General features: G+C 39.5%; 3 protein-coding genes across 6 annotated transcripts; 2 read left to right on the top strand and 1 right to left on the bottom strand.

Annotated features, from left to right (window-relative positions):
- The first annotated feature begins 19,724 nt into the window (after positions 1–19,724).
- Positions 19,725–31,525, top strand: LOC131237897 (ribose-phosphate pyrophosphokinase 3, mitochondrial-like). 2 transcript variants are annotated; one of them, XM_058235947.1, is made up of 7 exons: positions 19,725–20,262; positions 24,979–25,294; positions 25,609–25,704; positions 26,481–26,549; positions 26,903–27,031; positions 27,451–27,550; positions 31,111–31,525. In XM_058235947.1, exons 1-7 carry the CDS (start codon positions 19,892–19,894, stop codon positions 31,242–31,244), a joined length of 1,215 nt encoding a protein of 404 aa, XP_058091930.1. In that variant the 5' UTR covers positions 19,725–19,891; the 3' UTR covers positions 31,245–31,525. The 2 variants fall into 2 exon arrangements, with proteins under 2 accessions (XP_058091930.1, XP_058091931.1); XM_058235948.1 differs by lacking the exon at positions 25,609–25,704.
- A 1,223-nt stretch (positions 31,526–32,748) lies between these two features.
- On the bottom strand, positions 32,749–47,595 carry LOC131237896 (uncharacterized). Its single transcript, XM_058235946.1, has 10 exons — positions 47,158–47,595; positions 45,480–45,962; positions 45,044–45,201; positions 44,515–44,598; positions 44,359–44,411; positions 39,929–40,010; positions 37,727–37,834; positions 37,095–37,218; positions 34,557–34,642; positions 32,749–33,105 (listed from the first exon to the last, which is right to left on the bottom strand). The coding sequence occupies exons 1-10, from the start codon at positions 47,531–47,533 to the stop codon at positions 32,884–32,886; spliced, it is 1,776 nt and encodes a 591-aa protein (XP_058091929.1). The 5' UTR covers positions 47,534–47,595; the 3' UTR covers positions 32,749–32,883.
- An 8,484-nt stretch (positions 47,596–56,079) lies between these two features.
- On the top strand, positions 56,080–68,460 carry LOC131237895 (protein POOR HOMOLOGOUS SYNAPSIS 1-like). 3 transcript variants are annotated; one of them, XM_058235942.1, is made up of 8 exons: positions 56,080–56,399; positions 61,367–61,483; positions 62,445–62,510; positions 65,770–65,873; positions 66,134–66,330; positions 66,648–66,694; positions 66,782–66,809; positions 68,097–68,460. In XM_058235942.1, exons 1-8 carry the CDS (start codon positions 56,133–56,135, stop codon positions 68,153–68,155), a joined length of 885 nt encoding a protein of 294 aa, XP_058091925.1. In that variant the 5' UTR covers positions 56,080–56,132; the 3' UTR covers positions 68,156–68,460. The 3 variants fall into 3 exon arrangements, with proteins under 3 accessions (XP_058091925.1, XP_058091928.1, XP_058091926.1); XM_058235945.1 differs by lacking the exon at positions 61,367–61,483; XM_058235943.1 differs by lacking the exon at positions 62,445–62,510.
- Positions 68,461–72,089: the final 3,629 nt, after the last annotated feature.

Below are 72,089 nucleotides of genomic sequence, written 5' to 3'. Positions count from 1 at the left end.
GGTTATGCTTTTGTTATGCTCATTATGAATCAGACTGATGATTTGAAACCCTCCTTGTAGTATCCCAGGATCGGAACCTGGTGAATGGGTATCGGGATCCGAGAACGGGGTTCTACGGAGGCTGTCGGCGCCGGATTCGGTGATCGGGAATTTTGTGAGTCCGGTTTCCGAGTTCGAGGTGTGACATGATCCACTTGATCTTTTGATATGCTTCAATTTAGGGCTAAACCGCTAAAATTAAATGGAAAAACGGATGGACGGCGTGGATATACTACGTATATTCAATGTGAGCCCAACTAAGTTTACTTAGTACAATGGGAGCGTACTAACTAACTCCCTCGCTCAATTTCATGTTTGCCCCGCTGATTTCCTTGTTTACCCCACTGATTTTCTAGTTTCCCTTGCTTAATTTCATATTTTCCCCACTGATTTTCTAGTTTGCCCTGCTCAATTCCATGTTTGCCCCGCTAATTTTAGTCTCGTTTCTTTCATCTCTTTCCATTGTGTTGCTTTCACTGTTGCCGTTTTCACCCCCTTTCTTCACTCCGTTCCAGTAAGGGCCTATTTGGCCGGGAGAATCTCATGGGATTAGGAGGGATGGGATGGATTTTAAGGTAATGATGGTGGTGTTAGTGGATTAGAAAAAGATCCATGGGATTGCTATATCTCCGGACAAGTTCACTAGGTCTATTTGGCACGCCCAGCATATCCCAGGATTTTACTTTCCAATCCGTCCAACCAAGGGATGAGATCAATTTTAAGGTAATAATGGTGATGTTAGTAGATTGTTTTAAGATCCATAGGATTGCTGATACATGTCCTTTTAAACGTAGACCTATGTTTGCCTCGCTTAACTTCATGTTTGCCTCGCTCAATTTCATGTTTGCCCCGCTGAATTTCCAATTTGACCACGAACTGATTGAAATTGACCACGAACTGAATGAAATGGATTTTCGACCATCAACCCGATGGAATCTTGGAAAATAACGAGGTTGGTTGGCTAAATTAGCTTCTCCTACCCCCAAAATCATTTATGGTACTTTAAGTATATCATTCTAGTTTAGGAGATATGCTTGTAAAATAAATAGATAAAGAAATGAATTAAAAGATAGAAAAATATTTCTGAAGAACTTTTTCTCCCTTACATTTTTCTCTAATACATAATTATATAAATATGTATATAATTATTTTTTTAATCTTTTAATTCATTTCTTTGTCCATGTATTCAACAAGCATATCTCCTAAATTAGAATGATTTGTTTTTTTTTACACACGCACACACACCCCCACACACTCACACTAGTGGAATTTCACCACCTATGGATACTCGAACGCTTGATCGAGTGTTGAAACTCCTAAGAGTCTACCACCCGAGCAAGAGTAAGGATCCAAACTAGAATGATTTGCTTAACGTACCATATATGATTTTCATGCAAACATGAAAATGAGTGGGGCAAACATGAAATTCAACGGGGCAAACATGAAAATGAGAGGGCAAACATGAAAATTAGAGGGGCAAACATGAAAATGAGCGGGCCAAACATGAAAATGAGGGAGGCAAGCATGAAAAAGAGCGGGGCAAACATGAAAAATAGCGAGGTAAACTATAAAATTAGCGGGGGAAACATGAAAAGCAGTGGGGCAAACTAGAAAAACAGCGGGGCAAACTGAAATATGAGTGAGGCAAACTAGAAAATCAGCGGGGCAAACTGAAATATGAGCAGGGCAAACTAGAAAATCAGCGGAGGAAACATGAAAAGCAGCTGGGCAAACTAGAAAATCAGCGGGGGAAACATAAAAAGCAGCGAGGCAAACTAAAAAAACAGCGGGGCAAACTGAAATATGAGCGGGGCAAACTAGAAAATCAGCGGGGGAAACATGAAAAGCAGTGGGGCAACTAGAAAATCAGTGGAAAAAACATGAAAAGCAGCGGGGCAAACTAGAAAAACAGCGAGACAAACTGAAATATGAGTGGGGCAAATTAGAAAATCAGCTGGGGGAACATGAAAATCAGCGGGGGAAACATGAAAAGCAGCGGGGCAAACTAGAAAATCAGCGTCCCTTTTTCTATATTTAGAATGGTTTATAACAGTTCCATCCATTTTGAGAGATCATTTTAGGACATGAGACCAAGCATGAGGTGGATCCAAAACTCAAAGTGGGCTACACAAGAGATGAGAAATCTACACCGTCCTTTTTTCTATATTTAGAATGGTTTATAAAAGTTTCAAATTTGGAACAGCTTAAAACCATTCCTAAATCAAAGATAGAACTGTTCTAAATTCACAATTTTGGTGTAGTGACAAAATTATCTGTATACCAAGAGTCATACTAGGAGGCTCTTATCTCTCTTTTAAGATTTTACAAACACCTATATGCAACTGTTGGAAAGAAACCTCATTTTTCATGACATGCTCTCTTTAGTCTTTTTCTTCCCTTGTGAATATAACAAATCTATGATACGCAAACTCAATTACAACAAGTTACCTGCCGACAAGTTCACAAAACCATAATCCATATATCTTAGAATGTTAGCATGAAAATCCCGTTGTAGAACATCAATCCAAGCTGCAAATATGGACTCTTTTAACTGAGCCCACTTGAGGATTTACCGATTTTTCCAAAAGGAATCATAAGGTCCATGTCCAACTATGCAAGTTTGATGGATCTAACTGTGACAACGCCCCAAACTCACATAGATTTTAGAGTTGCTACCCTCAAACCTTAGACACTTCTTTAGTTGAACGTTGACTATTACATAGTTTTATGCCACTAATTAGAACATTAAGATTATCCCATTGAAATTTTTTATACTACTCTTTCCGGAATGAGACTGAACAGACCAGTCCAAATCATAGATGGACGATGTGGATTCCTCACAAACATCACAGTGGGCCCCACCTAACATCCCAACTTCCTCAAAAGGTCTCTCATAATCCGTACTCGACCTCAAATCCCAAACCGTTCTCTCCCCCCAAACCCTCAACTCTTGTTCTCTCTCTCGCTGCACCTCAAAGCCCTGAATCCCCAAACCCTCTTCTCTCTCTCTCTGTTGGCGTTTTTCAGGTATTTTCTTTACATGAGCTTTGATTTGTTTTCATTTTTTCTTGAAATTGAGGGATTTTTCTTCGCTATCTTTGATTTTCAGCTAATGAAACCCATCTCTCTCTCTCTCTGGGGTGAATTTTTTCTCATTTTCAAGTTTGTCCTGTTGATTTTCTAGTTTGTCCCGCTCATATTTTAGTTTCCCCCACTGATTTTCTAGTTTACCCCGCTCATTTTCATGCCTGCCCCGCTCATTTTCATGATTGCCCCGCTCATTTTTCATGCTTGCCCCGCTCATTTTCATATTTCCCCCGCTCATTTTCATGTTTTCCCCGCTTTTTTTCTAAAAGGAGGGCGATGCCCCTAAAACTTTTGATAAATGAACAGACGATGTACAAGGAACATTTTCAGGTGGGCTCCATAAAAAACATCAGGCCTCACCTATCATATCTGTTATTCAGAGAAAGAGAAACGAGAAAAAACGTGCCAAGTTACTCCTCAATGGGCATAAACACTACCAGAAAGATACCACCTCACTCACCAACAACACGGAGGCAAATTCAACTCCTCCACTCTTCGACCTTCTTAAAATCGCACGGGCCGAAGCGACCACTCTCCCTCTATATAATATTCCACTTATACAAACCAACCAGTTGCCACACCTCCTCATTTAGCCCTCCCAACTTCTGACTATAGACCATAGTCTGCTGCTATGATCTCACATCCAAGACCCTAAACCAACCTTAGCGACAACACCTCCAAGGGAAGGCCCACCACAACAACACATAGGCAGCATCCACTAAAAGAAGTAGAGAAGATAGACTGAAGCAGAGAATCATGAAATTGAGCAGGGAAAACTAGAAAATCAGCCGGGCAAACTAGAAAAATCAACGGGGCAAACTAGAAAATCAGCGGGGCAAACTAGAAAATCAGCGGGGTAAATTAGAAAATCAGCGGGGCAAACTAGAAAATCAGCGGGGCAAACTAGAAAATCAGCAGAGGAAACATGAAAATCACATTGAATGTATGTAGTATATCCACACCATCCATCTGTTTTTCTATCTAATTTTAGTTGTTTAGCCCCAAATTAAAGTGTATCAAAAGATCAAGTGGATCACACCACGGGAAACAATGGGCATAATGATTTCCACCGTTGAAACCATAATGGGGCCAACAATGATGTTTGTTTGTTATCAAACCTATTCATAAGATCATACAGACATAGATTAATAGAAAAAACAATTATAAGCTTGATCCAAAACTTCTGTAGCCACTAAGAAAGGATCAACAATAGAAGTTTAATTCAAAATTTCATTTGGTGTGGTCCATTTGAACATTGGATAAGTTTAGATTTATCGGCTCAAGCCATGAAAATATCTATTAAGATCGTCCCGCTGATTGTCTAGTTTGCCCCATTGAATTTCATGTTTGGCCTACTCAATTTCATGTTTGCCCCACTGATTTCCTAGTTTGCCTCGCTGATTTTGTAGTTTGCCCCGCTGATTTTCTAGTTTGCCCTGCTGATTTCATAGTTTGCCCCGTTGATTTTCTAGTTTGCCTTGCTGATTTTTTAGTTTGCCCCGCTGATTTTCTAATTTGCTTCGCTGATTTTCTAGTTTCCTCCGCTCAATTTCATGTTTCCTCCGCTCAAGTTTGCCCCACTGATTTTCTAGTTTGCCCCACTAATTTCATAGTTTGCCCCGCTGATTTTCTAATTTGCCTCGCTGATTTTCTAATTTGCCCCGCTGATTTTCTAGTTTCCTCCGCTCAATTTCATGTTTGTCCCTCTGAATTTCTAGTTTGCCCCCCTCAATTTCATGTATGATTGAAAGTTGGGCGAGTTCAACCCGACTGACCTGTGACCGACCCGACATTGGGTTAGGCTCGGGTAGGATATATCAGGTCCGATCTCAAGCTTGGGCTATACAAACACCAACCCGATAAAACTTAGGTTGGGTTTGGGTTGAGGTCTCAGGTTGCCTGACCCAACCCGAACCCAATCAATATATTAGTTACTTATAAATTATAATTGAGTGTGGATTGTATGTGTAGAAGGTACACTAGCGATGTCGGGTCTCATTTGTCCACGTCATTTCCAAGGACTTAAGCTAACAAGATATGTCGGATTTCTCTCTCCTAAATAGACATGTATACACCCGACCAACCTAATCAACCCATCGAGCCCTCTTGGGTTGGGCTTGGGTTGAGAATTCCCAACCCAAGATTGGGTTGGGTTAGGTCAAGGTTTAGGTATAGGAACCTTGGGTTAGGTTAGGGTTGAGCACCAACGCGAACCAACCGGCCCGACTTTCAGCCCTAATTTCATGTTTGCCCTGCTCAATTTCATGTTTTACCCGCTAAATTTCTAGTTTTCCCCACTCAATTTCATGTTTGCCCCGCTGAATTTCCAGTTTGACCGCGAAGTGATTGAAATTGACCACGAACTGAATGAAATGAATTTTTGACTATTGACTCGATGGAATCTTGGAAAATAACTAGGTTGATTGGCTTAATTAGCTTTTCCTACCCCAAAATCATATGCGGTACGTTAAGTAAATCATTCTAGTTTAGGAGAGATGCTTGTTAAATAAATAGACAAAGAAATGAATTGAAAGATAGAAAAATATTTTTATATACTTATATATACATATTTACTTAATTATGTATTAGAGAAAAATGTAAGGGAGAAAAAGTTCTCCATGTAAATAAATAAATTTAAAAAAAGAAAAGAAAAAAGAAAAAAAAGTCGAACTGTCGCGGCACTACCGCCGGTTTGGCGGCAGGTTCAGCGGTAGTGCCGTCGAACCGGCGGTAGCGCCGCAGTAGTGTGTGAATATATATATATATATATATATATATATATATATATATATATATATATATATATATAGGGAAAAGGTTATGTGCCATGAGCTCATAGCATTTCATACGGTCGAGCGCTGTCAATTTGCTGGCCGTCGGATGGAGGCGGTTGCATCCAACGGCTGATGTTTTAACGTCACTTGAAAGAGGATAACCGGTGATACCGGTATCATTGTGGCCGAGCGCGTACACGGCCATCTATTTAATTTTTTACCCCGTTGAAGCCCTGGCCGTGCAACCATCTCTCTTTTCCTGGATTTGGTCCGGCATCTACATCCCTGTGCAGCCCTTCTCTCTCCCTCAATCCCTACCAGCAACCACACCCTTGTGCAGCCGCCTCCACCTCTCTCTCTCTCTCTCTCTCTCTCTCATTCCCTACCACCATGCAGTCAGGTAAGGCCCTTGTTTTTTTTTTTTGGTATGGTTTCTATTTTACATCATGAGCAATTGCATCCGGATAACACATCATCGTCATGAGTTTTTTTTTTATTGTATTATTATTATTATTATTATTATTATTTGTATCTGTCTTTGCTTTTGTTTTTGTTGTTCTTTTAGAAACAAAAACCAATACAAATGGGTTTGCAGATGGGGCATTGTATTTGAACGTGGATGAAACAAATGGGTTTCCGGATCATTGGATTGAGGTTGTTTTTTAGAGGTTGGAAAATCAAATGTGGGCCTTATCTTCATGTCTGGTCAGGTTATCTGATTGAAGTGATTTTTGAGAGGGATAAGCAACTCAGGTTATTTTGTGAAATTCATTGATTTATAACATCTTAAGTAGTGTTCCATGTTAATTAAGATTTTTAAATATAATCTATGGAGGACAACAAAAATTTTGCACCAAGTTAGTACATGTGGGACCCATAGTTGGTTTATCCAAGCCATCAATCTGTGGATGGAAAATGTCAAAAAATATCAGAATTGGAAGATCCTAGCCATTTAACTTTTAGCCTTTTCTCCATTGTGTATGGATTGTTGGGTCTTTTTTTTTCCTTAACTGTGTATTTGTACGCGGATGATGGAAAGGTTAGAGTGGACCAGCTGAGGACATGTTTTGTGCATGTCCCTCTGTGATAGGAGCCATCATATGATTGGCTTGGTTGAACCATGGCCCCACATGTACAAACTCAGGGCACGATAGGAATTTAATGCTTATGATGTCCTCTAAAGATTTTTTTTTTCTTTTTATTTTTGGGTTAGCTTGTTAGTGCACACCCTACTGTCAGCACACACTCTGCTGTTAGCCACCCTCACTAGGGAATCGATACCAAGACCTCAATGTTGAAACGAAGGTATATTAACTTAGTCTACCACTTGAGCTATGGATAAGGAAAAAAGATTATATTTCCTCTTCTCAGGGATTGAAAATCTCAATAACCAACAATCTAATATCTAACACATAACTATGATTAATTGAAATTAGATTTTAATTTTAGGCATGGATGCAATCACATGCATCACAGTGGGTCCCACAGTCAGGGGTTCCACGCACCTCGGCAGATCCAAGGATCCACTGAAGCCGTGCCCATGACACACACCCCATCTAGTTCAAAGCATAATTCTGAAAGGGGCTCAAGCTTGTATGTGAGATCCTTTTCTTATGAAAGAGTTAAAATTCTCTTCACCAATGTAGGATAAAAACAAGATTTTTATAAAAACACTTGTTTGTTTTGAAATCTCTATAAACAGAACACAGTAGATATCAACGTAGAGTACTACCATCCTACCTTTCAGATGTCATTCAAACATTATTAACTGCCTCGAAAGACCTTTTTCCAATAATAAGACAGCGAAGGGACTTGACTTCCTCTCTCAGTAAACAGGTTAAACTTACCTATAGTGGCCCCTTGGAATTTGAACAGTTGAACTTATGTCACTGTGTGCCACGTGTATAATTATTGAAGGACTGGAATAGTCTATAACAACTATTTTACATAGAAGAACACCCACGCTCTCGTGCCATATATGTGAAATCCACTGTCTATCTTGTGAGAACCTTTATGCTAACCATACATTGTTAAGATTTGTAATTCTTCATTGTTAAGATTTGTAATTCTTCAATGTATTAATGGTTGTGAGAACCTTTATGCTAGCCATACATTGTTAAGATTTGTAATTCTTCATTGTTAAGATTTGTATTTTGTGAAAGGCACCACCAGCTTGGGTCTTTCACTCAGAAATTCAGAGTAGCCATGCATTTCTCTACTAACTTGTGTAGATTCATATAAACTTAAATGAATTCATAGTCAAGACAGAGAAATCTCATGTACAACTAGTTGTATATATGTAAACAAATCATGCAACTAGCTGTGTCTAGAGCCCACCATGATGTGCGGTCAGTCGCCTCACCATGAACGTAGGGTAGTCCAAAAATCATGCCAATAACCATATCAGGTGAGCCACCATCTGAATTATTTGGAGGTTTCTGGGTGGTTGTCAATTGTTTCAAGCGATGTAACCAACCTAATTATCGGATTGGCCTGAGATATCATGGCGGGCTCCACATGAAGCTATTTGCATGAACTTCTCACACACAACTACTTTTGCGTGAGATATTCTCTCTGATAAAAACCTATATTTTGCTAATTAATCTCATCTTTCTCTTACCACAGCTTGGTGGGCCATCTTACTCAGTCCCATTGGGGAGGAGGGATGCAAGAACTGCAAGCAGAGATGGAGCAAACAGCGATCTTCCGGCGTTCTTTGATGACCTTAATAGACTCATTCAGCTATTTAGCAACAAGGGGTTTACTGCGAGGGAGATGGTCGCATTGTCCGGCGCACGCACCGTTGGCCAGGCTAGGTGTGACAAATTCAATCATGTGGATCCTAATTCCCAAACTAGTGTTGATAAAACACATTCTTCATAGGGATGTCCACGAACAAAGCAGAAGCATGAATGATGGTCCTGTTGCCAATGTTTATTAACTTGAGATTCTCTTTCGGTGACAGAAGAATGATGGTGGTTCCTTGAAATGTTGATTCGGAATATGGGATGGACTAACCGGGGCAATATGTAGAGACTTTGTTATTTATTATTATTATTTTTAATTTTCCTTGTTTTACAAGATCATTGTAATTAGCTACTTCTTGAATGTGTCCTTGATACATTGAATTGTATGACAATAAATGTAAATTTTAACTCCTTAATCATGTATTTCTTATTGTGGATGTTGCATTTGTGGGTTGGATGTAGCACCCAAATTTGGCAAAGTAAAATAACCTTCTACTATTCCTGTGCATATGATTCAAAAACCACAAGGTGAATCTTGCAAAATGTAATTCTCAGCCCATTTAGTAAACAGGTCATGCTTGCGCTTATCTAACCTGACTCATGCCAAACTTCAACACAGGAATCTGGTTAGGCTCTTGGGTTGTTGCTTGGAAGGAGGAGAAGCTGCTAGTGTATGAATATGTTCCTAACAGGAGCCTTGACACATTTCTGTTTGGTGAGTCCAATTACACTAAAATGATTCAGTAGGAGGTTGCGTTTGGATGTTCAACTGAATGAAATTGCAATGAGGTCGGATCCAATGCAAATGTTTTATACGAAAAGCTTAACATACAAATCGACATGTGGGGCCCATCATGATGTTTTAGTGACATCCAATTCGTCCATCAAGTGCATTCGCCAGTGTTCTCCTTCATAGAAAAAAAAATTGGCTGATTCAGCGCTTAGCTGACCCACACCACAACATAGAGTTGGGATGGCGACATGTGATTTTTGTGTTTTTGTCTACAAATTATAGCAAAAGCCAAAACGTGGGCTCATGGAGAAACTGTGCTGGAAGTGCAATGAATCTTGAAATTTCTACACAACTTCAACTTGTCCCGTTTTGGGATATGATTCCCAATCACATGGATCCCATTTTGGCTAAAGTAAAATATCATTTTTGTATAAATATGTATAGTTTAGAATTTTAAAGTGGTGGCCCCCAACATATCATGTACGTGGGGCCCATCACAGACGCCCAAAGGTGCCCCAAAAATATGAAATCAAAAATACAAATTTTGAAACACACTGCATCAACTTACTTCCAGAAGAAGGGGCAAAGGCTATGGATGAACCATGGAAAATATCTATAGCTACGATTATCTTCTGTAGCACATTCATCCGTAGCAATTTTTTAGTACGAATTAAATCCGTAGCTATATATTCCGGAACTCAAAGACACATATGGCTACGGTTTATAGATAAATAGCTACAGTTAATAGCCGTAGCTATTTGCTATATGTAATTAAAAAAAAAAAAAAATTATAACAATTGTATTTCTTACCATCATAGTACATGCCCTGACAGAATTTATAATAATGTGTCTCATATACATTATCGTCATTCATGCTCGGCACTGTAGAATGGATGGCATCTTCTAACTGTGCACACAATAGGATCAGAGACAAGGGGGCAAAAAGCTTGTTACGGGAAAACAACAGAGCAATGTTACTTGTTGCTTTGTGCTGTAACCCTTGCTCTCGTCATCACAACCGGTAAAGGCTGTTATGCAAGCTTGCTTGAACAATGGCTGCTTCATTATATGGGCTTATCCGAGCAAGAACTGTGGGGTAATCAATTGGAAACAATCTCAAAATTTCATCAATGTGTCATGCTGTGAGCTTGAATCTCAATTTGGCAAGAACTACTTGAAAAATTGGAGACCTAGCCTGTACACAGAGTACCAGGTTTCCTTGAATGTGAACGGCACTCAAATTGGACATCAGCACAGTGACCTGGAGAGATCATTTGGTGGGGTCCCAGTTGGGAATTCCTGCTGATGCATCCAATCAGTGTAATGGTTGGTTTTTGAGGAATGTTGGCAAAATGGTCTACAATAGTGCAAATGATCCATCATCTTGGTGGCCAGGATCTCCCAATCCATGCAATTTGCGGAAAGTGATCTATCAAAGATATCCATCCAACAAAATGGCTGAATGATTGAGTGTTTTGCCATGTCCAATAGAAGTGCAGCTCATCATGTAGGCAATTTCGTTAAGGTTTCCTCTCCATGTGATACGCCTATTGTCACAGGAACAGCTGATGAAAGCACACAAGTAATGTTGATCACAAATGATTTGATATTGTTTTCACAATAAAAGATTCTTGCCTGCAGTTCATGTTAAGCTTCTTTGAAAATTTTACAAATGGATGTAGTGATTTGTGTGAAGCATTTTTTTTTTTTTCAAATTCTAAAAAGTTTCAAAAAATAAAAAAGACCAAAAAGTGGATTTTGTAGAACTCATTTGAGGAACCTCTACAAGAAATGACATTTATCAAATGGCACAAAATCAAGTAGATTACCTGTCTAAATGTGATGGATCCAAGTTTCTCAACATCAATGAAAGCAAAGACCTGTTTCTGCATTCTCCACTTCTCTTCTTTCCCATAATCATCAATATGATTGTATATAGTCAACCTATAACTAGTAACTTCCAGAAAATGAGTTCGAACTGGATAAACTGGATATGTAAAAACCTGAAAACAGAACAGAGAGCCTCAGTTGAACATCACATTCCACAGGACCATCACCAAGTTCATACTGACAAAACTTTTTTTTTTGGAAAGATCTGAAGTCATACTGACAAAACTCTAGATCCAAGAAGTAAAATCTAAAATAGCATAAATGAATTTCTGCAGTTGAGGCCTTAGGAATTTAAAAACACAAAATGAAAGTCAGCGTTTTCTAGCATTGGAGAGCCAAATTCAAAGAAATAAAACAACCAAATGCCATTTTAGAGTCTTCCAGAAAGAAAGGTAAAAAATGAAAAAAAAAAGAAGAAAAGAAAAACCCACTTGAGTTCTTTGGCCTCTGTACCATAAAGCTTGAGTTGTGTTTCAAGACTGTGGCTCCCACACGAATCACCTCCACTACTGCCATTGGGTTGTTTATCAATCAAGCACACTTGCACCTCATCACTCCCAGTCCCAAGCGATATGGTCATTTGTATTCTACAAGTCAAATGATGGTGATATAGTCAGTGTCCTCGGGCTTGAATGGCTAAAGACAATGATGATACTACATAACAAACATGTCAGTTCAACTACATAAAAGATAATGAAAACTCAAAGCTAATTAACCAGGTGCTATGGTTTCTTACTTGAAACCTGCAGCAGAAGACCAGATTCACGAAGTTAGAAATTAGAATGGAAAACCAAGGTACCAATCCAAATAGGCCTGGAAAAAAAAAAAAACTCAATATTCATACTTTTTTTCGAATCTTAAATAGTGTTAATAGTATGAAATGAGGTCAATTTAAGTTCAAGTCCTATGAGGCTTTTGCCTTTTCTTGTTTTAGTGAATCGGGCCACAGGCTTGAATTCTAGACAGAGTTGCCTGGAAATGCAAAGGTTATTTACAGATGTTGTGTAATTGGTTTGGATAGATAGCATGGGTTTCCATGGTTACACTTGCATGCATGTGCTTGCGCTACCATGCTTAAGAGCGGGTCATGCTGGCGCTGATCTAACCTGACTCATGCCACTAATAGTCATAATCGGAAGTGGGCATGAGCTTGGTCCAGGAATCAGGTTAAAAGCTTTCATACTTGGGCTAGTCCAGGCCTACTACTTAATTGGAACTGAACTGATTACCTGAATCACTGGCAGATAAAATAGTTCAGAGCCCAGATAAAGCCTTATGGTATTTTCATGATTTTAGTAATCCTTCTTGATGTGCTTGTAGGGTGAACTGCTGGATCAGCTTGGTCTACAATAGTGCAAATGATCCATCATCTTGGTGGCTAGGATTTCCCAATCCAAAGCATGATTCGAAGCAAGTGATCCAAAGCATGATTCAAAGCATGATTCGAAGCTGATTTGAAGCTGGAGCAAATGATCGAAAGCATGATTCAAAGCATTATTCGAAGCTAGAGCAGTAGCACAATTTCAAAGCATGATTCGAAGCAAGAATGGAACCTTGTTGGAAGGATCACAACTAAGATTTGGATATTGCATTTTGGATAGTCTTGAAAACCCAACTAATACTCCAAATTCTAATGATAGACTTTCCTTATAATGTTGATGTTAATATGATATAAATCGCACCAGTAGATACTAGAATCACTCTCCTAGGCTAAACCCAATCAATATTCAAAATATTCACATCATCCATAGTATCATATGTATGGCAGCCCACATATATGCTTCAATCTGTAGTAACCAAAATAAGCTACTTGAGGCATAAGTAGCTTATGTAAATTAACTTGCAATCCAAACAGCCCCTTGTTGTCTATTTCCGATCTACCGTGCCAGATTAGTCTGTTTGTATTGAATAGCTCAATTAATACAGAATTGCTGCTTGATTAGAGTCTGATCGGATTGAGTAGCACAATTAGCACAGATCACAGACTAAGAACAATTCCCCTAGGGGTTTTTATTATAGGAAGGATACAAGCCTAGGATTTTGGAGAAAAATGACACAAGGAGAACAGCATGAGGACGGAAGAATTGAGTGTCCCACCCTATCATGGATGGGACCTACCCCACTGCAGCACAATTAATACAGAAGCACAATTAATATGAGCTTAGGATTGAATAGTACAATTAATACAGAAGCTAGATTCCATCACCTTTTGTAACCTGATATGGAAAGATATGACTGCCACAAAATCAAGGTACCAGTTAATTATTTGAAGCATAAAGAAAAACACAAAGAAAAATAATTATAATAATAATCCATTTTTAGCAATAACTATTCTGCTTCAATTAAAAACAAAAAAATAACAACAATAGTAACAGAACTTAACACCATACCAACAGGAATTACTAAGATGTTGTTGAAACTCTAGATTCCATCAAAATTTCCAATCTGGCCATTAAGACACTAAACACAATTCAACTATTTGAGAATATAAATATCTATTTCAAAAAAAGAAAAAAAAAACATAAAAACCAACCCAAAAAAATATGATTGCGTTGCTCAAATGCTACTTGCACAATGTTACCAATCCAACACTGAAAATCATTAAATTAAAAATAAATAAAAAAATAAAAAAAAACCTGACCCAGATCCGCATCCAGATCCAGACCCAGACCCATATCTGTACCCTGAGCCAGATCCTGAACCCTTACCATAGCCTGACCTATAACCGCTTCCTGAACCGGAACTATGTCCTAATCCCGAGCTAGAACCGTTGAATCCAGATCCAGATCTGGACCCATGCTATGGTTGCTTCGTTAAACGAGGAATTGAAGAAGGGAGAAAGAGCGCTGCACGGCCGGGGTTGCATTGAGAGAGAGAGAGGCTGCACAGGGCGTCTGGTGGCAGGGATTGAGGGAGACGGCTGCTCGTAGAAGTTTAGGGAGAGAAAGAGGGCTGGACAGCCAAGGAAAAACACCCTTTTAAACGGCCGTGTACACGCTCGGCCACAATGAAACCGATATCACCGGTTTCCCACGTTAAAACATTAGCCATTAGATGCAATCGCCTCCATCCGACGGCCAGCAAGCTGACAGCGCTCGACCTTACGGAGTGCTGTGGTAAGGTCGAGCGTATAGAACCTTTTCCCATATATATATATATATATATATATATATATATATATATATATATATATATATATATATATATTTGCAATGTTACTTTTGTAGGTCCCACCATGAGGTCTATGTTATCCAAACTGTCCATCTATTTGGTGAGCTCATATTAAAGCTTGAGACGAAAAATAAGATAGATCTAATTATCAAGTGGACCACACTGTAAAAGGCAGTGAGGAATTGAACGTCTACCATTAAAACCTTTTTAGGGGTTACAGAATTTTGGATCATTATGAAATTTGTTTTTCCTCTTCATAAAGACCTTTGTGACCTTATGAACAGATTGGATGGAAAATAAATGTCATGGTGGGCCCTACAAAATTTTTAACGGTGAAAATTAATTTTCCCGCTGCTCTTTGTGGTGTGGTCCAGTTGATCTTTGGATATGATTTTTTTTTTTTGGGATAATGCTCCGAAATGATCTCGAAATATGGATGAACGTTGTGGATATAATAAATACATAGCTATGGGGCCATGTAACTTTGATCTCTTTTGAGTCGTTCGTACAACTCTCGGTTGGAGGAGTGTCAGCGCTCGTCTTCGAAAGGGAGGTGGGGGTATTTTCGTCCTGAAATTTTGACTCCGTACGAGGAGGTCCAAGTGCGTATTCTAAGTTTTTATTGCTTCCAAAAAACTGCTGGATAAAAGGTGGGGCCCACAGTCGTAAATTTCTCATTGCGTAAAGAGTCCTGACATCGCGAGTAGCCATGTCGCTACTTTACGGTGCTCTGTGGGCCGCAAAATGATGCGTGTGTTCCATCCACTCCGCTTCATTCATTTTGGAACATTATTTTAATGAATGAAACAAACATAAGGTAGATCTAAATCTAAGGTGGACCACACCAAAGGAAAATAGTGTTTATTCAACGCCTACCATTAAAAACTTCCTAGGGCCTATTGTAATGTTTATTTTCCATCCAACCTCTTGATTAGGTCACAAAGACCTGGATTAAGGAAAAACACATATCAGCCTTATCCAAACTTATGTGGACCACAAAAAGTTTTTAATGGTGGGCGTTCGATCACCACTATTTCCAGTGGTGTGGTCCACATGAGATTTTCATCTGCCTTATTTATTGTCGAGAAATTTACGACTGTGGACCCCACCTTTTATCCATTTGATATTCCTGAAGCAATACAAACTTAGCAATACAAACTTAACATAAGCACTTAGACCTCCTCACACAGACGACAAATTCCAGGACGAAAATACCCCTCCTTTTCAAGGAAATGGATTGGATACTCCTGCCACCCGCCAATGGCGGATCATTGGTGGTCTGTGGGCCCCACCATGATGTATTCTTTTCATCCATGCCATCTATATATTTTTCTAGATCATTTTATGGTATGAGATCAAAAATGACGTATATCCAAATCTCAAGTGTACCACATTACAAGAAGCAGTGTTGAATGAGTGTCAACCATTAGAAACTCAGGTGGAGCCCACTATGATGTTTGTGAGAAATCCTCCCCGTCTAAGTTCATTCATAGGGTCACAGGATGAAGAGGAAAAACAAATTTCATAATGATCTAAAACTTCTGTAACCCCTAAAAGGGTTTCAATGGTAGACATTCAATTCCACATTGCCTTTTACAGTGTGGTCCACTTGATAGTTAGATCTATCTTATTTTTCGTCTCAAGCCTTAATATGAGCTCGCCAAATAGATGGACGGTTTGGATATAACATAGACCACATGATGGGACCCATAAAAGCAACACAGAAAAAAAAAAACACACGGACTGTTGTTTTTTTTTTTTTTTTTTTTTTAAGGAGAACTTTTTCTCTCTTACATTTTTCTCTAATACATAATTATGTAAATATGTATATATAAGTATATAAAAATATTTTTCTATCTTGTAATTCATTTCTTTGTCTATGTATTTAACAAGCATATCTCCTAAATTAGAATGATTTTATTATTATTATTATTATTTTATTTTTTTTTACACACGCACACACTCACACTAGTGGAATTTCACCACCTATGGATACTCGAACTCTTGACTGGGTGTTGAAACTCCTAAGAGTCTACTACCCGAGCAAGAGTTAGGATCCAAACTAGAATGATTTACTTAACATACCACATATGATTTTGGGGTAGGAGAAGCTAATTTAGCCAACCAACTTAGTTATTTTTCAAAATTTCATTGGGTCGATGGTCGAAAATTTGTTTCAACGGGGTAAACAAGAAATTGAGCTGGGCAATCTAGAAATTGAGTGGGGCAAACTAGAAAATGAGCGGGGCAAGCATGAAATTCAGCGGAGCAAGCATGGAAAAGAGTGGGGCAAGCATGAAAAAGAGCAGGGCAAACTAGGAAAATCAGCGGGGCAAACTAGAAAATCAGCGGGGCAAACTAGGAAATCAGTGAGGCAAACTAGAAAATCAGTGGGGCGAATTAGGAAATCAGCGGGGCAAACTAGGAAATCAGCGGGGCAAACATGAAGTTCAGCGGGATAAACTGAGCAGGGCTCCACATTTCATGTTTTCCCCACTGAAAATCAAGTTTGCCCCAATCAATTTCTTGTTTTCCCCACTGAATTTCATGTTTTCCCCACTGAATTTAATGTTTCCCCCGCTGAATTTCATGTTTGGCACGTTCAATTTTATCTTTGTCCCCCTCAATGCCTAGGTTCCCTCCTTCAATGTCTAGGTTCCCTCCCACATATGGGGTTTTGGTGTATACATATTTCGATGAAAACAGAGGGGTATTGAACATGATGTATTACAAATAAAACATCATTGTGGAGCGTAACAAGCGTAGTCAGATTGCGTACTGAGTTAGTCAGTACGCTCCCATTGTACTAAGTAAACTCAGTTGGGCCCCCATTGAATGTATGTAGTATATCCACGCTGTCCATCCATTTTTTCATCTAATTTTAGCGGTTTAGCTCCAAATTAAAGCATATCAAAAGATCAAGTGGATCATATCACAGGAAACAGTGGGTATAATGATTTCCATCGTTGAAACCATAGTGGGCCCAATAGTGATGTTTGTTTGTTATCAAACATATTCATAAGATCATTCATACATGGATTAATAGAAAAAATAATTATAAGTTTGATCCAAAACTTCTGTAGCACCTAAGAAATGATCAACAATAAAAGTTCAATTCAAAATTTCATTTGGTGTGGTCCATTTGAACATTGGATACGTTTAGATTTATCGGTTCAAGCCATGAAATTATCTGTTAAGTTTGCCTTGCTGATTGTCTAGTTTGCCCCGCTAAATTTCATGCTTGCCCTGCTCAATTTCATGTTTGCCCCGCTGATTTTATAGTTTACCCCGCTGCGCTGATTTTCTAGTTTCCCCCGCTCAATTTCATGTTTGCCCCGCTGATTTTCATGTTTCCTCCACTGATTTCCTAGTTTGCTCCACTGATTTTCTAGTTTGCCCCGCTGATTTCCTAGTTTGCCCTGCTGATTTTTTAGTTTCCCCCTCTCAATTTCATATTTGCCCCGCTGATTTTCTAGTTTGCCCCGCTCAATTTCATGTACAGCTGAAAGTTGGGCGAGTTCAACTCGACCGACCCGACATTGGGTTGGGCTCAGGTAGGATATATCGGGTCCGATCTCAAGCTTGGGCTATACAAACACCAACCCGATAAAACTTAGGTTAGGCTTGGGTTGAGGTCTCAAGTTGCCTGACCCAACCCGAACCTGATCAATATATTAGTTACTTATAAATTATAATTAAGTGTGGATTGTTTGTGTAGAAGGTACACTAGTGATGTCGGGTCTCATTTGTCTACGTCATTTTCAAGGACTCAAGCTAACAAGATATGCCGGATTTCTCTCTCCCAAATAGATTGCGTTTTATGCTACATGACTTTTTAAAGGAGTAGTCCTATATTTTAGTTCGGTTTTTTAAAGAAAAAAATGAAGTTCTTTATGATGAATAATCACGTAAATAATTAATAAATTTATAGATACAAAAAATAAGTCATATATTAAAATATAATAAACTGATATAATAACGAAAATATTAGCACGTACACACCCAACCAACCCAATCAACCCATCGAGCCCTCTTGGGTTGGGCTTGGGTTGAGAATTCCCAACCCAAGATTGGGTTGGGTTAGGTTGGGTTGGGTCCCGCCCGACTTTTAGCCCTAATTTCATGTTTGCCCTGCTCAATTTCATGTTTTCTCCGCTGAATTTCTAGTTTTCCCCGCTTAATTTCATGTTTGCCTCGCTCAATTTCATGTTTGCCCGATTGAATTTCCAATTTAACCGCGAAGTGATTGAAATTGACCACGAACTGAATGAAATGGATTTTCGACCATCAACCCGATGGAATCTTGAAAAATAGCTAGGTTGGTTGGCTAAATTAGCTTCTCCTACCCCAAAATCATGTGGTACGTTAAGTAAATCATTCTAGTTTAGGAGATATGCTGATTAAATAAATAGACAAAGAAATGAATTAAAAGATAGAACAATATTTTTATATACTCATATATACATATTTACATAATTATGAGTTAGAGAAAAATGTAAGGGAGAAAAAGTTCTCCTTGTATTAATAAAAAAATAAAAAATCTGCCGGACTGCCGCAGCACTGCTGCCGAACCGGAGACAGTCGGTAAATTTATTTTCTTTTACTGTGTTGCTTTTGTGGGTCCCATCATGAGGTCTGTGTTATATCCAAATTGTCCATCTATTTTGCGAGCTCATATTAAGGCTTGAGATGAAAAATAAGACAGATCTAACTATCAAGTGGACCACATAGTAAAATGCAGTGGAGAATTGAACGTCTACCATTGAAACCCTTTTAGGGGTTACAGAAGTTACGGATCATTATGAAATATGTTTTTCCTCTTCATCCAGGTCTTTGTGACTGTATAAATGAAATTAGATGGAGAGGATTTCTCACAAACATCACAGTGGGCCCCACCTGAGTTTCTAGTTGACTCTCATTCAACACTGTTTCCTATAATGTGGTACACTTGAGATTTGGATATACCTCATTTTTGGTCTCATGTCATAAAATGATATGGAAGAATATATGGACGGCATGGATGAAAAGTATCTCCACAGACCACCGACGATCCGCCATTGGCGGGTGGCAGGGGGAGTAGCCAATCCGTTTCCGTGCAAAGGAGGGGTATTTTCGTCCTGGAATTTGTCGTCCGTACGAGGTCTAAGTGCGTATGTTAAGTTTGTATTGCTTCAAGAATATCCACTGGATAAAAGGTGGGGTCCACAGTCGTAAATTTCCCTTTATTGTCTCTTGCACTAAAATGATATGGAAAATGAATGGACGGCGTGGATAAAACACAAACAACATGGTGGGGCCCACATGGCACCGTCCAGTAGCCAGTCGCTACCGGCAGTTGGCAATCCGCGTCCCTTTTCAAGACTCTCAGGCCTCAGCTCTTCTTGTTGCGGAGCATCGACACTCTCTAGATTCTCTACTCTCCCGCGTCGGAGGCGGAAAGAAAAGCAGAAATGGCGGCAACCCCGTCACGTGCCACTCCCGCTCTCTCACGTGAATTCCCGACCCTTATAAAAACCCCGCCATCTCTTCATCTCTCCAAACCAGATCTCAGTGTCTTCCTCTCAAAGCAGAAGAAGCAGAAAATCATCCGATCCGAGCTCAAGAGCTTCGAAAACTCTCATCCATGGAATCTCGAGAACGATCGGATCCATCTCATCCATGGAACTTCTGCAAATCCAATGGCGGTAGCGGCAGCCCTTGATCATTCCTCTTCGAAGCGTTCGAAGAAGATCTGCCTCTTCTACTGCGCGGAGACGAAGGCGCTTGCTGAGCGGGTCGCTGCGGAGTATGATGGGATCGAGCTGAGGAGCATCAGATGGAGGTGAGTGCTCTTGATTCGATTAATGGACGGATGAAATTCGTTATTTTGCATTTTCTATTGCGTTTCTGTTTGAATTAGGGTGGTTTCTGAGGAATTAGGGTTAGGGTTTTGTGTCCTGATGTAGGAAAGTGGGAAATAATGATCTATGAGACTAGTTGTGACCAGTGCTTGTGAGGGGACTGGCTTGTAATGTGGGTCGTTCGTCCTGTGGGCCCAACTGTGCATTAGGCAGTGCTTGAATATTACCCGATCGGAGGGATTTTGCTTGCTTAGTGTTACCCGTTGCGAAATTTCCTTTAGTTATTTGCTTGCAGGATTATGATTGTCGGAGGGGCTTGGTGTCTGGGTTGTGGCTAAATCGAAGTGGTGCCTGGCAAATGAAAGTCCTGATTAACAATTAGAATCGGCCTGCTAACATTCACAATTGTCATCAGAGTTTGAAATAACATCTGAATGTGTCATGTCATCATAGTCATCATATGAATTTATCCTGATATATTCCCACTCTTAATTTTCTTTTTTCCTTGTTATTATTATTATTATTTGTTTGAACGGCAATCTTAATATGTTACCGTTATGGTAGGATACATTCTGCTATTATTGATCTTGGAATAATATTGAATTTCATTAAAACCATTTGAGGAGGAATGCATGGACAATTCATTCTGATACCTTGTGTTTGTATTTAACAGTATTGATGATACAAACCAATGCAAATGATACTTTCCAATACGCTGCCATCTCGCAGCATTTTATTTTATTTTATCACATTGCCCAGATACAATTCATTGTGATAGTTAGAAGCAGTTCTCTCTCAAAAGAAAAGAAAAGGAAAAAGACATTTTGAAGCTTCATCATCACAATTCTTGTTTTTAATGAGCCCAACTTGTATATATAACAGTCTTGTTTTACGAGAGTAGTCGTGTAGCATGATAAAATATGGAGTTTGACCACACTAGTGTAACCTAGAGCCACATGTGTGGAACTTTCATGACATCCAACCTGTCCATCAGGTAAAAGTGGCCTCATGGTCACCCTAGAACCATAAATCATGATTATCCAAAACTCAAGCAGGCAACAGTAGGAAACAGTTGGGATGAGCAAACCCACCATTAATTTTGTGTAAGGCCTACCATGGTGTTTATATGCCACCCAATCCATTCCTGTTATCTACCTCATCAGGATGAAAGGATTGGCCAAAATCACACTATTCCAAAACTCAAGTGGCCCATACCACATGAATTTACTCTACGGGTTTTTGGCATAATTTTATGTTGTTCACTGTGGGGTGGCCCACCTGAATGTTGAGTCAGCCTGATTTCTGGGATCAAGGCCAAACAAGGGGTGGTGTACCCAAAGTTAGCAGAACTCTGAATTTTTGGAAAAAGAAAATCATATAATATATTAAATGTTTAAAATTCGTATATTTCCGAAGATACGCAAGGAAAAAAGAAAAAGCTCACTGAATTAAACACATTTTTTTCAACTAAGATAAAAAAAAACAAAAAAAAACACTTGCGGGCAATTTAAAAGAAAATTAGAGATTGGTGATCACCACCCGTTAATAAAATTGAGAAGTTTAAAAAAATTTAGTAGAGAAGGATTGCTTTATACCTGAAAAGGAAGGATTTGAGAGAGGCAAAGAGTACCATTCAGCTACCTACATACATTATTCCTCATACACATAGAAATCCTAATTAGGTTAATTAAGGTTTTCTACAGTATCCTTATTTATAGATAATATACATGTACATATGCACACTTATGCACTAACATATGTAGCCATTTTTTCATTCCATTTTCTTAGTCCATACCGTATCATACATGGACTTTTCATTCTTGAATATTTGGCATCTCAATATATTTGTCTGAATTTTTTTACTGCATTTTTAATGATTGAGACTGAAATAAGCATAGACACTCCCATACCCTCTTTTCTTTTTTTTTTTTGCCATAAACCTTTTAGCCAACTATGGGTGTACCTGATGGATGGGTGGATTTCATGGATGTTAAATTGTTTCTCCCATGTCTGAGAAAGTGGGCCCTTGTAGGTACCCTATGCAAGCGTTTTCCTTTGCAGGCTTTACCCAGTGCAGCCTAATTGGTGAACCAGTCCAAATTTTTCCAGCCACTGAATGCTGCAATCAGGAATCACTTTTTTAAACGATATTAGTCTCAAAGTCCACATTAAAAAAAAAAAAAAGAGTCTGTGACCTGGAAAACAGTTTGCTTTATCAAATGTGGGGCCAAAGGATGAACAGCTCCAACTGAGGCATGCTAAGTGAAGGCACTTAAAATGCACCAAGGTGAGTTCACTTTGTATTCTCTTCTCAATTACAAGCCAGCCCACTAAAATGCACCAATTGCCAATGATCTCTCTCTCTCTCTCTCTCTCTCTCTCTCTCTCTCTCTCTCTCAACGATTTTTGTCTCATGGTTGTCATTCTCCACTGAGGAATTAAAGAGTCCTCTTACATCAGATTGTGAATTGAACCATATGCATCAGATGCGGGGCCCATTGCTTGTTGTTCCATACCAATGATCTGATGGGGACCATCTTGGTTGAGGATGACCTAGAATATTCCTAGCCCTTTTCTGGATGACTGCTGTATTTTTCTCTTAATCATGTAGTTGGATTCCACTGATAGAAGGGCTAGGAACCTCTAATCTAATTGGTTGTCTTGGAGTCCCTAATTTCACTGTTGGCCTGATCAAACCAATGGTTAGGATTGCCAAGCCATGGACTCCAATTGTACAGATTGGTGCATCATGGCACTTTTCACATCCTTATGCATTAGTAACCTATAATTCTCTTTGTTATGATGTAAACATGTTAAGGGTGTAGAAAATGTGGAGTTTTGGGGCAACCTGGCTATCGAGTCAATGGGATCTTGATACCCAAATGGCAAAGAAATATTTTAGTAGAGAGGGAGAAATAACTCTATTTATTGGACTTGTTACAGAACACCAAGAAAGATTTTGCCTAAAATAGCAAAACAGATGTACTAAATACTCCAAAAATCTTCAATCATACCTTCCATATCAGCTCTCCTATCGTCCACAAATGTTTACTGTAATATCTGATGTTTAGGTCCCAAATCTCGCAATAAACAGCTCAAAATAAGCACATGTTGGACCCTTAGGTGGGCTGTGGGCCTACATCAAGTTTGCTTCTCCAGGGTTCAACACACAGTTGAATGATTCTAGCTACGACCATGCATGCTGAAACGCACCAATCACATCTATGCCATCATATCATTCTTTTTAACAACATAAAATTATTAAGGACTTACAAAGTGTTAGAGTTTTTTTTTTTTCATACTATTAAACTCCTGACAATCTTTTATGTATGTAACTTTTGTCTCTATGTTGTTGTTGCCTTTCTCAGTTTGCAACTTCTTCCATTCACCTTCATCATTGTCTCAATGGCTTGCAAGTCAGTGTCATGGATTTTCACAGTTGCACTCATTACATGATGTCTTTGGCATGGGAACAGGCCTAGTGAGTAGTGACACTTGCAAACTCAACCTTCCATCTCGTGCCATTCCTTACTGACAAGCCCCAGTTAGCTCGGCAGCGTCCTCGGATATGATATGTTCATGTGTTCTGTGAACTCTAGGAATTTACCAAGTCAACCCTCTTATGAATCGAAAGCAGAATTGTTGACATTCGATTGTATTCACTATCCACTTGATTATAAAATAAATGTCCTCATAGATTTTTTTTTTTTTTTTTTGGGGGGGGGGGGGTCATCTTTAACCTAATGTTTTAAATTCTAGAGGAAAAGACAGAAGAATCTTATTTGGTTTTGTGTAGCAGAAGCTGCAAAGACGTATCCAAAAGCTAGGCTGGATGTGAAGTCCAAGGATGGGCAGCATCTTCAGAGTTCAGGGCGATTTCTGGTCGGGGAGGTTGTTCTGACAGTGATCATCTGATCAGTTGACAGATGGATGCTGCAAAAATTGAAACGAATGTGAACTTTGGTATAAAATGATAAATATTTTCCAAGAAAAGCTGAAATTTATTCCCAATGTGCCACAGTTTGATCTCTAGTGCACCATAAATCAGCAATGGAGAAGAAAAGCTGCAATTGATCTCTAAAGATGTGGAATTGCTGATTGTGTGTGTGTGTGTGTAGAGTTGCTGTTTAAAACTCTTAGGGCATCACGCCACCAAGGCTCTATAGGTGTCACAGTCATAGAAAATTCAGTTCCGTCATAGGAAACAAAAGAAAACTAATGCCCCTATTAATTCAAGGACAGTCTCAACTCTCGACTGTTCATATGCAGGGCCAGTTCTTCTATTTATAGGAATGCATTATCATTCAGTTTTTATTTTCATTGTTATTTGCAGAGGTCAAATACAGGCTTCTAGTAGTGGTTTTGGGACCCTTCATTTGACTACAGTAGGTTGGCTTGAGCTTTTCTTGAAATTTTTCCTTGTTCGAGTCATAATGTCAGTGAATCATTATTTTTACTTCTTGATAGAAAAAAATAAAAATAAAAATATTAAATAATATGCTTGCGATCTTCGAAGATAGAATTTGGTGTTACTTTAACTTAAAGTTTCTAACATGCATCTCGTGGGCAATTCACGTTTTACCATAACAAAACATAAGTTCCTCCAGTTCCATAGTGTTTTATGGATGTCCAAGTTTTGAATTTTATACATATCTTTGTCATCTTCTGATGAAACTTCTTTCATTTTCATGCTTCAGAACATTTGAAGATGGGTTCCCGAACTTATTCATTTCTAATGCTCATGGCATTCGTGGCCAGCATGTAGCTTTTTTGGCCTCATTTAGCTCCCCTGGAGTAATTTTCGAGCAGCTCTCCGTTATATATGCTTTACCAAGGATGTTTATCTCATCGTTTACACTGGTCCTTCCTTTTTTCCCTACGGGATCATCTGAGCGAATAGAAGAAGAAGGAGATGTTGCAACAGCATTCACTCTTGCTAGAATCTTGTCGAATATTCCTATTTCAAGGGGTGGGCCTACTAGTTTAGTGATCTTTGATATCCATGCCTTGCAGGTCAGTACTGAGAAGTTTTCAAATAGCAATAGCACATTCATTGTATATATTACAATCACTTTCCATCTCTAAGAGTGTGTTTGGTTGCACCAAATTTCATGGAATATCATAAAAGTTTGCACCAAATTAGACTGATTAATCGTGAAAGTTCATAATATCTGGTGTAACCGTACGCACCCTAATGTAGTCTATTATTAAATCTCGGTCCGCCCTAAATACCCTTAAAAAAAGGTCCTTCCCCAAACTGGTAATATACCTACTTTTTTATTTCTTTCTTCCTTTCTTCTTTCTTTTCATGCTTTGATGTCTTTCAGGAGAGATTCTACTTCGGTGACAAGGTTTTACCGTGCTTTGAGAGTGGGGTGCCTATGCTTAAGAATAGGCTTCAGGAGCTCCCTGATTCTGATAATGTAAGATGGAAAACATCGGAACTCATTTCATATCAGTAATGAACTGTTATTCTGCTAAATCGTAAGCTTCATATGAAATGAAAATTATCTGTTTCATGGTGCCATTCGATTTTATTGCACTTCAAGCTCTTGACTTTGTTTATGTACGGCGGATGCCAGGCTGGATTTTTTGTGCCAGCCTGCCAAATGAATTTCTCAAGGGTATGGTCTCAAAGTCAAATGGGACTGTGGTATGGAAACCGGAACCAGAATTACTTCATACTAGTTATTTTCCTATGTTCTTGAGAAATGGAACCAGGCTGTTGTTCCTGGAAGCTATTTTTTTGCCATTGTAATTCTGTTGATTTAGGATTGTTTTTTTTTTTTTTTTTTAAAAGGATCACGAGAATTTTATTGAAAAAAAGAAAAGAAAAGAAAAACAGAGGGAAAGGGGCCGCTGAGGAAGCGGGCTGCCTAAGCACCTAAGAAAAGAAGATTACAACCCTTAAGAGAATCAGCATTAGTGGCCCATTCAATGATCGTTTTTTTAGCTCTGCGAACTAAGGAGTCCGTCGAGTTGGACTCATTCCTGAAAGTTCTACAATTCCTTTCTTCCCAAACTGCCCACTAAGTAGCCAGGAGGGCTATAGGATGTTGTTATTTGAATTTTTATCAAGCCACCTGTATTTTTAAATGATTGGCTTACACTGAACTTTACAGTAGGATGCAGACAACAATGGTAAATGGTTTCTTGGGATTTCAAATTTGTGATCAGCTATGCTGGTTTGCTGTTTTAGATATCCATTGCTTTTCCTGATGATGGTGCATGGAAGCGTTTCAATAAGCAGCTCCAGCATTTCCCTATGGTAATGTTCCTCATCAATGAACATTCTGATATTAGGCACTACATTCATTATGCCTGTGTTTGCATGCACCAGTGAAATGAATTGTGAAAACACATCTTAATCAAGGGGCATGACAAAAGGTTGATACGTCTCCTAGTATTTGTAACGAGGAAGCAGTCCTAAAATTGCAGTCTGATTTGAAAGTAATAGAATTGCAATTTGGAGCCCAAACCCTCAATATAAATTCCAAGGAACAAAATCATGATTTTGTTGTCTCAAATTTATTGGACTTTGTCATCACAATTCAATCAGATAATGCACCCAAACACACCCTGTTTGCTACTACCAATTACCTAATTTACAACTAACTTCAGATTATTTGCAACAAAGTTCGGGAAGGTGACCAACGGATAGTACGCCTCAAGGAAGGTGATCCCAAAGGCCGTCACGTTGTTATCGTTGATGATTTAGTACAATCAGGTGGTACGCTGGTTGAATGCCAGGTAAGAATATTCTTGGATATAAATGGCTCCATTTTCCATGATGGCACACGCCACCTCACTTGCAACTTCAGCTGTTCCTCCTACATTAAGTAATGCATGTCTATGGTCATTAAGACTTGATGACATGGGTGGAGGTAGTAAGAGAAGAATTAATGATGTATGGTCTAACTGAAGTTATGGCTCTTGATGGAGTGGAATGGCAGAAAAGGATTCATTTAGACGACCCCAATTAGGTGGTATAAGGCTTAGCTGCTGCTAATGATTATGATAATGTCTTAGTGATGCAAATACATGTTAGAATTTGATTGCTAGAACCTTACAGGGGTTTATCTCATTAATTGCGTTGTTGCGGATTACTGCAAACAATTTGCCAGCATAATATGCCATTCTTACTGTGCCTTTTAATTTGATATGTGTAGAAAGTGTTGGCTGATAATGGAGCGGCAAAAATCAGTGCCTATGTGACGCATGGAATCTTCCCTAATAGATCATGGGAACGGTTTCAACATGACAATGGCGGTAAGCTTAATTCTAAATATGACCTTTATAATAAGAATTTGTGCTCTTTATTGTCTGCTTTTGAACTATCAAAATTTTTAAAATTGACACCTTCTATCTCGGAATATGATCTATGAAGTAGCATATGCATGAAATACGAAAATGGAAAATGATCGAGTGCAAGTGTTTACATAACAATTTTGGTGCAAATGGCCTCTGTGGCCCCACCATGATGTTTTCATGACATCCACTCTAATGTGCATGCCCTCCCATGCTTGGCCATGGGCCCAAAAATCATGCCAATGCATGACACGAGTGAGCCACACTGTAGGGAACACTTGAGATGACACATGGTGAATTGTAGACTTGAGATGATTTTTTGTGTGTGTGTGTGTGTGTGTGTGTGTGTGTGTGTGTGACACACACATTCATACATATATGAAAGGTAATAGGATTCTCATCAGCAAATATGTAGTTTGCTGGAGCAACAATAACTTAGTACATTTGAGGCCCATTGTCTGATGATCCAGGCCATTGATCGCCCTCCATGGATGAGGGATGGCCCAGAAATCCTCCTGATAAAAAGATTCCAACCCATCTGTATGGCTGTGTACAGATAGACGGTTAAGAGAAAAAGAAATACAGCAACAGCCTCATTCAACAGAAACAAGAACAGATGGTAAGGGTTAGGATTGAAGTATTGATGCTAATACGATGAATGATGTGGTCACAGAAACATGGGCTGCACATGTACAGTAACCTGCATGTCAGAAAACTCCCTTTTTTTTTTCCTTTTCTTTTCTTTTTTTCTAATGAGGACCCTATAGTTCCAGTCGAACAATCCTTCTTTATTGCATGCCATGTTCTCCTATTTCATCGCACTCGGATTTGTAATAGGAATCTCCGTCTGTGGACTAGATAAGAGTATCCGACTGTTTTTTGGTCATTTCAATAATATTTGGGGTTTTTGACTGTGCCTAGTTCTAAATTTCCTTGGTTTGTGGTTCATGACTGGATTTATCCAGAAAGTACTTGATACATGACGGATAGCCTAAACTATAATGATGTGAATAAATTAATAAATGAATAATTAGAGTAAATCAAAATATAAAATATTGCCAATCTATTACAAATCTAAAGAAATCAAGTGATCAACTATGCTTAAATTTAAGGTCACATCACAATCCCGCAGATGAATCTTAAGATTATCAATCATAAACGGCCCAATGGAAGGTAGAACTTTCATCTTGCATAGGATTTAATCTAAATTTGAGGATTCACTTGCGGTTTGTTAGGGTTTGAAAGAATCAGGGTTTAGAGACTCAATGTTTATGGAATTTTTGGGAGATTAGGGTTTGGAATTCTAGGTTCTAGGGTTAGAGTTTTTTTAAGGGGAAGGAATAAAGACCAAAAAGAGGAAAAGAATGGGGGATGAAGCTATCTGTACGGATGGTTGTACGGTTGCGTCCGTACGATCATATGGATATGAGGGGTGGTCTGTACGGTTGGATAGGGTTTGGGTCTAGAGGGTTTTGGGGATGGTGGGAATGAGATTTGGGAGGAAGCAAGAGAAAAAGAAAGAAATGGAACAGGGAAGAAAAGACAAGTGAAAAGAATGCCTTGAAGAGAAGGAAAAAAACGAGAAGATAGTTGGAATCATTCCATGGCTTTACACCAAACTCCAATCACATGAGGCTTTTTTCTTTGCTCAAAGTAACAAAGAAGAAAATTTTATTTGCAATCTCCCCCTAGGGCTTCACACACTCAACCCTCTAATAGTCTTTTTGGAGTGTTTTTACAAAAATACCTATAAAAATTCTAAAACACCCTTATTTCTAGTTATAAAATAAATCAAAATACCTAAAATAAATAAACAAAATAAACAAAATAACTAAACTAAACCATCCCAATGGGTCCACGATCAAGATGATCCCATGATCAAGATGGTCCGCGATCATGATCCAACAGTTAGCGTGCGAAAGCCAATGGTCCAACACTCCCAACTAAGAAATCCACATGTATCTTCCTAGTTTAGGGTCTTCAAAGATGCATGTTCATGCATGTGGAGTCTTCAATGGGCCTAAAAACTTAAATTGAGTCCATTGGGTCCCATGTAATGATTATCTAGCCATAATGAAACTGGCGTAGCTCTCCTTGGTCTCTGATAAACTTTAAAAGGAGCTCGAATGTCCTCATCAATACTAAGTAGGATGACCTCTAGGCCATCTTGATTCTTTTCTTTAAGGGCTTGTTTGGATACCAAATAAGTTCAATGACCATTGTTTCCTATGGTGTGGTTCGCCCGAGATTTGGATCTAGCCCATTTTTGGGTCAATACCTTAAAATGAGCTCGCAAAATGGATGGACGGAGTAGATATATAACACATACACTATGGTGGGCCCCACTGTCACAGCATTGCTGGATTGGGCGTTTCAATAACCCAATGTGCTTTTTGGATGAGGTGTTTTACAGAACATACTTGTCAAACATGCATATCTGCTGATTAAGTAGAAACCAAGATAAGTTAATTATACCAAAAGTAACTTATCATCCAAACACACCCTTAAAATAATCAGATGTGAATATGTGTTGTGGCATCTCTTCTGCATAGATGATCCGTGCGTTCCTTACAATAATATCTCGAAAGGTAGGTATTATGGAACTGCTGCTTAGTTAATCTGTGCCTGGGCGGGACTTTCCTGTAATTGGGGAGTTGTAGGGATCACAGTGGGTCCTGTTACTGGGGTTGGTGCTTCCCCTATGATATCTCATAAGCCCTTTTTCTACTCTCCTATAAGACTGCGTTTGGTAACTTCATCAGAAGCAACTTCTCTTAGCTTGTCCTTCAAAATATAAGGCATTCTAAAGTAGAATAGCTTCTATTTTGAAAGATAAGCTGCTGGTGCCCTTGGTGGTGTACCAAATGGTTACTTATACACTCTTAATATATTGGGGTTTGAGGGTGGAAGCTTTCCATGGAATGAGGGATTTCATACACTTTTGAAGCCAATGTAATGGTTTCACCTTCCAATATCAATGCAGTCTTTGCTATGTCGCCCCATTTTCCTCTTAACTGCAACCCCTTCTCAATGGGATGGTGACAAACCAACCTGACCCTTACATTTCCCCCAAACAAATGCAACTATTCGTTGGTTTTATTTTTTATTCTCAATTTTTAAAAACGAGTTTAATTTCAGCAAAAAAAGATGGTGACATTTTTTGCCACTTCTTCGAAATATACTGAGCTTGACTCTCTTCAAATGGAGTTCTTCTAACCATGTTTCTGACATCCTACAACAAAATTTTCTCAAACTTCTTACATTTTGTGACGTCTCTTTGTAACCTACTATAACATACGGACAGTGTATATCAATCATGGGAGTCAGTAAGTCTTGGAATGTTACATGCAACCCCATTTTGTTTCCCTTTGAGTCATGCACACCTTACATTCATGAAATGGGATCCATTCCTGAGTTAGCCTGTGAATTGTTTCAATGAGATCTGGATCATAACATGTGGGTGGAAATATCCAAATCTTGTTCTGATTTAATTTTTTCCCATATGGCTTTTCATTCTTCAGGGACCCCAGACAAAGGGCTAACCTACTTCTGGATCACAGACTCGTGCCCGCTGACAGTGAAGGAGGTGAAGAACAGACGGCCATTCGAAATCCTCAGCCTTGCCGGCTCCATTGCTGCTACACTTCAGATATAGTAACCGGCATCTTCTCATGCAATTCAAAGAGGAATTTTCTGTTTTTGCTTTGTTTTTACTCTATTCTTCTATAGAGAACTGAAACAAGATGGGCACTTGGCATCAAAGGCGGACATTTTCTTTTCTTTTCTTTTCTTTTTTTTAATATTTAATTCTCTTTTCCGTTGTAGCAGTACAAAATGTGTGCACAGGTGCCATTTTGATAGCATGTCGGTAGGGTGCACAGCCCAACAATGTGGGGCTGTGATTTTTAAATTTGTAGTGCAGACATTGATTGTAGAGCTGCTACTCTATGCTGCGAATGGTATTGGGGGGGGGGGGGGGGGGTGGGGGGGAGGGTGTGTCTGGTTTCACTACTATTATTCTCTCCCTTTCATCCCCAAATGGTGGTTAACAATGCCGCCAGCAAGCCTCTTCGCTCCTCTTTCTTCTTCCGTTTCAGAAGTGGGATTCGGGATTCTTATGTCGGGCATTCATGATTTTGGCTGTGAATGGAATGACACTTGAATGCGATTTACGTTTCATGAGATGCCACGCCATGCCCTGCCCAGGCAGATTGCTTTTGAAAGCAGAAGAACAAAACTCAAGTGGATGGGGACTAATGAATCGTATGTCGTGTATACTTAATTAAAATTTGGTCTGTCTAAATTAGAGTGCCTTGTTCTAGCTGTATCCAAAACTCAAGTGAGCCCCAACAAGTGCTTTTAATGATTTTAGGCATGATTTCACACCATTTTGGATGTCATGGGAGCTTCCCATGAGTTTGAGCTGTGTGGGCCCCCATCGTGATGTGTATTGGACATCGATACCCCATATGGTGGGTCCCCCCTCGGTTATGGGATATGCGAAAAATCAGCTGTATGCAGAACTCAAAGTGGACCACACCATCTGAAAATGTGTGAAATCATGCCTAAAAACTTTAAAAGCACTTGATTAGGGCCCACTTGAGTTTTGGATTCGGCTGAAACTTGGTCTGACCCCCCTTCGTGCGCATTCTTTTCACCAGATGTGTGGATTGCTGTTGTATTGTTCTTAACGGTCTATCAGGTGGCCACTGGTTAACAAACTACAAATGTTCCCACCAGGAGATGAACAGTATGGATGACCCACCCGTGGACACACATGCATAAGATCCTGAGCATATGTTGAGGTCAGACCTGATAATTCCTGTATTTGCCTAGTCTCAGACCTGACAGTCCCATTTTTATCATAATGGCCAACCCATCCCTGCTTTCTCAAAGGCCGGAATTATTTTATACTCTGGCACTGTAGGATGTTTGATACATGGGCCACACGTTCATATTAACTCATTTAAAACCAATTAAACTGTGGGAACCACTGCCGTGAAGTTCTTTTTCAAAAATAAAAATAAAAATCGGATTGGTTGAACAATGCCAACCCTTGATTCATGAACACTTGTTTGTTGAATGTTTTTCATTATTAACCATCAAAATAAATGTATCCTCGTAACAACATCAAACACAAACAAAATCGAAGTAGGGGATCAGTTATAATATCCTTTTCTACCCTCTTTTATTGAGACCTGTGAAGTTTATCTTATAAAGCCGGCATTCTCATAAACAAACAACAAAGAACAAAATAATAAAAAGAGGGGGAACATTTACTATGAGAGAGATGGTTAGATGACCTTGTGAGAGTTCTTTATATAGTTCATGAGCCTGTTTAGAGCCTTACCACTATCAATGGCTTCTCTTGCTCTGTCCAATGCTGAAATTACATCCTCTGCACCACTGCACCCCAGCAAGTGGTCCACCATTCCCGCATTCAACACGATACGATCATAAGCAGGGCCCCTTTCACCACGCAGTGCAGATAAACCCAACTCTATATTCCTCAACACCTGGTTTAACAAAATAAATGAGAGGTGATAATTCTTTCATGAAGTGTATCTGCAGATAAAAATAAATCAATGGAAAACAAGAAACATGATCCAAACCATATGGCAGCGGACCTTCTCATTTACAAATCATCTGGTGAGCCATGCAGCTATGCTGAAAGTGAACAGCTGACCAACTTTTTAACTGTTCATGTTTTCGCACATAGGCCCCTCTAATGAAGTGACTGGCCTAATTTTTGTGTCACTGTGCCTGTGTGATAGGCCCACTAAGGAATGGTTCAGATTTTGCACACACATGCCCCCTGCTAGCACATCTAGCACCATGAAAGGAGTTGGGATCTATGCACATGAAGCATTAGCAACCCTCTGTCACAAGACCTTCAAGCTCAGAGAACACAGTTATCTAATTTGACCAAGTTTTAAGCTGATGACCCCTGGGAGTCTTGAATTCTAAATTTCTAAGCCTTTCTCATAGGTCATCTCAAAAGGTGAATCTTCAAGCCAAAGTTTAGACCTCCAGAACACACAGATCCATAGCTCAAGTGGTAGACTGAGTGAAAGATACCTCGTTTCAACACGAGGTCTTGGCATCAATTCCCTAGTGGGGGTGGCTAACAGTGAAGTGTGATCTGACAGTGGGTGTACTAACAAGCTAACCAAAAAAAAAAAGAGTTTAGACCTCCAGAAAGAAAGAAAAAACCGCAATTTATGGGATGACTTCTTCAAGCCTTCCACAAGGGCTGTCAATGGGCCAGACTGACCTCTTGGACCCAGGTGGCCAGACACGGGCTTTGTTTAAGAGCTCACCATCCTGACCCAGTTCAAACCGTTTACGATTTCAAGGGCATTTTTGCCATATATCATGCATGATGGAGCATACTTAATCAACAGCCAAATCTTGCACAAAACTGGGTAGTGGGAGTGGGGCTCAGGCTTGGGCTCAGTCTAGACTGAGGCTGTGGATAATCATCATGGGTTGAGTTCAGGCCGAGGACAGGCTCAGGCCTAGATTTCACTTTGCGGACCAGGCCGGGAGCGAAAGCCCTCCTAGGTGAAGCTTGAAAACCACGTGATGATAATTTTGTGGGTAAAAAGAGCTTCCTTTCCCATATTAGAGGAATGAGGCCCATTTTTGTGACATTTGGAAAGTCTACTAAAAGAGTAGAAACTCCATTTTTATCTGCTCCTGAAATGTCTATGACCCAAAAGCAGCCTGAAGAACATCAGGTAATATTCTGCTCCTGAAATGTCTATGACCCAAAAGCAGCCTGAAGAACATAAGGTAATGTTCTATTTAACCCGGTTAAGAGGGGTGTTTCTTTTTTCTTAACGATCATTTTCTAAATCAAGGCATGTCTAATTATAATTTCCACAAAAAGCCAAGTGTGAGGAGCTTACCATGGAAGAGAAGGAAGAAAGGAAAAGGGAACATGAGAATTGAAAAGTTTTCTTACCGATCTATCAGTTCTCGGAGTATCTGTTGGTTCAAAGCCATAATCCTTGGCATTAACTTCAATACTGAAACTCTCACGGGAAACTCCTACAACAGAAATTAGAGCCCATCAATGCTTTGCAATTCCAAAAGCACCATGAATTGCACAAGTTACCATCATTGATGCATTTTGTTCAAATTTACATCACTAAAGACACGGACACATGCCGGTGTCAGACATGGCAAGATATAACAGACAGGTATGAGAACATTGATACATCCTTATATACCTTTTAGCTCATAAAAGCATAAGATACAGAGAAAGGGAAATGCTACATGCACCCATTTGCCTCTCATGCATGCACCCCTTTTCTCTAGTTTTGGTATTAAAATGAAGCCAACAGGCACAATCCTGCTATTTAAAAAAAAAAAACATAAAAAATGGGTGAATCTGCATTCGTCAAAAGTATAAGGTGCATGCTAAAAATGAGAGTTAGGCTTCGCAATGAGCAGGCCTCAGGCCTAGATTTTGAATTGTTATACCAGGCTTACAGAGTTGGACCTATTCAAAATATTGATTTTTCCTGGTCCAGGCTCAGCCATTGCCGGCCCTAGCATGGGCCAAACAGTGAGAATGCATATAGTGGATCCCATGGGGAAAAAATGCATAAATAAAATCCCCAAAATAGATCATATTTAAACAGGAGGTCGTCTCAAGTACAACCTTACATGTGCGTGTGACATCCAAACAGCCACCATGAGGATAACCTCGTGCAAAAAACAGCCAAATCCACTCATCAAGTGGACCACACGTTTTTATTTATCAATGGCTAGACATTGTTTTCTATGGTTTGGCCCACCTTATGACTGGATGGGCTATTTTTTGCACGAGGCATCCTGGTGAGAGGTACCTATTGGAAGGGTTGGATGTTGCACACATGTGATCCGTTGGAAGTTATTTGCTGGGTGGACCATAAATTATGGTCTGACTGATTGGAGTTGAGACCTTTTTGAACAGTATATAAACAAGCATATCGATAAAAAACGAACAGGACATCAACAAACCTGGGTATTGACTATTGAAGCAGAAATTGGATATATAGGAAATGGATAGCCTGCAGTTACTTTTCATTTTAAAGGTATAGCCAACTGTTTCATTCCCTTGCTATTTGGCTCATTTTTTATCTATAGGTCTTTGCTGATGGATTTAGGCAAATTTTGAATTTTGAATCTTCAAGAAAAACAGCTAACATTCTTGCAACGCTGATAACTGATAAGTAGGGTTTCTTGACTTGAGAGAGAAGAAACGCCTTGTAGATGGACATTTACCTACATTTACCTATATGAGTAAAGATTTTAACTGGGTAAATACTGCAAAATGAGTAGGATTCTGGTAATAGTTGCACCCATGAGGCCTCTGTCATGTATCAATTGCACCAGGTTGTTCCAGTCTTAGGAAAAGAGTGGGTAGTCGATCGTCAAGCTTTTTACAAGTTGCCCAGAAATTTTCATGAAGATGACACCGAATGGTTGAGATAAGGCCATGACGACGACGACGATGACGATGATGATATAAACAAACAGATGATATGGAAAAGAAAAGGACAAGTTAAGGTATTTCCCAAATAGAAGTGTGGATGTGTCCGACGCTGCAGTCTCCTTGTTACATTAGTCAGGTAAAATGATGACTGGGTAGGTATAATGCATGAAACATAAGAAAAGTATACACTCCTTTAAGTTTCTTGACATAATTGACATGTGATTAGGGTGGCAATGGGCCTTAGGTCCAGGCTGATGTTGACCCGGCCCGGCCCTAGAGCCCTAAGCCCTGGCCCTATCCCGACCTAGGCCCTAATGGGCTAAAGAGGCCCCGCCCCTGGCCGTCACTCTAGAGGGCTGGGCTGGGCCAGGCTGGGACAGGGCTTGACCTATCAGTTAGAGATAAGTTATATGCATGTTAAATGTACAATTAGTGAGTGTATGTTCATGAACTATCATGCTTTTCCAGACAATCACAGTCTTTCCATGGCACACCTATGTCAAGTAAGATCATTCATCAACCAAGCATATGCCCCAACCAATTATCCACTATATACACAGACTTAAATGAGTACACTAATATATTGTTCACCATCTAAAGTGGGGTCCACAAATTGGGCAGTTTAAAAGTGCTTGTATATCATCCATCACACTAACAGAATATCAATACCTATGTATTATAAGATTAGCAGTTAATGTGGTCCAGGCTGGATTATGAGACCAAAGGCTTGCAAGGTGGCCCAGGACACAAGTTCTAAGGCCCAATAACTAATTGAGCTGGGCCTGGGTTTGGATATGCACCAACAAGACAGCCCACCCTAGTCTGACTTATATGATGCAATAGCAGGCTGAGCCGGGTTGGGTCCTGAGTATTTAGCTTGCAGATCAGGCTTGGAGAAGTCTTGCCCCAGCCCAACCCATTTGCATACCTATATTTAGGAAATTAAAAATTGTTGAGCATGCAGTGGATGCCACTATAGCACATGAACAGAAGATATCCAATTAAGAAAAATAGGTGTACCATCAATTTCAGTAGCAAATACAATGTTCAGAGAACGAAATCCTGAACAATAGTTCACTGGAAGGCCTTTTGATGCATTTATCGACCGAGTTTTTGTTGTCATTGAGAGAGCTCCTTCCTCACCCTACACCAGAGTGGTTAAATTAATTTAACTGATGAGATAATGTATAAGATAATATGAAACGTAAGCATGTGCTACACCACCGAGCCTCATAGAGAAATGGTCAGGACATAACGAGTCACAGCTTTGATATCAGAGATCTTATTCCCACTTACCCACCAAAAGAATAAAATTAATAAATAATATGAGTTTTGAAAAGTCTTAAATTCATTTTTCAACAGAAGGGCTCCAGGAGTAATGAGGGAAAAAATTGGATGAAAAGGAAAGGTTGTTGAACTTCTGATATTTTTCCTAATGCAATAATTAAGATGTGTATGCACCTGGTTTGGTCTGGATCCAAAAGAGTATATAGATATATTTCAGCTCTTATGAAACAATACAGGAATCCATATGAAAGCCAATCATCAACCGTATTTGTTTCAAATAATTAGAAGAAGACAGTCATAACCGGGGAAAATCGAGAGTTGTACAAGCATAAAGATGGCAAAGTCTGCCTTGCAATTTACGATACCTTCACAACCAAACCAGAATGGACACCTCTTCTTCTCATCAGCATTAACAGCGGATCTTCATAACCTTCGTGATAAAATCCGGCAACAATAGCCTCCCTCCCGCTAGCCTGTTAAGAAACTGACACATGAAGACTTCAAGCATAATGTTGCCTTAATCTGCATTCTTTAGACAGATGCAATATCAAATCATACAAGAAAGCATCTACATGTATATGTCTGCATGTTACCCAAACTCCATTTAGTTATGCCATGTGCTAATGATATTTCTGGTTAACCTTAAGACTGACGCAATAAAAATTAACATTAAGACAGGTGATTGCAAAGAAAGAAGGCTATATACCATATGAAACATGGTGCGTTCAGAAACTACTCTAAGAGCCTAGGACTAGAAGGAACCATAAACTGGAATGATGCAGATGCCATATTCATATGATTAGGATTTTTAAAGTGAAAGAAGCTTTGAGAAAGATGAAATCAGGAAAGGCCCTTAGACTAAATGGCATGCCAACAGAGATTTGGAAGTGTATGGGAAATATTGGATTATTTCGGTTGACAAAGTTGTTTAACACGATTGTAAGATCGAAGAAAATGACAAATAGGTGGAGGATAAGTACCATGGTACCTATTTATAAGAACAAAGGAAACATATAGAGCTGCACTCGCTATCGTGGGATTAAACTTATGAGCCATACTATGAAACTTTGGAAGATAATGATTGAGCAAGAGACGAAGACATGAGACAAATGTATCAAAAAATCAGTATGGTTTCATACTTGGGAGGTCTATTACTTGAGTTATTTTCCTACTTAGACAATTGATGGAGAAATATAGGTAAAGGAGGAAGGATCTCGACATGGTCTTTAATCTTTATTGACTTAGAGAAGGCATACGATGGCGTCCATGGAGAGTTAATCTGGTGGGTGTTGGGAAAGGAGTCTCAAAAGGATATATTGACATGATTAAGGATATTTATAAGGGAGTTGTAACAAATGTAAGGACCACTAGTGGAGAGACGAGTGAGTTCCCAATTACTATAGGCTTACACCAGGAGTTAGCGTTGAACTTGTACCTTTTCACATTGGTTATGGATGAGCTAACGAGGCATTTGCAGGAAGAGATCCCATGGTGTATGTTGTTTGCAGATGACGTAATTCTGATTTAAAAAAATGTGGGAGGGTGTGATCACAATCATAGATTTATGAAGGGATGCTTCAAAATCTCAAGGATTAAAAATTAGTCAAACAAGTTTTTTTTTAAAGATAAAATTAGTCGAACTAAAAATAGAGTATATGGAGTGCAATTTTAATAATAATAGGAGTTAAAACAAGGAATTAATTAAGATTGTTAACCAGGAAGTTTCCCAAAATATTTGGGGTCAATCATTCATGAGAATGGAGAGATTGAAAAGTATGTTGTGCATATAATTCAAGCTAGGTGGACGAAATGGAGATGTGCATTTAGAGTTTATCTAATCATTGTGTATCACTTGAAAGGAAAATTTTATATCATAACTATAACACCAGCCATGCTTCATGGGACAGAATGTTGGGCAATTAAAGAACAGCGTGTTCATATGAAAAGTGTAGCTGAAATGAGAATATTGAGATGGATTGGTGGCAATACGACGAAGGATAGGATAAAAAATGAATGCATTGAGGAAACTTAGGAGTGGTACCAATGGATAATAAGATGAGGAAAAGTAGACTTAGATGGTTTGGTCATGTGCAACATAAACCAAGAACCACGCCGGTTGGAGTGAGTTGATAGAAGTTGAAGGCTCTAAAACGGTAAGGGGGATGCTCAAAAGGACATGGATGGAGACAATAAAAAACAATTCGACGAGACCTATGGTCTAACTGAAGGTCCGGCCCCTGATAGAGTGGAATGGCAGAATAGGATTTATGTTGCCCACCTCAATCAATCGGGATAAGGCTTGTGTGTGTGTGTGAAAGTTGAGGAAGGAATTGGCCTTCTTTGAGGTTCATACAACATCCAATTTCAGAATGTAAAACAGCAGTGAGGACTAAGACAAAAAGACTTCACAATTCAATTTTTGATAGCAACATGGAAATTGATTAGTGCCAAACAAAAACAGAAAGCACAAGAGGAAAGGAGTTATGAATGATGCGGAAGAATCACATCTGTTCCCCACCAGAAAGGCCGTTAACAGTATAAATCAGCAATAATGTTATAGGACTCACCCGCACAAACTGCTGAACTTTCTCAGTTGTTGCAAGTGGTGGTCGCTTTTTTATGTGCTCCCTCATTCCTATGAGTGAATATCTACAAAAGCAACACAGGGAGTAAGAACTAAACAGGACCAATGGAGCTCTTAAAGAATGATCGTATTTCATACCAAAAGCATGTGCATATCAAGTGACCATATGTTGGCATATGGGCTAATCACAGCGTGGATCATTCAATAAGGATTGATTGTATGCACCGTCATCATCTTAGTCTTCTCCCAGCAATTTGGGGTCAAGCTTTTAAAAGGTAGATGGGCAAACAATCAGCTGTCCACCAGATATCAACCTTCCTGTTTTGCCTAAGCTTTAGGAAATACATCATGGCAGAGGCTGACATTAGCAATATTCTCATGCCAAGATGGTCCTACATGGTCCTACCTAATACAAACCCCCACCCCAACAATTACGCTCACACCTAAAAATGCAAGCGAGCAAAATATTATCATGGATCCAGGCATATACTACTGAGTGTGTAAAAGGCAAGCAAGCAAAATACGATCATGGATCCAGGCATATACTACTAAGTGCGAGTCACAAACAAGGTGCTCGAATGTATGCTCAGGTGGTTGGCTACATAGAATAGCCCCCTCAAATCCACGTTCACCAGACACCAGTTGCATGCCGGCATGGTCATACCCCACACCACGTGCATTGTGACAAATATCACTAAGATTTTGAAAATCTCACAAAATTAATCATATGATATTATCGCGATAATATCCTTATATTTTTAAAATCTAAGTAGTTTTCAATTTTTCATGATTCCATTGCAAAATTATCACGTTTTTAATGCAAAATTTATTGAGTTAACATAATTCAATATATAACTATATATTTAAAAGTTCTTAAAATTATTTATTCATTCAATATTTTTCAACGAGTTTTCTGGATAATATTAAGAGAAAAATGTCAAAATTTGAAAGTAACCCAAGAAATTCCAAATCCGAGAAATTGCAAAATGAGAATCACTAATTTAAGTACATGTTGGTCCAATATTCATAACAAAAAGAGTCTTTGTTCGTTGAGGTTTGATATTAGAATGAAATTAATGATTGTGATTCCTTTTGCAAGAATATGCAAGGCATATACCCAAAACATGACATGTTTGGCAGCTTTCATTAATGTCTGGGAACAGCATCCAATCCAGGCTATGGTCTCCCACAAGCCCTTAATTACATCATTGGAGAAAACCCTTGATTAAAAGGTAAAACCAAATTAAAGTACCCTGTTACATGGTGCAAAATAGTATAGAGCCTTAATCTACGATCCTTTGCCTTCAAAGTATCCCGATCATCGAACGAGTTGGAGAGACCCGTGATAGTCTTAGCGTACACAAGCAAGGTTGGTCCAGCTTTGCCATGGGTCTCACATACCAAAGATGAAGCAAAGATCGACTCTCTACCTTCGGACGTCTAGCGATAGGACCTTTTGCACCTAGCACAATTGCCACAGTAGGTTTGCAGCTGGAAATAGAGAGTTAGGCTAGGAGAATGATTAGTCTCAAGCCATGGCACTTGTGGTACTTAGACATGAGCTGAGGAAATGCTCCACACATTGGTGCAGATTCTGTGATAGGTCTGCACCTGGGTGTAGAGCTCTACCCATTTGGCTACTAGTGCATGGTGCCACAACTTCCCTTGGAGTCCTAGAGCATGGTGCAGTGCCCTCCATCAGAGAATGGAAATGTTCAAGCATATGAGGTTCATCTTGATTAGCGTTTGCACCTGAAGGCCTTTAGTCTTCATTGTAGTCTAAGTGGATTTGAATGCCCTCAATTCATCCCCTCAAAATGAGTGCAAGGAAGTATTTGTAGGTGATGTAGGACATATGACCTAACCATTTGGAAGCATGAGAGGGTAGAAAAAGATGGATTTAAGTGACGGGTTTAGGTTTAGAAGGAAAATGGTAAAGGGATTTAGGGTTTATAGAATAAAAGTGGCAGGGAAGATTTTTTTTTATTTTTTTTTTATTATTATTATTTTTGAAAGATAACGATTTCATTAATAGGAGAAAGAAACAAAAAAAAGGAAACCAAAAGGGAAAGAAAAAGGAGACAGAAAAAGGAAAAGGAATGCAATTTCATGATGACACAAGTGGTAGGGAAGAATGATTTGAGAAGAGATGAGAATAAAAAAATACATTTTAGAAGAGAATAAGATAGAGATGAAAAGGATAACTAGGCCTCACACCTTTGGATTCACACCAAATGGTCTCTTTTCATAAGAGAATCTCAAATCACATGAGAGCCCCCCCAAAAAAAAAAAAAAAGTCTCAACATATGTGTTTTGACAAAAATACCCCTCACTTTAATAATTAAAAAAATAAAAAATAAAAAAATCTCACATGTCCCATGATGCACTAAACAGAAAATAACTCATCCTAAACTATAAATAACCATCAAAAACATAAAATCAGTTAATCATAATACTAATGACCAAAGTGATCAAGAATTGCAATGATTCAACCGCCCGATTGAAGGATTCACACCATCCAACGGTCCGATCGTTGTGTCCTCACAGTCCAACAGTCAAAACCCCTCAAAGAAGTAGCCCACATGCATCTTCCTAACGTAAGATGCACGATCATGCCTGTGGGGTCTTCATGTCCTCAGTGCGGCCCACATGAGCCCATGTACAAGTCATCGAGCCAAAGTGAAGGCTAGGCCGATCTCCTCCTCTTCTGGTATATTGTAAATGGTCGGATGTCCTCATCAATAGGCTTATGGGAACTGAATTTCTTGCCCAAGAGGCAGTGGACATATGGCACCTCGAGATTAGTTGCCAAATACGCAGGATCCATAGATCGTCACCCTAGCATCTGCCTAAGCAGTTTGACATTAGGAGCTCCGCACCAAGCGCAGAGGTGGTGAAGCAGCCTACCCCATAGTCATGGAGACTTAAAGTCAGTTGTTTGGCATAGACAAAGTGGTGGTGAGTTGGACAGGAGCAATGGTGCCATTAGACTCATAGAAGCCCTTTTCGTATAGTGGAAAACTCTATGTCAAGTTGTCAACACCCAACTATCACACCTTTCCCACCACAAATAGAATGTGAATAGTTATGGGTGATTTGGATGCATGGAAAGATCACTTAAGACAAAGATACCCATATCTGGACATGGAAAGCTCACTCAAGACAAAGAAGCCATGTCCAAGATTACTTCCAAATTTTGTGTTCAAATATGTGGATAGGGAGGTCCATGGATGTTGAGATTTTGCATTTAGATAACACCTCTTGGATGTCTTTTTTCCTTCTTAATGAGTGTAGGAGCATATATTGAAGAGATGAGCTACACCACAAACCAACACGGTGACAAGTGAGTACAACACGGGCACATCACATGGCAAGATAAGGCCTTGTGATAAGTGAGTGCTAAATTGCGAGCATTTGTCTCTTGAAATACAGTCCATGTACTTTTGGGTTGCATATGTCAAAATACAAATGCAATAAGGATGCAGAGTAGAGAGCAATGACGTGGAGCCTATGACCATGGACAGTTGCATTCCAGCATCCCCCACGGACAGCACAATATTCAAATTAACAGACAGGCTTGTCCAAATGGAAGCCCTTGTCTGAGGACAATTATGTACCCAAATGCATAGATACTCCCGCCTTATATGGAGCTTTCCGCACATCCAAAACAACTCCTTGGGGTTTAGAGAATGCACTATCAGACTAAATTATTTCAAACTCACGCATGCATGGTTTGATCTTTGAGACAAGCATGTGACTACCAGGTTAATACCTTTATGATGTTGGCACTGTTGCACCCATAGCAGTGGGGGAAGCTACAAAGCAGGCCAGCTTTCACTGAAGCAAATAGGAATGTGACAAGAGCTAGAGCCCAACTGATAACAACCTAAATACTCAAAAGCAATGTAGGTGCAATGACTATGACAGCAGTCAATGACCAAGCCTACGAAAGCACATCCACTATTCAAAGTCCACCTCATGGCACACACACAACAAGAACAAGGAGAGCGAGAGGCAAAAGAAGAATTTGCAAACAAGTTCCCCCGTATCAGATAACAAATACAGGCACCCAAATTAGCACCAAGGCACAGAAATGTAGCACCATCAGATCAAAAGTGAAAAAGACATGCTCAAGTAGCTGGCTACAAAGAATAGAAGGGAGCCCACTAATACATGTTTACCAAAAACCGCTTACATACCAACACAATCATGCCAAGGATATATATACAAGCAGTTTTTATCGCTATATATGTAATTGGGTAGATGAATCTTTCTCCAACATCACATCTCATTTAAATCTATGTCATGTGACAATATCTCCATTCCCAATGTTGAGATCATTAAAATAGACTAGATTTCCATGCATGGGTCAAAAAGAAAATCTAAAATCACAAAATGGCAGAATGTGCATACAAAGATGGGTGAGCTTCACGTTGACTTATGTATGCAAAACCGACGTCTTGATCCTGAAAAAAAAAAAGGCATGAAGTCAAACACACCATAAAAGACTCAAGAAACTGAACGAAGTTATAGGAACTGCAAAATCTACATGTAGATCCATGAATTCACCTCGAGGAGTTTCTTTGCCTGCAATGCGGACAAGTTTGTATTTGCACCCATGAACTTCAGCATTTGTTCTTCAGTTATGCCGCCCTGAAAACCTTAACAACCTAATATTTCAGAAGAGGTTCGTTCCACATGCAATGGCAAACACAGAATGGCTATTATTGCAATAATCCAACTTAAGAAAGAGAACATAAATAACCAATGAGGTTCCAAAGTAACAAGGAAACAACACCATCGTCACCAGGGTATTCAAAATCGGTTACGTAATGGTAAAGGTCATAACCGTTACGAGTTATGGGGTCGAAACGGCCGTAACGGCTGTTACAGAAAAATAAGCCATAAAGGCCCTATAACAGACCCATAATGGTCTTGTAACAGATTTTTCAATAAAATAGAAAGGGGCAATAACGGCAAATACGGAGGCCGTAACGCCCATATCATAAAAGTAATGGTGGTGGCCGTTACAGCCACTGTTACCATTTTGGAACATCTTAATCGTCACAATGTTATATTAAAGAAATCACTGGCTGACCTTGGGTGGCATCCAGTCCACACCATGGAGCAAACAAGATTCATCATAACAAGCTCTCACAGCAGCGACAAACAATGTGCTCCTAAAGAAACGTGTATTTCCGTCATATGGTTCACCATAGTGAGTCAAAGATCTAACATCGGCCACTGGCGGAGGACCTGATAAGCAATAGACAATCTAATTAAAATGAATACAAAAGAAATGATTAGCCCCTCTAAACATGCAGGCGCACGCAAAGAAGGAAAGAAAATGGCAAAAGAAAGAAGCAGAACACCAAATCTACAGAGCTGTTAGAAGTTCTAGCCAACACACAATATACTTTTCAAAACCATCATCAATGGCTCTGTACCAACTACTTAGGGTCAGCCGTGCTAAAAGGGATTTTCAAATACAACCACAAGCAAGATAACCAAATCCAACAAAAGAGAAGAATTACCAAGCTCATCGTCGAAGGCAAGGCAGTATGCTTTTAGCTCACGATCTGTTTCTCCATTCATGCGTTGCCCTATCAGAAATGCAGAAAGCAAAGACTCACTCACTCTTCCTGACTTCCTATCATCCAAGTTTAGTGGAAGAACATCTCTCAAAACACCTTGAACCTCCTCATAACCAAGATGGCCACCCGCTAAAACTTCCCTCAGAGCACCTACCAGTCTCATCTCAGTAGTGCCCTCCCCAACATAGAGAGGCCCGATTGATGTACCTACTCCCATTATTGTGCCCTCGGGATCTGCTATAAAAATTATATCTGAGGGAAGAACCTGAACCAGGAGAGGCCAGAATGTATTCATCGCACGCCTCTCCCCTTCACTCCATTGTGTAGCCTCTGGAAAAGTATTTGCACGTATCGCCATTCCAGCAAAAAATGCCCCAAGCTGCGCTTTAGAAACTTCCTCCTCATCTTTGAGTTCTCCCCTAGCTTAAAGAGCAGAAATACAATCACCACAACAAAAAATAAATAAATAAGAATAACTAAAAATCAGAGCAACCCTATTGAATTCATTATCAAGTAAAACTGAATGTAAGTTCAAAGTAACACAACTTACTTTTACCCAACAAAAACAAAGAAAAAGAAAAAAGCAACAACAACACCAGCAACTACCAGTTTCAGCGTCCATAAAGAAACATGAAATTTGAAAATATAATTTTACCCACACTAGGGGAAGTGGCATGTGCAACACAAATACAGAGAGGATGGGAGAAAAAAACATAGGAAAAAATGAGAAAGGGGGAGAAAAAAAATTTGGGGGGGGGGGAGAAAAAACATTTTCCTACGTTGTGGCCCACTCAAGGTTTAGATATACCTCATTTTGGGGCTCACAATCCTAACATGAGTTGGCACAACAGATGTATTGTATGGATTTCACTCAGTCACCGTGGTAGGCCTTATAGGCCTTTGTTGCACGGTCTCTCTACTACTATGTTCCATACAGGCTACACAGAGAGGAGGAGAAGTTTGAGCAGGCCACTCACATCAAAGAACTGAAAAGATGCAGGTAAAATCTGAGCGGTTGCAGACTTTTTGCGGGTGAAATTTGAACCATCTGCTGGACAACAACCACATTTTTCCACTCCCAGAACACCCATAACTTTATTTAAAATGTCTTCCCATGTCCTTTCAATATTCAAAGTTTTCCACCCTAAGAAGCTAATTGGAGGGGCAAAATATCCAAGAGCTGCTCGCATTATACAGTATAAATGGCAATCTCAATTCATTTTAGGAGGGTACAAATGGTATTGGGGAATGATTTTATATGCGTTGACAGGAAAAACACAGCAAGACATCAGCTACATAAAATTTCGTAGAGAGCAGAATTTAGTTTCCAGTGCCTTCCATAATTGAATTTGATATCACCCAATTCCACTCGAATAGTATCTATCCTAACTGCATTTCAGATCATTCAATTCCACTAAGACATATTTAAAGAAAATTCAAACTATCCTAATTGCATTGAGCATCACTCACCTCCACTAAAACATACGATGTGACAGAAAATTCAAAAAATAAAAAAATAAAAAAACCTAGTAATCCAACTGTCAGTATGCTCGGATGTTTTCTCATCTAACAATAGATAAAATGAAGAAAATGATTACAATTAAAGGACGGAATTCACCTGATCTGAGGATCGTATCTAAGACCTTACATGCCTGCTCTTCACTGAGAGGCCTCGTCTGCGTGGGCCCCGTGCAAACCCTAGCTTGAGCTTCCAACACCGTCTGATTCGGTCTTGGGATACTCGAGCTTCGATATGATGTCGAGATCGCCGGGTTCCGTATATCATCTTTGAGAAACCTTAACTCTTCGACAGTTGCCGAATCCAAAGCAAATCTCACAGTCGGATTCCTCTTTTGGCGAAGTGGACGGTCGCGATCGGTTTTTACGAGCGGGAAATAGATTCGATTCTGAGAATCGGAGTGATTTAGGGTTTTGATTGGATGAAAGGCAGGGAGATGGGAGACATTAGGGCTTGGATGGAGGAGCGATTTCATGGCCTTTTCCCTTCTGCTTCTGCTGGCGGGGAATTCGAAGAAATGGAAGAGATGGTTGCACCGATGCGGAGAGGGTATTTATAGCGTAAGAGGATTTACAACTAACAACCGGATGCGCAGTATACACGGGCTTTAAATTCTAATAATTGGGACCCGTGATCAGTTAATCTGGACCGTTTTTATGCTTCTAATCACCTTGGATGGACCATGAAACCGAAATATCTGACATTTGAATGCTTTTCTTCTTATATTTGGGAATTCTTAGTTTAAATTTGGACCGTTTATGTTTCTCTATCTCACCGTTTATTTTGGTTCATAAATTGAAAGGTTTTGATCGTCTTATCAAGGATAATTTCACCATGATCACCCATCATAGTATTAATAAACATAACAACGGTCTGGATTACCTAAAAATTAGTTATATTTTTGGAGAAGAAAAATCGGGTACACTGTCCAAGATACCGCGTATTCTACAATTTCTTCGTTAAAAATAAAAATAATAAAAAATGCTCTGTCCGGGCGTGGATCGGACGCCGTTTGCATACTTTCACTGCCAGTAGACGTCGCTACTGGACAGTGCTATGTAAGCCTCGAGATGATGTATATGTTTTATCCACGCCGTCCATTCCTTTTTCAGATCATTTTAGGGATGATCCTAAAAATGAGGCAGTCCCAAATCTCAGGTAGACCACTTCGCAGGGAAAACAGTGGTGATTAAATGGCCACCATTAAAAACTTCCTAGGGCCCACTGTAATGGTTATTTGTCATGGAACAAGGTCATACATACCTAGATGAAGGTAAAACACAAATATCAACTTTTGTGGCCGAAGAAGAAAGAACGGCGTGGATAAAACACATGCATCGCTATGATGTCAACAGAGCACCGTCCATCTGCCACATCCGAGTGACAGTTTGGTACTCCACCCGCATCGCCGCGGTCGCTGTTCCCCGTGGGAGACGGTTCTTCGTTCGTCTTCTTTAAGGAACCTTTGATACTCTGGCAGATTATGTTGGATGATACGCAGACGCTAAAACAATTATACATCTGTGTTATAATAATTAGAAGTGAACCTGCCAAATTATGAATCCCAGTTTAGATGAGTCGTGGACCAAAAATTACACACAGTTGATTACATAACTAGCAGATCATTGGACATTTTATCAGACGGTTGACATGGAAAATCCAACTGTCCTAATTCATCAAATAAAAGCGCCCATGAATCAGAGGGCAGAATTGTTCAGTCAATCCGAGTTCGAAATTGTGACACATTTACAGTGTTTTCCACATCCAACGAGGTTTAATATATGCCAAGTACGTAAGCATATCAAGCATCATGACCTGCCGAGTATGAAATAACTCTCTTTAAAGAGGAAAACTTGTTACTTATGTAAGAGTGCAATGGATGATGTGCACGGCTTTCAAATTACTTATGTGGGGTCACTAATAGTGAAGTGTGAACGGACAGTTGGGTGTACTAACAAGCTAACAAAAAAAAAAAAAAAAAAACTAAGAAATTGTTAGTGCAAGGGTGGTTAAAATTGAAATACGAATTAGCAGGTGTGAGTATGTATTTATTATATCCACACTATTTATTCATTTTATAAAATGATGTTAGATATTGATCCTAGAAATGAGTAATATCCAAAGCTCAAAGTAGACCACACCACAAATAACAGTGGGATAATGGTTCTCTTTAGATATTCATAGATTCCACATAATGTTTATTTTCCATCCAATCTCTTCACAGGCATATAAACTTGGACAAAAAGGAAAAACAAATATCATATCGTTTCAAAAATTATGTGACCCAAAAAGGGTTCCGATGGTAGACATTCAATCCTTACTATCTTTTTCTAGAATGGTCCACTTGATCTTTGGATCTGTCTTATTTTTCGAATTAAGCCTTATGGCGAGTTGCCAATTGGACAAGGAGTATGGATATTGTGCATACCTCATGATGGGACCTACAAAGCTTGGTGACGTCAACACACCAGCCAAATTGGTGATGTGTGGTACACCAGCCAATCCACTTCCGTAAAAATTTATTAGTCCAATTTTTTATGGGTATCGCACATTGCTTCGGTGGATCCTTAGTAGCCAAGCCCACCTTGATGCACTGCCTTACATCCCCACCATCCATCCAGTTTGATAGCTCATTTTAGAGCATGATCTTGAAAAATGAAGCAAATCCCTTCTAAGGTGGACTATGCCACAGCAAATAGTGGTGATTCACCGTGAAAATATTTTTAGTAAACTACAAAAGTTTTGGATCCATATAATATTCCTGTGGTCCCTTTTATCAAGTTCTCCATGACCATATCAACATATGGCAAATAAACATTTCAGTGGTCCCAATGGTGGGTAATCAATGATCGTTGTGCTCCTGTTTATGTGGTACACCTGAGACTTTGATTTATTTATTTTTTGGATTGTGCCCTAAAATGAGCTGTCAAAATGAGCGTAAAGCCTAGATATAAGGCACATACAAGCCCATGGAGATCTACCGACCTTGATGGAATCGGGATCTACCAAAGCTGGAATCGGGATCTACCAAAGCCACGTGTGTGTGTAGTGAACGAAAAGTCATGCAAAGTTAAATACCAACTATTGGATCGGTGGTACAATGTAAAATATCCTATAGTTTTATTTTAACATACAATTGTCCATAAATCAGAGGTTAGAATTGTTCGACTAATCTTATTTTGGGGCAATAAAATAATTACAGTATGTTACACAATTAGTGGGTCTAATTTAAGTCAATATATGTTATGTGTACAATTTTCAGAGTGCATGTTTTTTGTGCATCGTGCACCAATAAGGTATCAAATAACTCCCCATAGTTGGTTGCAACTACCTTTCCTTATTAATTTATTTAGCAACTATACTTACCTACTCTTTATTTTGGATTATTAAAAGCACCACTACCATTGGAGATGTCAGATGAATTAGAGAAAGTGGCGCGGGAAACGCATGTTCATAAAGTAGGATGGGAGAGAGAAGGTAGAAATAGAAGAAAGTAAGGGAGAGAGAGATTGTAGCCAATGTACAAGTTACGCATAGCAAAGATAAAGGATGCCATAACAAGGAAACGCCATTTTCAATTGCCTCGTTAAGTAAATCAGAATGAGAAATGAAAATCGATTCTAGACTAGATGAACAAAAGAGCCTAAATCTCTTCCGCAAAAAGGGGGGCGGCAGATCAATCGAAAAGGTTGAACCCACTCTCCTTTTGGTATGGATGGAAACTCCCTGGTCAATGTAACCAACCACATCTCACATGCACATGCTTCAGCCTTAGACAAGACGGTTTGATGTAACCTTCAATCTCATGCGAGTATTATTATAATTCCTTTTTTAATAGCTCACCAAGTTACCATAAATAACCTATCTTTACTAGTGTCCTAAAGTGAGTAGAGCTTATTTTTCTACAACTTTTGCATAACTAAAATACCGTGGCACAAGATGAAAATAATCCCTCACCCCTATATAATGGTCCAATATAAGAAATCCCATGCTATTTTATGTAGCTTATAAAACCCATAATAATGTCGTATGAGTGATGACGTCCACTCCACCCGTTAGGTGCAGTTCCTTTATGCCACATTCTAGGGCTAAAAATCAGCCAGATCCACAAGATCCAGTGGGCCAACCATAGGTTTGTGTATGGACCAGTAAAATATGAATCTTTCATCAAGCTCACTCATCCAGTGTGACTGACCAAGATGAAGGTAAGATGAGAAAATTAGCCATGTTCATAAGTCAGGTGGACCATGATGCATGAACTTAGAGTTTGTGTGCTCCATATACATTGTTCTTATTAGTGTTGCCCATCTAAGTTTTTTAGGTATTATTATTATTATTATTTTGAATGGAGATCATAAAGGTCACTCGCTTGATGTATGAAGTGGAATTTACGTATAATATATGATGGCCCCACGAAGCTTGAGTGTTTTGGGTACACCAAAAAATAGGTGTTATGTCAATTAGTCTTTTTGCCAGGTCCATATGACTGAGGATATCTAAATGTATTGAGTTTGTTTTGCATTTCTAACAATTCGGAATTGTTGAAAATTTAGTTTTGAAAAAAAATTCAAATATTAGATATTTTCATTTTGTTCTAAAAAAGATATTGAAAATTTTCAAAAGAAAAGTGCAGTTTTTTTTTTTTTTTTTTTTTTCTTAATCCCAAATTGAAAATGAAAAAAAAAGAAAAGAAAGAAGTTTTGTGTCTCCACCCATTAAAGCCACGTACTAAGATGGCAGACGACCTCTGCATCGATAATCCTAACCTTTTAGTTTAGGAATAGATAAAGAACCATTGAAAATGTTATTTTGATCATTGCAACTTCGTCTACCTATATATAGCAATGGTCAAAATCATCCGTTCACAGTAAGTTTCTTACAGTAGCATTTGCAACACAGAATCACAACATGGATGGACCATGTATTTAAGGGCCATGTCTCAGTGATCAAAGCCGTTGATAATGGGGCCTCCATCCAGATGGACCGTGGGATTTAAACATTCCATGGTTGAAAACTCATAGATATAAAAACTCCTGTTTTATTCTGATTGGAAGTAAATATTGCTATGCTTTTTTCTAGTCACCAAAACTGTGGCCCATAATATAAATGATTTTTTAGACTATTGAAATGTATGAGGATGGGTCTACATTAAATATAAAGATGGATGGTTTATGGCCAACTGATGACAGGAGTTATGGGAATTGGGCCTTGTCGTGAGGGAGGAATTTTAAGATCCCTGAGTTATGGAGGTATGATGTGTAGGAGTTTGTATTAGGGAATACATTGGTATGATGATTCGACCATTGATACGAGTAGATCCATGTCAGACAGACCATGTTCTAGAAATCTCATGGATTTGGGAAATCATAGCAGAGTCTCTGACATTTGCAATATTTTCATTAAAAAAAGAAAGAAAAGAAATAAAGAATAAATAAAATCTATAGGCTTTTTATTAGGGTGTGAAATGTTGTTAATGCTGCTTTTATAACCATTTGTAGACCCACCATTGGGAGGGCATGAGCTTATATATAGCAATGGTGATTTTGGGCACGTTGATCCATGGCATGCGTTGTGATCAATGGTTTGTATCAACTAGAAATGGGCCACGTGTAGAGATTAAGGGATGGAAGACAATATCATTACTCGTTGAGATATATGTGATAAAGGAACTGTGACACCGATAATCTACAATGCTTGCTCTATGCACCACGTAAAGCACCCAAACCCTGTGAGGGGCGCCATGTTGTGAATGTAAAATCCATTCCATCTATCTGGTGATAATCCTTACGTGATTCACCATACACATAAAAACCTCCAAGTTCATATGGTGTGGCTTATTTAAGCTGTGCTGATTTGAATTCCTACATTTATGGCTCACCCGAAGTTAGAAATTTCTTCTTCTTTTTTTTTTTTTGTTATTAGAGTATACATTTGGATGGGCTTGTTACAATTACTCTATCAAATGTCATATACGTACACTACTGTGGGGTATTAAAATTGATTTAGTCAATAAAAATCAGGTTCCATAAATATACTACAAAATTTCAACGCATTTCATTTATAGCCTACTAAAGGCAAAATTTGAATCTAGTTGATTCTAAGCTACCAAACACAAGTAAAAATTTCAATTTCACATCAAATTATGTTAGTTTTGATTTGAATTCTAGTTCATACAAACACAAGCTAATCATACATCAGCCTCACGTTAAAATTCCGAGGTTTCATATCATAAGAAAGGAGCGGTGGGATTCAACGTCTACTAAAATAGCCTTCGTGGGCACCAAAGAGGTTTTGGATAATGCTGGGATTAGGGGTGTACATTGAGTCGAACTGAGTTGAGCTGACGCACACTTAGTCAAACCGAGTCGAGCTGGCCTCAACTCGGCTTGGCTTGGCACGGTCCTCGAGCTTGACTGGCCAGCTCGGCTCAATTCAGTCAGCAACTCGGGCCAGTACGAGCTGAGTTCGAGCCAAAATCGAGCCTCTACGGCATTTTCACAAATACATGCGATGCACTTATAATTTCTCATTGTATGTAAAACAACAATAGATGTTTACAAGTATTTCATCAAATACATTGTAGGCAACATCAAAATCAAGGAAAGTTGATGTTTGTTTCATATACATACCTTCCTTGCCGTTAGCTGACACTTCGTTGAGTCATTTCATCAAACACTTGGTGAGCAATATCAATATCGGAGTAACCGAGTCACCAAACTAGTTCGATCCGAGTTCGATTTGAGTTGGGGTTTGATCCGAGTCGAGTCGAGCTTGGACAAGCTCAAACTCGGTTCGAAATTTTTTCGAGCTCAAAAAATCAGCTCAACTCGAACTCAGCTTCAAATCGAGTTGAATTGAGCTTTTTCAAGTCGAGTCGAGCGAGCTAGCTAAGATAACTTGGTTCGTGTACACCCCTAGCTGGGATGGTTTTACCTTACCTAAGTGAGAATAATGTTATGAACATACTAGATGGCATATAAACATGGGGGGCTAGCAAGGGTTTGCATGCCAACTTTTTTTCTTCTAGCCTGTTTGGAATGGGCTTAGGTGGAATTATGTGGGATAGAATTGCATTTGGTCCTGTGCAAATTCCATCTAGCATTTGGGAGGACAGGTAGGGTTGAGGATGGAATTGTATTTGGTCCGTGCGGAATTTCCAGTGGATTTTGAAATCCACTACACATGTAGGCCTCACATTGATGCGTGTATTTTATCCATGCGGTCCATCCATGTATGCTTCCACCAAACGGGTTTTTCTTAATACAATGTTTTCCCATGGCACAAATTTTATCCCAAACATTAAATTAGATGACCAAAATACTATGGTATTTCCAGACATGCAATTATCGTGCAATAATAATGTTAATCCCATCTAGTGCAATTCTAGAATGGTGTTAATCCTATCTAAATGAAGTTCTATACCATTTAATCACACGGACCAAACCGGCCCTGAATCTGCCTAAAATTTGAAATTAGGTCCTATCATGGGCTGGCGCAATTGAAGGATGGGTGGATCATCAAGTGGGAGGTCTTTGGGTGCGCAAGGGACTTGGATTAGACACTGCCTCACTTGCACCAAGTAGGGATCGCCGACCATGTGGCAGGATTTGACCGGCTACAAGCTACTGTCAAAGATGGGTCCCAGTCAGGTATATGCCCAACCGAACAACTTAAAAATGTGCTTTTGTGTGGGTCATGTTTGACAGAGGCCTACCATCTTACACTGGTCTTTGCCGAGTACTCAATCAAAGTCCTAGAAAGGTGCGCTAGGATGGAAACCGATGGATGTGGATTATGTGTGGAATAAACTTTGTAGGGCCTACCATGATGTATGTGTCTTATCTAGGCCATTTGTCCATTTTTTCAACTCATATCAAGTCATAGGTCAAGATTTGAAGCATATCCAAACTTCAAGTGGACCACGCCACTCAAAAAGTGTGAGTTGGAGACATTCGGGGCTACAAAAGCTTTGGATTAAGCTGATATTTGTGTTTATCGTTGACACAGATCCTATGATCAATTTGGATGACAAATAAACATTCCCGTGAGTTCTAGGAAGGTTCGAACCATGAATGTTATTGTCCCACTGTTAATGATCTAGGAAGGTTTCAACCATGAATGTTATTGTCCCACTGTTTCTTTGTGGCATGGCTAACCTGAACTTTGGATATACTTAAATTACGGTACATGCCTTGAAATGAGAATAGATGGATAGCATAGATAAGAGACTTTAGCCGTGATGGTCCTAAGAAGAGCCCAGTGAGTTACTTCTTGGGTAATTAACAATGCACAAAGTGAATTCATTCCGGCACCAGCCACAGGGATATCCTTGTGGCGTAAACTCCACTGGGAGCTATAGATGTCTTTTATATCCTGATCCTATCTCAAGTGGTAGACTGGGAAAAGATACCTCGTTTCAACACTGAGGTCATGTATCAATTCCCTAGCTGAGTGGCTAACAGTGGAGTGTGTACTGACTGTAGGATGTGTTCTAACAAGCTATTAAAAAAAATAAAAATAATAAATATGTGTTTTATCCACACATCCATCCATTTTTGCTGGCTTACGCAGGCATTAGCTTAAAATTAATACAAATCCAAATACAAAGTAAACCACGCTACATGAAATAGAGTGGGAATTGAATTCCCTTGTTGAAAACTTCACTAAGCTATAGTAGTTTTGGATAAGTTTATATTTTCGTTCTCCCTTAATCCAGGTATAAGTTTAGATAGCAAACAAAACATCAAGATGGGTCCCAGTGAATTTTCAACGGTAAGCGTTCAATCCCTGCTGTTTCCTGCAGTGTGGTCCACTTGAGTTTTGGATCAGCATTATTTTTCAGTTTATCCACCTTATAAAGAGCTGGCAAAATGGATTGACGGCGGGGATAAAACACATACATCACGGTGGGCTCTATAGAGGTGGACCACGTCGTGCCAAGGGGCATCCAAGTGGCGGTTGCTGCAGGCAACCCGCTTCCCGCCAGCTTGGCTCTTATAAAAGCCATCCTTTTGGGTGAAATTACGTCGTTGTGAACATCTCATTTCTGTCCATAGAGAGGAAACGAGAGAGGGATGGCGGGAGCCGCGACAGCGCTCTTGCAGAGCGAAAACCCTGCCTCGTACGGTACAACCATCTCCATAGAAGCGCAGTGGGATGTCGAGTACTCTCGATTTTTCAACTACCCTCGCTTCCTGTCCTCCCATTCTCCCTCCCTCAAACCCCTTCCCAAATGCAAGACCCGTTCCACTGGCACCTGGATCTCCTCCTCTTCCATGGCATCCGTCCATCTCCTGTCCCCATCGGCGATCCTCGCCGTCTCTATCAGAGGGAAGATCCACGTGAGTCCGATTCGACGGTCCCTTTCTGTTTCTTGCGATTTGTCCGCGTATTTTTTTTAATGAAGGTTTCTGCGGATTTTTTATTTTCCCAACGGAAGATTCGGACACTATGTGTTCAAGGGTTGGGGTTTCTGATGTCTTTTCAGCTCGTTTTCTAGGGTTTCCACAACACCTCTCTCTTTGAAAATTTGTATGTTTTTCCTCTTTTTTTTTTTTTTTTTTTTTTGTTCTGTGCAATGGATGATTGGATTCGCATGTGGAAGACTGAGGCGAATCCACAGTAATCCCAAGCTCTGTCGGGCCGGCTATGATTTTTTGCGTTATGTCCACTCTGTCCATCCCATTCACCATTCATTTTTAGGACATGATCCCAAATATTAGGGAAATCCAAAACTCAAGTGGCCATACCACGGGAAACAGTGGGGGATGGAGACACCCACCTTTGAAACGTTCATTGAGCCCACAGTGATGTTTGTATGCTATCCAAATCGTTCATAAGTTGATTCCCATCTGGATGAAGGGAAAACTAAGTTGGTGTTTTGGGTTTTTCTATTTTGGTTGTTTCAGGTTGTTTCTAGGGTTTTAGCACCATTTTGTCTGTCTATGGAAATTTCATGGCGTTTACTCCATTTCAGATGATTTCGTTGAGAAAAGATTTACATGCAAAAGCTTTGAATGGTCGGTGACATGGGTTTGTATTTTTCTCTATGGAGTTTTCCCCCCCTCCAGTTTTCATGCAGGTTCTATCATTCTTGGGAAGATTTTTATGGTGTTTTTGGTGATTTTTGATAGATTCCTTGCAGAAATGTTCTACATGGAAGTTTCAAGATACTTCTATTTGGTTTTGATCCTTTATCCATCTCAGTCAATTTGTGGGATGGGCAGTGTTTAATTTTTGGTGACATGGGACTGTGAGCTTCAGAGACAGTGGTGTCGGTCAATCAACAATGGCTTTTACGTTGGTGGGGTCCACCTCTACACCTTGCAACGAGACCATGGACCCTAAGAAGACCACTGATGTACTTATGAAGATACACTTTTTAAAGTTGATGTAAAAGCACTCGAAGGACTCTGAAGATAAGACTTAGGTGATTGAGGTGCTTCTTTCTTGATTCATTGTAGATAAGAATGTCGCAAAAACAGACAACGGCAAATTTACCAATAAAAGGGTGCAATAACTGGGTCATGATGCACATGAAAGTGCTATGCATGTTTGCGAGGCCAAATGACATAACTAGCCACTCGTAGAGGCCATCTTTTTTCTTAACTATTGTCTTCCATTTATCACCAGGTCGGATGCAAATATGGTGATATTCATTGTGAAGATTGATCTTGGAGAAGACGCTAGCACTTGGCATCAGGTCCAACATATCATCAAGCCAAGGAATGGGGAAACGATACTTCACTGCGATTTTATTAATATCTTGGTTGTCTACACACATGCGCTAGCTTACATCATTCTTGGGAGTAAAGAGGGCTGGCACCACACATGCGCTTAGGCTCTCTCGGATGTAGCCCTTTTTAGGTAACTTGCCAACATGACGCTTCAACTCGGTGGGACTCATTCGGTATGTTGGTAAGTTGGGTAAGGATGCTCCAGGAACCAAATCTATAGCATGCTGAATATCACACAGCAAAGGCAACTCCTCAGGCAGATCATTGGGGATCAGATCTTGGAAGTCATGCATCATAGATTTGACTTCGTCAGGAATAGGCTCATCCTGGTCAAAACAAACTCTTGCACCTGTTTTGTGACTAGAGTGAACATCAGTTTGAAAGAGCATCCGACATCGACAATGAAGGCGTGGATAAATGAGTTGACGTAGGCTGCAATGGGCGAAGAATGATACGATGACCTCGCTATTGGAAAGTATGTGTGTTAGCTTCACCGTCGCTTTGTACATTTTAGTCAAAGAGCCAAGGTCGATCGAGAAGGATGTGGGTGACATTTATCAAAATTATGTCACACCTAATATCATCCTCATATATGTCATTTAAAATGATACCAAACACCTTTTAGTCACGGGGATGGCTGTGTCATCGACCCACACAACCTTATATGGTTTTAGATGCCTTTCAGTTGACAACTTGAGCTTATTAATCACCTCTTGGAATATGATGGTCACTGCACTGCCGCCATTAATGATTATATTGCATAACCTCCCCTCGCATTTTACTCGGCTACGGAAAACAATTATCCATTGTCTGTCTTTCTCTTCCTCCTTGGTGGTGGTAAGGAGGCGGCATATGATAAGAGTAGGGCCTTTATCCTCCACTTTAATCGTAGTTTCAGTAGGAGGGTCATCTAGTTGTGATGTTGGTTCTATATATGACTGTTACATCTTGATGTGCTTATCTTAATATTCATGGCCGTCTGGGTAGTAGGAGTCCTCATTACCATAGTAATGGAGGTTCCTAGCTTGCGTACACTCATTAGAAAATTGCCCTATCTGTCTGCAACAGTAACAACCAACACCCCAACGTTCTTTTCTGAGGGAAGGATTAAGATTAAGACCTCGTCCCTTGGGGTCATGTCATGTCCCTACATTGTTGGTTGCTTTTGATATGAATTTTGTGGTGGAGGGCGTTGCAAAGGTTAAGATTGCCTTATGAGAGGAGTCTGCACTTGTGCGTGATTGAAAAGGGTGGGGAGGTGGTTGGTAGCCTTGCGATAGAGTCCTGTTGAGATGTGGATCCGAACCCTTTCTCACAAAAGGTTCCCCAATTGGAAAACCAAAGTGTCGAAAAGTATGTTGCTGTAGTTGCTGTTCAACTCGTTGATCCTTCTGATGAACATTATCAATTAACTTGAAACCATACATGACCATCTCATGCTGGATCTCTTGGCGTAACACCGCTTGATAGTGGTTAGCTATCACGCGGTTTGTCTCTGTAAGCTTACAAGAGATAAAAAGCTCATTGAACTTTTCAGTGTAGTTATCCATTGATAAAGTTCCCTGTTCAAAAGCAATAAGCTGATGGAGAAGAGTATCCATGTAATCCGAAGGCAAATACTTGCTTTCCAAGTTCTCCCTCATGTCTGCTCACCTGGTGGTAGCAGGACGATCCATGATGAGATTGCTGTTGTCAATGCTTTGCCACCAGATTCTTGTTGGGCCCTTCAACTTGACATTGACAAAGGCCACTTGCTTATTCATTATGTACCATGCAAAATAATTTTCCAGCATTGTAATCTAATCGACAAAAGCCTTTGCATTAAGACGACCCGTGAAGTCTGGAACTTCAACCTGTACTTTCTTGGTAATATTATCTTTCTTGGGCGTCGCTATCGCAATGTCATGGACTCTCTGCAAAGAGATGTTGTATGAAGTCATAAACAAACTCTTGAGAATCAGTACCATTTTGTGGGTTTTAATGGGCCGGAATAGGGTTGATTTTGGAGGTTGTAATGAGTTGGAATATGGCTGATTTGGGAGATTTTAATGGGCTGGAATGAGGCTGATTTTGGTGTTTTAATGGGTTGGAATGGTGCTGATTTCAGGGGTTTTAATGGGATGGAATAGGGCTGATTTTGGAGGGTTTTAATGAGTTGGAATATGAAGGTAGATGGCTGAAAAAATTTCGACAGAGTCTCTCCCCTTGTCAATTTGATTTTTGGGCTTTGTAAAAGAAAAGAAAAAAAAAAGTGAATGGGGGTAGGAGGGATGGATGTAACAAAGAAAATAAAGGAAAAGATGCAGAATTTTATGATTAAAGAACTTTGAAACAATAATATCTAGATTGTTGTTGATCTAGGAGTTCAACCCAGCCGTTAGAACCTTCTCTGATACCAAATTGGCGCAACCGACTGATGGGAAGGATCCGCCCAAGCGTAGACACCTTCAATCTAAGTACAAGAACTTAAACGAATAGAAAAGAACAATTCTAGAAATTTGATATAATTCAAAAGGGCCTTCATACTACTTATCCCAGGCCCTTATATAAGCTTTTGAAACGTACATATAAGGAAAACCCATAATGTTATTGACAACCAATGACGTATTATAAATATAGAAAATAGATAAAAGAGATAAGAATGCATTAAAAATGTTTGACTAATGGGTTATTCATAGCTAGCCGATTCATTTTGTTAGGTAACTACCTAAGTAAGCTAGCTACCTAAATAGGAGGCTCGGGCCTCTTTATTGATGGGTTGGTTGTTGAGCTTGGGCTTAATGGGCCTGGCCATAGCCTGGCCCATGGGTTGTTGGCATAGATCAACTTGCATCAGGGTAGGATTATGGTTGAGGTTTTGGGGATTTTGGAGAGGAGTAATGTTGTTATTTAAAAAAAAAAAGATTTTGCTAGCCTTGTTTAGTTTTTTCATCCAAAAAATTAACAATAGGGTGGGTTTTGACCATATTGGAAAAATGGAAGGTTTAATTTGGGCAAACACATGCGAGAGGTTGTTATTTGTCTTTGGGCCAAAAGTAAGGGTGCTGATACACTTGTCCTCTCCTTCAGGTTTATGAAGTTCAGAACTATTCATCCAGAGTCAAGAGAACTGCTGAGGACATTAACCTGTTGTTCAAAAATCTTTTGTATAATGGGACTTTCAGCACATCATTCTTTCTAATCGCAAAATTCAGGAGTCCTTTCTTCTTATGATTTTGTATCTATTTTGTGATGTAGACCCATGTACTTGTCTCTTGGTAAATTCGTAGAGTTTTTAAGTGCCTTGATTTTCAGTTTCTTTCTTAAGTTCCTATGCTTCTCATTCAGCTGCTTGATTGGAGTTCTGGATGCATTTTGTTTAGTTTCTCCCATTCTTCTTTTTTGCTTGGTAATGGTTGAGTTCCTCCTAATTTGTATCTATCATTTCTTTGATAAGTTATTTATGTTGAGGCATTTGTGTGATTATATCCCCAATATTATTTATCATCATTGAAGTAAGTCTATCAAGACAAAACAGAAAGTTTTGCTCTAGCATAGTATGCTCAGCAACGTAATTCTAATTTCTGGTGCAGGAAGAGCACTTTGTCTCCAATCTCCATTTCTCCTGGCCACAGGTGTCATGTGCCACTAATTGTCCTACCAGGGGGAGCAGAGTTGTTTTGACAAGCTTCAGAGATAGCCATTCCCAGGCAAGCCTCTCAATTCTTTCAGTATGGTTCTCACTAACATGCATTTGGGATTTGATGAACTTAACCTATCTCCCCAAGCTTCAAACTCTGAAACGGCTAGAAGTTTCAATCATGGCCATTTTTCTAGGTGGTAGGATGAATGCTAAAATACTAACATGGAAGTACTCATCATACCCACAGGATTTCTGATCAAGAGAAGTATTTTAGCGTCCTCTATAATCATGTTAGTTCATCTCTCCCTCCCTCCTTCCTGCCCTCTCCCCCCTTTTTTGATCGATCATGTTAGTTGATCTCATGGGTGGTGGAAACTGGAAAGTCATAAATTCTCCTTACTGATTTGATTAGTTATGCTCCTTTTGATTTTTATTTTTTAAAACTTTTATAATGATCAACGGAAGAATGTGCTTATCCTTTACACCTTCGGCTGAGTGCACATACATTTTGCAACTGATGAATGCCATGGGTAGTAAAGGGCAAAAGGTACACTATCTCTATTTTTTTTCCCCGATGAATAGTACGATTTTATTAGCCAAACGGCAGCAAACGAGAATAACAGCAAACAACAAACCACAAAGGGAACTGAGCCATGGGCTCGAGGCTGATGCAGGATACAAAAAGTGCACTAGTGAGTGAGACCTTTTGTAATGCTTATAACTTTACCGTTAAGTTGGTCATGGGTAACCAAGCCTAAAGGGAGAATACTCCAAACTTGCGTGCCATGAAATGATGCAAGAGTTATGAGCTAGGAATGTTGGTCACAGATCTGCACCCAAGCTAATTCGGTCTTGTCTGATCTATTAGACAATGACTTGCATGTGAGTATTTTATTATTTTCCACATCTGTGGTCAGTTCCAGATCACCATATCAGGAATTTTTAGTGTCAGTTGTATCTATATGTATTTATCTTAGTTTTTCCTTTAGTATTTGCTACCTCTGAAAATGCTTGTTGTTGATTTGCAGATCCAGAAGTTCGCTCTCAGGTTTTCAACAAGTGGCAATGCACAATCATTCTTAGATGCTGTGAAGGTGCAGCCATTATCACCACTTAAGCTTCTACTAGAAATTCCATTTTTTTGAATATTGGTGAAAACCCATCCTTCAAAAAGAAGAGATCAAAACCATGTCACTTGTTGCTAGAGGAGCCTTTGGTGGGTCATCTTAGGGGTCGTTTGGCACCATGGATTTGGGGGGATTTCACTGGGGGTTTGAAATCCTCGGTGAGAGCTTGGATTACATCTAAAATGCTTCCAAGAGTTGCATGTGTAATATGTGTATCACTAGACTATTAAACTATTGGGCACATGGCCCACTAATGATATCCCAAAACAACTATATTATCAATTGCATCACTATAATTACTTTAATATGATGATCAACGTCGTCCAAACATTGTCCATGTAAATCAACGGTTAAAAATCGTTTGTTAGTCACTCAGACATGATCTTGTGCTGTGGCCCATCCGATACTTGGAATTTCATCATTTTCGAGCAAAGAATATATTTCAGTGGGCTTATTACAACCATTGTGTCAAACATTACATGCGTTCACTAATTAGAGATATTAAAGTTGATTTAATAATTAAATTCAAACCCCTGTAAATATACCATGCATAGCCACTTTTGGATTAAAGTTGATTCCCAATCCAGGGTGCCAAACACAATAGGAGGATTTCAAATCCAGGGGGTTCCGAGTCCATGCCCCCAAATGGGCCCAGAGTTTCACATACGAAAAGAGGTGGGGCTATTGGTATCTAGTGTTCGAGTTATCGGTATCGCTACAAGTTTCACTGGCCGGGGATACGGAAACGATATCATTATTACTGATAACCACAAATGTATCATTAACTGAGGGAAACATTGGGGAAATACAAGGGAATGGTGGAATTTTTTAATGAAACTTCAAGAGATGTTAAAATACAAATATTTGCATATTTAGGAATCAAATAATTGCAAAAAAGATGCATACATATAAGTTTCTCTTTAGCAGGGGTCTAAGAGCATGTAATGCTAACTCAAGGAAATATTAGAAAAACATGGGGAAAATGGTGGAATTTTTGAATGATACTTCAGGAAATGCTCAAATAACATATTTGCATATTTAAGAATCAAATGATAGTGGAAAAGATGCATATTTGCCTATTTAGGAATTAAATAATAAGTTTTCCTTTAATGGGGCCTAAAAGCATATATAATTGACTCAGGAAACATGGAGAAAATTATTGATCCATCCATCTATGCATGAATGCACACACATACATACAAACACACATGCATGATCTATCCATGCATGCATGCATGCATGCATGTGCACACACACACACACAAACACACACACACCCATCCATCCATCCATCCAACCAACCAACCATCCGTCCAACCATCCATGATCCATGCATGCATACATATACACATAAAAAATGCATTTCATCATATAACCTTGCGCCTATAAAAAAAATTGAAGTGGATTTTTTAATAAATAGATTTTTGACGATGTTGACACATTGGTGATATTATTGAAATATCGCACTGACGATACAAGCGACACCTAGAATTTACACAGTTGAAAATATTGGCGATATCGATACATTGGTGATACAAGCAACACTTGGAATTTACACGGTAAAAAATATTGGTGATGCATAGGTGATATCGATACATCGGTGATACTTAGTGATATATCGCCGATACATGGAATTTCTGATACTACCAATGTTAGCGGTATCGCTACCAGTGTTATTGGTATCGCCGAGCTGGAGTATTGAGGATACTCAGAACAATGTTGGTATTGTATTGCTTTTTTGTCTATAGAAAACAATGGATATTTTAATGTCCTTAAAAAAGGCAAAAAAGAAAAAAAAAAATAGCTCCATGTCATTCGCTTAAATGCATTCCCTAATCATGTGTTCTAGCAGCAATGGAATGTGATTTTCAGTTTGAAGCTGGTTCACAATCTTCTGTGGATTCCAAAATTTGTCAATTCAAGAAGAGGTAAAAAATAAAAAATAAAAGTCTTTATATGTTACTTTAGCTTCAATTTCAGGCGCACTCATTCTGCTGTTACTCGTCAAGCACTAAATGAGGCAACGGGGAGATCTTGATTTGTACGCCCCTTTAGGAAATATTGTGCAATTTTATTATCTTACATAGAGACAATTACGTGAAGCTTGGTATCTCCAACAACTATCAACACATACCATCTTTAACAATTTCACATAAATCAGATATGAGCCCACCAAAATCATCTCGATGTCCAAGTCACTTTGGCCCATCTTAAAAGATCTCCAATTTGAAGCATCCAACTCCATCATAATGACAATAATAATTGCAGTCATTAATGGAAAATACATTCTAACATTGTAGTTCATTGTGGCAACTCCTTAAAGAGACTGTTTCCTCCACAATTCCTTGTAGAATAGGCTTCTCCTACGAGTTATTCACCTGTGTGTAGAAAGTTATTTTGCATGCCTGTAAAAGTTTTTCACATGCTTAGGCACTATCACCTATGTTGGCCCACCGTGATTTTTATGTATTATCCAAGTGCATTAATTTAACCCCATCGTGATGATGGGATGCCCAAAAATCAGGTCTATCCAATCATTAGGTGGGCAACCGTAGAAGACAATGGACGACCACCCAAAAACCTCCACATTGGTGGCCCACATATGGTTGGATCAGCCTGACTTTTGGGGCATCCAACTTTCATGGCAGGGCGACCCTAATGGACAGGTTGGATGCCACACACCATGGCAGGGCTCCATGCACAACCCCCTTTGAGTAAAAGCTTATTCTAGGAGTTGCTTTTAGATGGGCATTTTCATACTTTTGCGAGGTTGGAGAAAATAGGGAAAATTGAGAAAGGATGAAAAAAAGCAATTGCTTTAAGTAGTGGTGTAGATTTTGAAGGCAGGTGTACGCTTTGTATTAGTATAGAAACAATTTATTGATGGGGCTCCACGCTCAACCCTCTTTGAGTAAAAGCTTGTTCTAGGAGTTGCTTTTAGATAGGCATTTTCATACTTTCACAAGGTTGGAGAAAATAGGGAAAATTGAGAAGGGAAGAAAAAAGCAATTGCTTCAAGTAGTGGTATATATTTTGAAGGCGGGGTGTAAGCTTTGTATTAGTATAGAAACAATTTATTGAAACCAAGTGCTTCTCAATGTCAGTTTCTTGTGACAGTAGTCCATGAAACAGAAGCCATTTCAACATCCGTAGTCTGGTGATGTGTTCCATGCATATTTGTTTTTTGCTTTCTAATGTTACTTTGAATGTTTACCCTTTACTTCAGGAAAGTGTGAAAGACATGTTTGACATTGAATTTCCAAGACGAGGTTTTGGATGTGAGAGTTCCTCCCAATCTGAATATATTGCTTCAAATGCTATTCATCCCAGGTAAAAAAACATGCAGTACTTCTCTTCCATGGCTTAAGATGTATTATGCAAATAGAGAGAAGTATGGAAAAAGACTCTGTACATAGAAACATTACTTGCTGAACTTCAAAAACTTTTTTTTTTTTTTTGGGCGAAAGAGGCTTTTTTCAAAGGATTTGATGCATCTTTGTTTTCTTTATACTCCATTTGCTGATTAATTTGAGTTTCTGTGAAACGTAAAAAGAAGGAGCATTAGTCATACAAATTCTTTAGTCTTGCAGAACTGATGAGGAGTCGAGCTTTGTAAAACCTGATGTTAGTTATCATACCGAGATGCCTGTTTCGAGAGTTGATAGTGAGCAGCTTGAGTGTTCTCAGCAGCCATTACTTGACAACAACTTCGGAACTGTTTTCTCAGCTTTGCCTCCTAGCTTCACTGAACTATTGACTGGCTGTTTGACTGAACATAAGAACAATGGTAAGATATGCAAACTATATTTACATGTTAGAATTTGGCATGCTGAATCTACAGGTGTATGCAGTGTTCAATAACTCATCATGGCTTGACTTGTAAACGGACTGAGTTAACCGTTGTTGTTGGTACACTTGGAGCCTAGCAATACCGAGCTGACTCAGTCATGTTCCAAATCCATCTGCATGTTTTGCATTAACAACAGTCCATGGAAAACCTTCATTTGAATAATTCCGATATTGAAACAACATTCTCTTCTGGGTAATCCTTTTGGAAGACTTCCCATCAATAATTTCTTTAACCGAGATTTTCGAATATTGCAGAGCCACCAAAGGTGCCTGAAGAAATTGATATGATGTCCCAAGTCACGGTATTTTTTTAAAACATTACTAGTTTCTTTAGTATGACATTCTCTCTGTTTGTGTAGTTTTAAAATTTTGAACTTTTTTGGTTGCAGAGATGCATATCGGATTCTTCTTTTCATGGTATGTGAATTTCTTCCATTACTAGTTCTCAGCTTCTAATCTGAAGGGTGTGCCGAGATGCCCTCTGTTTTGGCTTTATCACTCTGCTGGCGCATGGGGTTTATTGTCTCCCATATTGTTACTGTTGATGTAATGGAGAGGGGCGGGGTCGAGATCGTTTGTTCTGTGAGCCCAAGTATGAATAGGGCTGTAGACCAAAAATCACACTGATCTGATGATCCCAACCATCTAACCTATGACATAAAAATGGCTGCCAAAAGGAAATTTTTTGCTATGGTTGATCAGATGGCAAGGACTATCCAATCAAAGATTTTTTGGTTGATGGATGTTTTGGATCATCATACAGGTGCACCGTGATCTTTCAAAAATAAAAATAAAAATACAGGTGCACCAGTTGTACCGTACGCCTGTACCTGATATGGGATGGCAACTGCCATGCTTCTGGGGCACAATTATATTCCCATTTCCTAGCACTATTAATCTTCTCCCAAGAGCAGGGGGTTATTGTACTCCCATATTGTAACTGCACGCAAGGCAGATGTGGATGAGATCCATGCTATTTGTTTTGCCAATCCAACTGTGAATAGGCCATAACAAAAATCACATTGATCAGATGATCCCAGTTTATTCCCAGTAGTGGGTAAAAAGGCATTCTGTCAATATGCTTCAGCATGGTAGACAGGTGCAATATCCAAGCCCTCCATCAGGAGTGTCCCATTTAGATGTTCTCGCCAAAAACGAGCTACTACATTCATCAAGTGAGCATGGTGTTAGAAACATGTGGATGGGCTATAAAGCATTGGCCATTTTCCCCAGCTCTACATTTGTTTCATAAAATATGGTCCACTTGACTAGTAGATCGACCTGATTCTTTGTACAGGGCATCAAGATGGTGGGATCCTTCTGCTGGATGGATTGGATCATACATATGTGTTATGCTGTCACATGTTCTGGTGTGAACATGAGCTGACTGTGCTCGCCTGTGGGCTTAGTAAAGCTCTTCCTCACTCATTGCTTCAAAAAAGGAAAAAAGAAAAAGGAAAAAAAAAAGCGAGCTCTTCCTCATAATATGCATGGGCTCCATTAATCAGCTCCCAGTAGCATGGAAGTCACTGTCCTCCCATATTGTAATTAGTCGTCAATGAGATCTAGACTCTTCATTCAGTTGGTCCAATTGCTATGGATCAGGAGTTAAACATGGATTAGACGAACGTCCCAATATTCATATTGGTCTGAATTCTGTTCTTACTCCTTTTTATGATGCTGCTTCTGTTCAATTCTTACCAGATTTTATGACTAGAGTAGATATGGTCATTGATGAACTGGGAGGTGATATGACAATCTAATCGTCTCCAAATCACACACAGGTTAGCATGCTTCATACTTGTACAGTTTTTTTTTTTTTTTGGTTTTTGTTTTTGTTTTCAGTATGGAAACTGAAAGCTGTACATGGTGGACTGTTAAGTTGTACAGTGGAGAATATACAGCCATTTTAGACTGCCGAAATTTCAGTGTCCATAACCTCTTGGAAAACTACTGTTTTGTACACTATGATTTCCTTTCAAGTTGATGTTATGCGTTGTGAAACTAATTACTCCTGTTAACTATTAAATTACTGTAGCTTGGGTTATCTCTTTCATAAAGCCTACTACATGAGCTTGTACAATCACTCCATCCTTCTGGAATCTTCTGCTCGCAGTGCTTTGGTCAGCCCAATTTGAAGACTCGGCTCAGAGGTCCTAGATTAGGAGCCATGGTATGGTGGGAAACACTCGCGGAAGTGGCCATAGGACCTCTTTGTATGGGGGAAGTCCTATCCGTCCTTGTGACAAATCTCGTTTTTCTCAGGATATTATCAGGAAAATCTTTCCAAAAATAAAAATAATTTAAAAATAATGATTGTTTTTTTTTTTTTGAGAGATAACTGATTATATTAAAAAAGGAACAGAACTACAAGAGAGCTAGAATCTGCTAAGGGAGCAGAAACTAACTAGGCCTCAAGAAAGGCTAAATCTACATCTTTAAACACATCAATATGGGAAGCCCATTCAGCGACCAGACATTTAACGTTGGAGGCCACTAAGTGAGAGGGCTTTGATTCATTTCGGAAGCAACGGCTATTTCTTTCTGTCCACATGGCCCACCAAGTGGCCAGGATCGCCATCCGCTATGGCCGAGATTTCAATTTGCCTATTTTGACGCCGTGTCAAGCTTTTAGGAGCAGGTCCGGGAAAACACCAGCTGACCTTGAAACAAGAAAGGATATCTGTTCAGATGGTGTAGACGAACGGGCAGTGAATGAGCAAGATGGTGTAGACGAACGGGTAGTGAATAAGCAAATGATCCACTGTTTCTTCTGCTTTTAGGCAGCAAATGCAAACATTAGTTAAAATCATTCATTTTCTTCTAAGGTTGTCCACCGTAAGAATTTTCCTATTCCTAGCCAGCCAACTGAACACCTGCAGTTTCGGAGGGACAGGGTACCTCCATATGAAGTGAGGGCCATGCGCGGTAGTGCTGCTGGGATTGTGGAGAAGCTGCTTGTATAGGGAGTTGACTGAGAAAACTGAGGACTTGTCTGCTTTCTAAATGAGATTGTCCCGATACATCTGATTTGGAGAGGCCTGCTGAATGAAGTCAAGCAACTCCACAAATTCATCGATTTCCCAATCTTCTAAGTTCCTTCGGCATTGAATGTTCCACACCACTTTGTCCGCTTCAATAGAGTAGTATTCTGCAATGGAGCTTTCTTCACAGCCAATCGGAATATGTTGGGGAACTTTTCTTCCAAAGGGGTGTCTCCTAGCCAGGTATCTGTCCAGAAACAGATACAATCTCCTTTGCCTACTTCGAGGACCTCTTTTTTCATACGATGGATTCCCTTCCAAATAGCAGAGCCCCTACACAAGGAGGATTCTTTCGTCCACCAGCCACCATCCGAGCCCTCGTACTTGCATTTAATAATTTTGTTCCACAAACTGCCTTTTTCTGTGCCAAGCCTCCAAATCCATTTCCCCAGAAGAGCACGATTCATCATTTTTAAGTCCTTTATACCAGCTCCACTATCTTTGATATGCTTGCAAACCTGCTTTCATTCCATGAGGTTGAATCTCTTCTTGTCATCCTTGTCGCGCCAAAGGAAGTTCCGCCTAAGAGTGTCAATGGAGTTAAGCATCGCAACGGGGCACCAGAACAATGACATGAAGTAGGTGGGAAGATTGGATAGGGCTGCTTTAATCAGAGTAAGTCGTCCACCAATCGACAGGTATCGGCATTTCCACGTTGTGAGGTGGTGCTGAAATCTGTAGATGACCTTGTCCCAGTGATGCTTCTTGGGCAGGCCGATGCATAGAGGAAGACCAACATATGTAGCCGGGAAGGACACCGAGGTACAGCCCATTAGGCCTGCAAGATCGCTGACTTCCTGGCTATCCAAATTCACCCCATAAATTTTGGACTTGTGCATATTCACCTTTAGGCCCGCGTCCGCTTCAAAGCATCTAATTACAGTTCACAAATTTGTCACCATTTTTATGCTTGCTTCAAAGAAAATAAGTATGTCATCCGTGAACTGCACATGCGAGATTGGAGATTGCATCCCTTTCACTTGGACACCCCTAAGGATTCCTTCAGCTTGGCCTTTGTGGAGCATCGAAGGAAAAGCCTCGCCGATGATGAGGAGTAGAAAAGGGGATAGAGGTGTGTGTGTGTGAAAAAAAATATATTCCACGATAAATATATTTACAATAAATGTAATTTTATATAACAAATTGTTTAAGGTGTGTGTGAAAAAAAATATCTTTAAGGTTTTTATTATTTTCCACGATAATGCTGCTATAAAAACACGAAGTTCTAAAATCTGCCTATATTTTGAAATTCTGGCAATAATATTATTTAGTGGTTTTTCTTTGGTGGGCCTTCCCCTTTGCTCTTTTAGAGCCTTCCACTCAAACCAATTCACTTCTTCCGTCTCCTTTTGCACACTTGCGAAAAAAAGTCCATCTAAAATCACACCATCTAAAAGTCAATAACGGACATCGTTTGTCCGTTTTGGGGGCAAAAATCCCAACAAAATGACATTAGAAAGGCTAAAGCCTTGTTTGGCTGCCATATAAAAATGGTTTTAGCTCATTTTAGTTAACAGTAATTATGTATTAGAGATCACAGTTTATATAAGTAGCTTTTATTAACATTATTTTTAAATCTGACCAAAATCTCTAAAGCAAAATTACTCTTTTAATTAATATGAGTTTTTATTTATTTATTTCTGTTGAATGTGGACTGTTGCCATACGGCGGCTTCTTAACCATTGATCAGTGGTTATACAACTCCCCGGTTGGGGAGAATTTGGGATGGAATGAGCTGTGCTGGCCCATTAATCTTCCAACTTCTGTGCTGTCTATTATGTGCCGCTTTGACCTTATTTTTTTGGGCCCATGGGTGGGTTAATTTGGCCCTCATCAAATAAACAGTGAGGATTAGGCCCTGGTTCAACTGTTTTATTTAGGTTGTTGAATTCACGGTATGGCTGTTAATGGCAGGTTGTGGGCCTATTTTTGAAGAATGATAAAATAAAAGACAAGGCGTTCTGACTTGGTTACATGAACAGGCCTTGGGCTGACCTACCCAGCCCATTGCCACCCCAGTTCATCTACAGCAACGGAATCAGTTAACAGTAAGGGCGGTTGGCTGGGCACACATGCGTGCACAGGGCTTTTCACGTACGAGCACACGTCATGTCCCAATATAGCTTACGGGCGTAAGATCCGAGCGGTTCATCACTTGGGTCCCACCATATATATATCCCGTGCCTAATATTGTTCCTTTCCACTCACGTGGGCCGCAATGCGATAAAAAGGCAGTAATCTTTCTTTGGGATGTCTCAAAGTCCAACCGGTTCGACCACAGATTACAGTCCATCCAGCTGATAAAATCCAATCCAACCTGCCAAAGTGCATTCGACATCCAACCCTTCCAATGGGCTGCCCCATCGTGAATATCACCAAGTTAAAAAGGTCCCATCTCATCATCAGGTGGGCCACCATAGAAAACAATGTTTAGCCGTTTATAAATAAGGAGAACACAAAAAAATAAAAAAAATAAAAAAAAATAAAATCAACTCAATGACTGGATGTGGCTGATTTTTGCAAGAGGTGATTCTCATGATAGGCGCACCTTATTGGATGGACTGGATGTTGTACACACGTGAAGGTTGGAAGTCATTTGGTGGGTGGACCGTAAGTCGTGGTCCAACCGGTTAGACTTGAGACCTCTCTCTTT

The sequence above is a fragment of the Magnolia sinica genome, chromosome 2, assembly GCF_029962835.1.
Source record: "Magnolia sinica isolate HGM2019 chromosome 2, MsV1, whole genome shotgun sequence".
Lineage (NCBI taxonomy): Eukaryota > Viridiplantae > Streptophyta > Magnoliopsida > Magnoliales > Magnoliaceae > Magnolia > Magnolia sinica.
Note: the sequence above shows the minus strand (reverse complement) of the source record. Positions and strands in the feature narration are given on the sequence as shown.

Coding starts and splice junctions, on each gene's coding strand:
- LOC131237897 (XM_058235947.1), top strand. CDS start 19,892: ATGGCGGCAACCCCGTCACGTGCCACTCCCGCTCTCTCACGTGAATTC. Junction 20,263..24,978: donor CTGAGGAGCATCAGATGGAG/GTGAGTGCTCTT, acceptor TTCATGCTTCAG/AACATTTGAAGATGGGTTCC. Junction 27,551..31,110: donor GTTTCAACATGACAATGGCG/GTAAGCTTAATT, acceptor TTCATTCTTCAG/GGACCCCAGACAAAGGGCTA.
- LOC131237896 (XM_058235946.1), bottom strand. CDS start 47,533: ATGAAATCGCTCCTCCATCCAAGCCCTAATGTCTCCCATCTCCCTGCC. Junction 37,835..39,928: donor AAGTTCAGCAGTTTGTGCGG/GTGAGTCCTATA, acceptor GTTTCTTAACAG/GCTAGCGGGAGGGAGGCTAT. Junction 34,643..37,094: donor ATTTGCTACTGAAATTGATG/GTACACCTATTT, acceptor TTTCTGTTGTAG/GAGTTTCCCGTGAGAGTTTC.
- LOC131237895 (XM_058235942.1), top strand. CDS start 56,133: ATGGCGGGAGCCGCGACAGCGCTCTTGCAGAGCGAAAACCCTGCCTCG. Junction 62,511..65,769: donor CATTCTTAGATGCTGTGAAG/GTGCAGCCATTA, acceptor CCTTTACTTCAG/GAAAGTGTGAAAGACATGTT. Junction 66,331..66,647: donor GACTGAACATAAGAACAATG/GTAAGATATGCA, acceptor CGAATATTGCAG/AGCCACCAAAGGTGCCTGAA.